This window comes from Quercus lobata, chromosome 4, assembly GCF_001633185.2.
Source record: "Quercus lobata isolate SW786 chromosome 4, ValleyOak3.0 Primary Assembly, whole genome shotgun sequence".
In the NCBI taxonomy this organism is placed as follows: Eukaryota; Viridiplantae; Streptophyta; class Magnoliopsida; order Fagales; family Fagaceae; genus Quercus; species Quercus lobata.
In genome coordinates, this window is record NC_044907.1 from 32,386,744 (window position 1) to 32,453,726 (window position 66,983).

Genomic DNA, 66,983 nt, shown 5'->3' on the forward strand with positions numbered 1-66,983 from the left:
TACAATCGAATATCTTCAAGTGAGGATCGCTCTAGTTGTTACTAATTCTTATTTTATTTTATTTTTTTGCAAAGATGAAAATAGCTAATATGAAATAGTGTTAGAAGATAAGCATATCATCCCATGAGGTTGCAAATGGTTCCTCTTGGAATAACATAGATAATTACACTTTATCACTTTAAACTATACTCCAAATTACATATTGCACTGTAAACTTTTAGAATGCACAATTAATACCTTAAACTATAACATGTTACATTTTGCACACCATCGTTAATTCCATTGTTATCTTGAATAAAAACCAAATTTTAGGGTATAAAATATAATCAAGAATATAGTTTAGGGTGGAAAAGTATAATTTCTCATTTGTTTTTAGGGGATTGAAAAGCAGAGGGATAATTGAGTCTTTTCACGTGATGCCATTCAAGATAATGACATAATTGATGTCGGGTGTAAAATGTAACATGAGTTATAATCTAAGGTATAAAGTATAATTTTGAGGTACATTTTATAATGATTAAGTGTAATTTCTCTGGATTAACATGAGTTATTAATGATGTCATTATATAGTGACCCAGAGCCACGTAATTTAGTGGCATTGACAGATTTCTTTTATAAGGAGAAGTAAGAGAGTAATCTTTCCTCCCTCATTTGTTATAGCAATAATTGAGCTTTCTGAAAGAAGAAAAAAAAAAAAAAAATTCCATTTAAGTTCTAGTGTTTAATGTTTTCGTTTCATTAGGAAAAATGAACTTGGAGATTGATGAAGTTTCCAAGATGGTGCTTACTAGTGCTGCTGTTGACATTCCCATAGTCACTCAAGATAATCTTATATGCGAAGAGCTGATCATTGACGTTCCACTAGTCATGGAGCCAGTCCAGTGGCGTGAGTGTTGCATCTACAAGGTCCCCAAGAAACTTCGCCAGGTAAAAAAAGAGGCCTATACTCCAAAGCTAATCTCAATAGGCCCTTTTCACCATGGTGAAAAAGATTTGAGGGGTGAAAAAGAATTAAGGGACGAGGAAAATGAAAACGTACCGAGGGATATGGAAATGCTGAAAGTGAGATACTTCATGGATTTCTGTTATAGGACTAGAAAATGCCAAAAGGAAATAGCTAGGATCATTGAAGAAAATGAAGTAAAGATTCGCCATTGTTATGCAGAGATCTCTAAACTAAACAGCGAAGACTTCGTGAAAATGGTTCTAGTGGATTCAACCTTTATCATTGAGCTCTTCTTGAGGAGTCAAGAAAATGAGAAGAGGAATGAGAAGAGGAGTCAAGAAAATGAGAAGAGGATTCAAGAAAATGAGCCCCTCTTGAAGAATGATGCGAAGAAAGAAGAAAATGAGAAGAGGAGTCAAGAAAATGAGAAGAGGATTCAAGAAAATGAGCCCCTCTTGAAGAATGATGCGAAGAAAGAAGATGAAAAGGATGAAGAGGATTATATATTAAGTAAACCATGGCTAGCGGAGGGCATCAAGCAAGATTTGATGTTACTTGAGAACCAACTTCCATTTTTTATTCTTAAGGAGTTATATGATCAAATTTCCTATTCTGAGAAAAACAATGAAATTTCCTTTCTTGATCTTGCTTGTGGGTATTTTTCTTCTTCTAAGTCAAAAATACCAGCTGGGAAGGAAGTAAACCATTTTACTGATTTGGTCAGATATTCCTACTGTCCATCTACTCAATACAAGAAGGGAAGCACTATTACTCATCTATATAGTGCAACAAAGCTGTACGGGGCAGGAGTAATGTTCAGAAATGATGAAGTTGACATTCAATTTAAGAAGTTGCAGCTCTTGGAAATATTTCCTTGCTTCAATATCTCATGGTTCTTAAATTGCTTACCGTGCTTAAAATGCTTTCCATGCTTGGAACGTATGCAAACTTTGTTGAAGGTCCCAACGTTGATTGTAGATGATGCAACTGAGATCTGTTTCCGAAACCTCATGGCACTGGAGCAATGCCATTATCCATCTGAATCTTATATATGCAACTATATTGTGCTATTGGATTATCTCATCAACACTAGAGATGATGTGGAGTTGTTCGTTGAAAATAAGATTATAATTAATGGGTTAGGCAGCAATGAAGCAGTTGCTACTATGGTAAACAACCTAGGCCTTGAAATTGTGGAAAATCGTTCCCATTACGGAGAAATGGCTAAAAAGCTTAATGTGCACTATGAGAATTGTTACAACCATAATATGGGAACTTTGACAAGTACCTATTTCCCCAATCTTTGGAGAGGCACTCTAACTGTTGTTGGTCTTGTAGTCTTTGGATTTTCTATCTGGAGTACGATTAAACCTTTTGTAACTCATCAAATAGATTAAGTCCACTGCGTCTGATCAGCTTGTGATTCCCTCTTGTTCCTAATAGGGTCGTCTATTTTATATTTGGGCATTGGTTGATTGTTTCAGCTTTCATGAAGAGTTTGTTCTGTCTTCTGTTATTTCGCTTTACCACTGAATGCTAATAATAATATCACTGTTTCTTGTGTGGGTAATGCCTTTTATACATTCTTCTTTTAAGAATAACTATCCAATGTCAATATCCTGTGTTGCACATGTACGACATAGGTTCATTTTAATAATTTTAATAAGAAAAACTATTTCTATGGCTCATATTAAATTACAAATTACATGTTCTAACTTTGTTTAAAATTCAGTTAAATCATGCAACTCTTGATTTATTCATTCTAGCCTTATATATATATATATATATATATATATTTTTGGGTCTATCGTAGTCCTTTTGTGTCATTTCATGACAATGTGCTGTGAAGTGTCTTAAAAATTGACATATGCTAGATTTTAGATTGGCTTAAAATATTGTTTCCATCTCTAAAATTTGTACGAAATTTGTTTTTTGTCCGAAAAGTTTTGTAGTTGTTTCAGTTTTTGTCCTTCCGTCAACCTCTGTTAACTTTTATCCTATGTGTCAAAAAGAGTGCTGTAATCGTATAATTTTAGCATCAAATAATCTGACATGGATCAATTCATATTTTTTTGGGGGAAAAAAGACATATATCACTAATAAATGGGTTCTTGCCGACCGCATTTTCTCATTGTTTCTCACCTATAGCCAAACACAAACAAAAAACCATGCTTTATGTGATGAGTCTAATTGCCATTTTCCATTAAAGACGACACCATTACAAGTCCTTCCATTTGTAAATATATATTTCGATACCATCTCTTCAAGGATGGGGACAAAATATGGACAATGCCAAAACTTGGAGTTACGAAATAGAAGTATAAAAAAAAAAATCCTTATAAAACTCTAAATAAGCATTCATTTAGTATCAACAAACCGTCAACAAAGAGAAAGATACAAAATCATTGTTTCTTAATACTAAAAGAGAAACTTGGAATTTTTATAGATCTTTAAAATCATCCATGATTGAATCTATACTCTTCTTCCTCTTTTTTTTTTTTTTTTTTTTTTTTTTTTGGTGAATGTCAATTTTGATGACATTCATAGCTAAAAATACTCCCTTCGTAGTTTCTCACTTTCTCTTTTCTCGAGTAGGCTGCTTAGTAATTTTTTGTGTCTTTCATGTGTGCATTTGTTACTGGGTAAGGGCAAAATTATTTTGTTTAAATTTTTTTTAAAGGGTTAGGTTGTTTGTTTTGGGTAAAATTGAATGACTGGGTTTAATTTGTTTTGTTTTGTTTTTTTTTTAAGCTTTGCTATTGATATTTTTTGTTGTTGTCCTAATTTTTTTGGGTTTATTAATTTTCTTTATTTATTTTAGATTTATAACTTTTTTAATGGCCTCTAAAATGATTAATGATATTGTTAAAGAGGGGCCAAACATAATTTTATTGAACTAAATTACTAAAATTAGTACTTTTTTTTAATTATAAAATTTGGGGGGCACTGCACCCAATGCCAATGAATATCTCTATCCAGTTATGAATAGCTCTGTTCCTGGGCCGGGACAAGATACAAAGAACGGTCATGGTCCACTTTTAAGACAATTTACAGACAACACAATTACAAGTCTAATTGCCATGTTTGCCATCGCAAAAATAGAAAAAGAAAAAATTTTGGCCCAAGGCTTGGAGAATTTTCTTGAGAGACGTGTTTGGTACTTATTAGTTAGGAAGATTTGGGCCCAACTATAGTTCTCTCACGGACTGGACTTCGTAAATCAGCTTTGCCATCGGAGAGTAATATGGCTAGACCTACCAAACTTGAGGTCTAGATATATCCCATTAGATTTAGGTTTTCGTGTATCTATTCCACCTTATTATTCTTCTTCAATTGCCATGTGAATAAATTTGGTATTTATCCCTACTTTGATCATGTAGCATCGATTCCAGCTACTTCTTATTCTTATATATTTATATACTCTATATATACAACAATACAATTATACAAATCAAAGGCTTAGTTCTAAAATTTTGAGTTCAGTTTGAATCTTTGACAAATTAGTTAGGATTGACTATATATATTATTTTCTTCTATTTTACTTTATTTATTTTTATTTTTATTTTGATACAAGATAGAATTCTACTCTAACCTAATCTAAGTGTATATGTGTGTGAAACTTCCTCCTAGAGACTTGAACCCCGGCCTTTGCCCCCACACTCTACAAGCATTTATACTTGTGGAGTGACCATCGCACCAAGGATGTGCGGTGGTTCTATTTTACTTTATTTAAAGTTATACTATTTGTTACTCTAATTAATTAACATGTCACTTTTTATTACTTTTTAAATATGTTTTCCTTTATTTTTTTTCCTCATCTTGAATAAGGTCACTCTTTTTAACGGCTGCATTAGTAATTAATTTTTCTCTGAACATGTCCATACTCTCTTAAGTGACCCTTCCTCTTGTTTGTTGGGGTGCACGGCACTTAATAGAGTCCAGCCCACGTGGAATTCTATTTTAAGATGAAATAGGCGAAGTAGTATGCAAGTATAAGAATACTATTCTTAATGTAATTAGGAATAGTGTAGGTGGCAGAAGCTTTTATAAAAAAATCTTGGTGCATGTGGTTTCATGATAGAGAGAGATTCAAAGAGACTGAAGAGTGAAACACAATTTTGAAGCTGTCTGAAAGAAAAAGAATAGTACTTTGTGTGGCACAAAGGAAAAATAGAAAATGTGATTTTTTTTTTGCCCAGGACATATAAGGAAGATAAATTGGGGTTTTTTTTAGGACGATTATTTGGGTGCTAGAACCACAGAGAGTTGAAGTATTCCGAATGGAAGATCTTTCTATCAGGTTTTGTGGTAAGGTTGTGTTTATTCTTCCTAGAGATATTTTGTATTTTTTCAATTTATTGTGAACTCAGGTTTTCAGTATAACTTAAGTGTTATAATATCTATTTTATTATAGTGGTCAGATTTGCCTTGTGGTTTTTCCCTCTACACTAGAGGGTTTTCTACGTAATTTCTTGGTTTCTTGTTGACAGATTTTTATTATCACTTCCCTAGATTTCTATTTTCTTTATTGCTTGGATTATATTTAATTTAATTTACATGTAGATAGGGTTTTATCCCAACAATATTTTTATCAATAAGATTTATCTTTATCTTTAAGCGAATTTTCTTATTTTAAATCCTATATTTTTGTGTAATTTCACTTATTCTTTTTAATATTTTCATTTTAACTACAAATATAACGGAATAATAGAGAAGAGATAGGTTTTAACATAAATTCATGCTATCAAACTTGATTTCAATTACTTGAGACAATTCTTTATGCAATGAAGCTAAATAAAACCAAAGCCAATCATAAACTCGATTAGCTAGAAAGGGACGTCATCTTGAAATAAGTTGTTAATGTGTGTTATGCATAATATACATTCATGCACGTTCGCTCTTTGTAGATTGAAAGTTTGTACTTGTAAATGTGATAAGCATATATGCCCTAGCTATATATGGTGATAAATTTTTATAGTTGACTTATGCTTTTTAAAGCAAGAAGCTGTCGCAATGAGCCTGAAAACTAAGCTAAGAATGTTCTGCAATTATTTGATGCTGATTGGTTGCTCTGCAACATATACAGTTCATGCACACTATTTGTTCATTTTGAACTCACGGTCTAGATTGAAAGTCCATGAAAATGGGAGTATAATTGATTCTGCTTTTTGAAACAAGAAGCTACCGAGCAGTGGGACTGCGTAAACAAGCTAAGAATGTTCATGATTGTTGCCTTTTGGAACAAAATACTGTTACTATATTTGTGAAAATATACCTCAATCGTAAATTTAAAGCAGAAAAAAAAAGTGAATTTTTAAGTTTGTGAGATGTTTGTAAACTGGTGACAATTACGTATCTTTTGTGCTCGTACGTGTGAGAGAGAGAGAGAGAGGATCACACATACTATGAGTCTATAAATAGGATTGCAAGAAGAGAGTGTGGTATCAGCAACAAGAGACTCAATTCTATAAGCTAGTGTGTCTAAGAGGTGCTCTCTCAAGGGTAGAAGCATTTGTTTCTGGACCTAGCTATTTGCTTGGTAAGAGTTTCTATTATTTAGAATTTGAAATTTCCATGAAATCAATTTAAACTTCTGTCTATTTGAATTCTTGATAATTAGATCTTATTGTTCATTAGACCCTTAGAAATTAATCTAGAAATCCTGAGAGTTTAATGAAAAGAAAACAACCCACGTCTTTACTAGAGTAGAGACTAGAAAAGAAAAGTTTAATAGTTTTAGGCATGATTTTTCTATTTTTTTTTATTCTTTTATTTTATCATTCTAATTTAGTGCAAGTCATTTCAGATTTATTTTCTTATCTTAGGTGATATTATCAATAAGATCTCTTTTGAGATTCATTCAATTATTATTTTTGTATGTTTTTAAAGTTATATATAAATTTATATTTTCTCTGGTAGACATTAAAATTATAAATTATATTACACATAAAAGAAACACCATTAAAAAAAAAAAAAAAAAAAAAAAACACCGTAAAAAACATAAAGTTATAATATAACTAAAATAAAATAGATTTTAAATCGAAGAACATTAGGGCCTAATTTGTTAAAACATTTTGCAGCTTCACTTAAAAGTATAATCATTCAATAGGCTCAAACTAATGCTAAATTCTTTAACATAAATTATATATAAATTAAGCATAATATAAAAGAAAAAAAATTAATTTATTTACTTTACTTGTGACTTATGGAGAATAAGCTTAGTGGTGATAGAGATAAATATTGGGTTATCGTGACTAGTTTTCAAAAAATGCTTCTAGAAATATGGGTTTCTTTATTTTTAACTAGAAAATGACCACTTTTCCGAGAAAAGAAATCAATAGACATGACAAATATTTTATTTTAAGTGACTATAGAAATATAATATTTTGACCAAAATTATGGGAACTATTAGAAGAACATAAAATTGCAAATTTTGTAGTTAGGACTTAGGAGTTATATATTTTTATTGTATTGTCAATTGTCATCAATTAATGAAAACTTGTATATGTTTAGGCATGTTACATTGGTGTTTATTATATAGATTATATAAAATTGATTATATTTTATATATTTCATAAATTTTTAAAATATTAATTATTATACTCTGATTGTGTGATCTCTAAATTATTTAATAAACAAATATGATCTAAGATGTTTTCAAAAAATAAATTGTGCACAGTATGGTTTAAAAAATAGTTCATAGTTTGAAAACTAACTAGATAAAGAAGAACCCCCTAAAAAAAAAAAAAACTAGATAAAGAAGAAATTATTTTGAGTTAAGTAAGGACTAACTTAACGTAAATATTTTTATTTTGCATGAGAAAATACTATATATTAAATCCTATTGCATACTTTACATATAAATAATATATATAAGTTATATATATATATATATATATATATATATGACTTGGCCCCTAAACAATTTTCTATTTCTAGTGATTAGGAGAAAATAGAACTTGGCTATTAAAAGATGGTCCCTACTACTGTTGCTAATGATCGCATTTGCGAAGAGCTAAGCATTAACATTCCAATATTAATGGAAAATGATTTTATGGAGCCAATCCGGCGGCCCTAGTGTTGCATCTACAGAGTGCCCCAGAGACTTCGCCAGGTAAACGAAGAAGCCTACACTCCAAAGCTAATCTCAATAGGTCCTTTTCACCACGATGGAAAACGACCAAGGGATGAGGAAAATGAAGAAAATGATTTGAGGGACATGGAAAAGCTGAAATTGGGATACTTAAAGGAATTCTGTAATCGGACTATGACATGCCCAAAGGAAATAGCAAGGATCATTGAAGAAAATGAACACAAGATTCGGAGTTGTTATTCAGAGAGCTTTGATATCAGCAGAGAAGATTTTGTGAAAATGGTTCTAAAGGATTCCACCTTTATCATTGAGCTTTTCTTGAGGGCTGATAAAAAAGAAAAATATAAAAACGATTACTTATTAAGTAATCCATTGTTGAACCGTCATATACTTGAAGACTTGATATTACTTGAGAATCAGCTTCCATTCTTTATTCTTGAGGAGTTGCATGAAAAGTTTTCCAAAAGGCACAGTGAAAATTCCCTTTTTATTGACTTGTCCCGCAACTATTTTTATTCGTGTATCAAGAGCATACCAAAGGTGATGGAGAAGGAGAAAGGGAAGAAGAAGGAAGTAAAACATTTCACTGATTTGATAAGATATTTCCATTGTCCGACTAAACACAAAGATTTTGGAGATAGTATTCGTGATCTATCTACTGCAACACAATTATACGAAACAGGAGTGATATTCAAATTGGATGAAGTGGGTGGCTTACTTGACATACAATTCAATAAGTGGTATCCCACGGAAATATGTCCCTGTTTCACTTGCTCATGGCTTTTAAATTGCTTACCGTGCTTGAAATGCTTTCAGTGCTTGGAACGTACGCAACCTTTGTTGAAGATCCCACAATTCGAGATAGATGATATAACTGAAGGCCTTTTCCGAAACATAATGGCATGGGAGCAATGCTATTATCCATCTGAAGCTTACTTATGCAATTATATGGGGCTATTGGACTATCTTTTGGACACTGGAGAAGATGTGGAGTTGCTTGTTGAAAAAGATATTATAGTTAACTCGTTAGGCAGCAATGAAGCAATTTCCAAAATGGTAAATAGACTCTGCCTTGAAATTGTGGAAGAAAATTCTTGTTACTCTGAACTCGCTCAAAAGCTTAACAAGCACTTTGACCAATGTTGCAACCGTAACATGGGGCTCTTGAAAAGTACCTATTTCTCCAATCTTTGGAGAGGCATTGCAACTATTTTTGGTCTTATAATCTTTGGATTCAGTCTCTGGAGTATCATTAGGCCTTACGTTGTATAGATTAAATCCATTGCATCTGAACTTGTCATTTTGATGCACTCTGTCTCGTTCCTAACAGGGTAGTCTATATTCTATATTTGGGCGCTGGTTGTTTGAAATGTTGTTTCAGCATCATCCATGAATAATATGTAATAATAATGTTCTATCTTTTGTTATTTCCCTTTACCACTGAATGCTATTTATAATATCTTTGTTTCTTGTGCGGTTGATGCCTACTATATAGATTCTTTTTTCTTTACACTGACATTTTTCATATACAATATTATGCTGTTTCTAATAAAATTTAATATATTATTTTTTTGGAATTGTCAAATTTAGAGGAGACCCAGAGAAGAAGGGATCGAAATAATTAGCCTGATCGACGATAGCAAAAGTGTAGTCCAAAAAACACCAACGGTACGAAATAGGAACCCAGCTGCCACCGATTCGCAAAGCTTTTGTGGATCACTGGATTGCTTGTCCCACAAGAAGTTTTTTCCATCACTGTTGACAAATGATGAGTTTTAATTTATCAATTTTATTTTTCAAAATAAGTTTTTAATTTTCTTTTTAATCTAATTTTTTTATTTTATAAATTTACGACACATGGTGAAGGAAAGTTGAAATTTAGAGAGACTTGTATTAAAAAAAAAAAAAAAAAAAAAAGCCTCAAACTCTTAAGAAAAATTGATCATTAATAATAATTTAGTATGCTCATATAATGTATTTTTGAAAAATACTAGAGTTATAAACTATTTTAAAGTAGCTTTTATAAACAACTGATTTGGTAAGTGGCTATTATTTATTAGTAAGTAAAAAAGTGATTCTAGTGGTGGCTCCAGATGAAAACTTATAAAAATTAGTCATATCAACAATTTGTGTGATACTATAAAAAATGAGGGCTATAGTTGCATTTCTAAAACGTGGTTATAGATCCTAAAAACGCAGCTATAGACCCGTTTGGTTTATAGCCGTGTTTTCTTTAGCTGCGCTTACACATGCGGCCTAAACCCCATGACTATGAGGTCTTGTGGCTATATGCTAAGACCTATAGCCGCGTTTTTAGAAAATGCGGCTATAGGCTGCCTTATAGCTGAGTTTTCCAAATAGGGCCAAAGCCTCCCTTATGGGTTTTGTCTATAGCCACGTTTATAAAAACGCAGCTGTAGACAATTTTTTCTCCCTCTTTTCTCCTTGCTATATCACAAATTCCTGCCAAGAAATACAAAACAAGTTCCCAACAGATACAAAACAGATACTTAAATTTCTGAAGTTTATTGCCAAAATTTTGCAAGTTCCCAACAAAAAAATATATCAGTTTGTAAGTTCTACTGACAAAGGATCCTTTACATCACAAAAAATATTTACAAGGAGTTTTTTACATTCTAATTGCGTGAAGAAATACAGCCATAGCCAGCAAGTAGTAACAACACTTCCCAACTGACCTCAAAGTTCCAGTCTTGCCATGCCTGCCATCACTTCCCTACAGTAAGCTTTCTCCCTGTAGAAATTTAAGGTGCAAGTCCATAAAGAACAAAATTTGAGACAAAAAGACACAAGCCAATATATCAAAAACCAAAGAACTTACTGTGCAATTTCCTCAATGGGTATGTTTTCCTACACTCACAAAGAAAGGTATATACCCGGGGCCTTTTATGTAATCTAAGCAAAGAGATTTTGAGGTGGTTATAGAAAGAACCAGTTATTATTGATTGTAATTATGCCAAATGGAATATTATGCACTAAGTATACATTATCAGTAGAAAAATCTACACACACGGACACAATAAAAGCAACCCCAACTCCTTGTACAAAATTAATTTATCCTTATGAACTCAAAATCAACCCAAAGAAAGGATAGTAATAAAATACCATTACCTCATGGCCACAGTATACTCGAGTTGGTTTTCGGCAATGAACCCAATGTTACACAGCGATTGATACATCTGCTTTGGTGTTCCCTCAAAAAATTTCCCACAACAAACAATAAACTACACACACAAACAATAAAAAAAAATAATAATAAATTAAAAAAAAAAGTGACCGCTATTAGTTACCTAATACCATAAAATTAAAAATGAAAGCTACAAATTTAGTCAAAAAAGAAGACAAATTGTCACTGGCCAAGAGCTTGCCAAGAAAAGGACATAAATTAGGGAATAACTTCTTAAAACAATCTTATGTTGTTTCATATTCACAGATACAATTTTCACTTCATAATGCAAGACAATAAACATGGAGTCTTCACAAATAGATTTCCTGACCCCACTAATTCAGGGCATTCCCCTTTAAGATTTAACTCTTTTGTTCCTCCCTTCTCAGCAAATGAAGGTGATGAAATTGCCCACCATTCTAATTATAGAAGGAGGGAAAAAGGATTTGTTGTGAGTGCATTCGTATTGCCAAGCTAAATTGGTAATGTTGTTTCCCTCATTTTTTTTTCTTCTATCGTCCACCTTCCCCCAACAAAAGAAATATAACAGACCAAGGAAAAAGGCTTCTGCCATCTAATCATGTGGCACTTTTTAAAGAAAGCTGATCACACCCATGCGCGCACACATATAAAAGAGTCCCCCATCAACTTACCAATGTGCCTCCAGTGAAAACAACTGGTCTTCTTCCTCTTTGCTAGTCACATAATAACTAATGTGATCATTGGTGTGGCTGATTAGAGCAAGTCAAAGACACAGATAAAGTTAAAAAAAATAAAGATGTAATCATTTAAGGCATAAATGTGCAAAAGCTAAAACCAATATGCTTCAGATAAATAAATTGCCAATAAGCTTTTGCTCAAATGGTACTTGCTTCTTTTTTCATAATAATGGGATGGAAGGTGATGTCAAGAGCCGTTGGTGGGTATGAAAGAATCTGGTGAGAGCATCATATTCATAGACATAGTATGGTGGAGTAGGTTCTTTCTATTCTCAGGTTTTGATTCTCCAGCATGATCATAGAAATTAAATAGAGAGACAAGGTGGTGTTTTGTGAACAAAGTACAGAAAAATATACCACCCCCAGGCCCCACCCCCACCCCAAAAAACAAGGGGTTAAGTCTTGAGTTGACATAAAAATAGAAGGAACACCGGAATGGTGCGCTTCCGTGTGCTGGTTGTGGTTGCCACCGGAATTTCCATAGAAGTGGAAACGGAAGTGGAAACTGAGGTAGTTTATGAGTATTCACCACCTACTTTCAATGATTAGATAACTTTATATAGAGATATAATAGCCCTTTTTTGTATGTGTGAATAGCTAGAAGGTGTTTTGTGTGATTTTATCATTTTACCGATTGTTATCATAATAGAACAAATTGTTGATGCAAATCCTCATCAACAGATCATATGACTCTTTTGTCAGAGAAAATCAAACTTTTTAAGTATTGTATTATATATGTTAGTACATTTTAAATTAAATATGTTGAAACTCAAAATAACTAAAAATGAATAAAGAGATGAGTTATAATTTTTTTTTAAAAAAAAAGAGTTACTTGTATGTAAGTTAGATTAAATAAATTAAGAGAAGTTTTCTAAATTAATAAATAACATTTAGGTTATGTGAAGGGTTGGAAGACTATATATATGGCTATGCTATGGACTAATTTCATATCAAGAGTGAATGAAAAGAAATAATTAAAAGCAAAGATTATTTTGTGAGAAAGTGAATTCAATAATATTCCTAAATACTTGAGAGATTTTGGGCCAAAGAAAAGTGTTCTTTTGGTGGAGATTTGAGCTTGAACACTTTGTGTAGAAGCTGTTCTAGTTATATAACATTTGTTGGGCTGTTGTATTTTGGGGGAGACAAGTCAGAGAAGGTCTGCACCAGTTATAAAGATTAGCTAACCAAGAGTTTGAATCTCCTTAAAGAGAGTAAGTGCTGTGCCTTAATCCAAATAGTATTGTGTTCATCTTTTCAAATTAATAATATTCAGTGTATTATTCAGTTTCTCTTTGTGTTGTTTCTATTATTTTTGTGTTTGCACCAACAATATATAATTTAATGGGTAAGATATCAATTGAGAAATCAAACTACAAGTACTTCATTGTTAAGGGGAATGTAGTTTCCTCTTCATTTTTATCTCTCTTATCATCTTAGCCCAAGTCCTACTCCAAGAAAAGGAAAAAGAAGGGTAAGAATGTAGCCAAATTTTGTTTGTTATATTAGAAGGAAGATGAAAACTTTGAGATTGTTTGTATTGGTACAAAAGTATACATGTGAAGAATAAAAGGAAAGAGATGGAGATATCCATTTTTGGCTATATTAAATTTGTTAAAGTTAGCTATTCCACCCAAAATATAGTCTCTAGAATTATAGATGTACAATTTCCAAATTAAATATGGTTCTTTATTCTTTAGCGTCTGATGCACGAATTGTCTATTTTTTTTTTTCCCTCTTTATTATTATTATTTTTATGTTTTTTTTTTTAAGACAATTATTTTTATGTTTTTTAAGTTGCCTAATAATGATTACCATTGGTTTTTTATATGCAAATAAGGAAGATTAAACACGAATAGACAGGAAAGGAGGAACTTCAACCGATATAAACTAACTTATGTCACCCAATAATTCATTTAACCAAAATAAAATCCTTTGTAGCAAATGGAATTTTCTTCACCTTATCAAAGCAAATAATTCTGAGTAACTAGCTTACATATCAGGCATGGGACCCTAAGTTAATAAGACAGTTCAATATCCTTCTTTACTCCAATTAATTTTCCTTCATAATATTATCTCAATTTAAGTTCTAAGAGATATGCAGTGATGAAAACTGGGATACTCAGTTATGTCTAGCAAACTTGAATGAGACACTCGGTGAGTTTTTAATATTGTTTCTAGAAGCCAAAAATTGTGGAATTCCTCTTTCTTCATTGAAGATGGTTTCTCTTTGCAACAATCATTTGGTATTTGGAATATAATACCCAGGAAGGCCCACATGCCCAATCACGCTATGGCACATTTTTTTTTTTATTTTTTGATACAGGCACATTTTTATTTAATATGTAGTATTACTCAAAGAAACATCAGAGGATTGACTGCTGTGTTTTCTTGGTGTTCTTTTAAACATCTGAAAAGGGAAGGCAACAGAGTTGCCCATGAGCTTGCAAAGGTGGCTGGGTTTTCTGGTGCATCACAGGTTTGGAAAAGGTCTTTTCCAAGTTTTCTTGAGCATCTTCTCGTTGAGGATCTTTGTTTGTAATGCTCAAGTTTCTGCTCTTCTTTGTAATACATTTTTTGTTGAAAGAAATTCTCTTATTTCCCATAAAAAAAAAAAAAAAAAAAAAAAAACTATATATGCTCACGCAGCAAATTTTTTAATGTTGTAGAAGTGACCCCGTTTTTTTATTTTATTTTAATGGTGAGTGGAACTTATCAGAAAGATAAAGAATAAGATAGAAGATTTCATATAGAATATTGTACCACTATTAAATTAGTTCAAAGTGAAGTTGTGCCTAATATATTCTCCTTGAGATGTTGCAGTTCAAATTTATAAAATTGTTCTGTCAAAACACATATAGGATATTTTCATTTTGAGATCCATATATCCACATAGATAAACTTTCACTAATAAAGCAAAAGAAAGTGGTAAGATAGTCATTGAAAAGACTGGTTTTCTCCTATATGGAATTTATAATCTTACAGTACTACCCAACTAGAGAAGAAAGTGGTTTGGACAAGGAACCGTAATCTATTGCATCAAAGAATTAACTCGCTCATCAATGTCGAGGATAGAATCATTACATGCCCATGGGTTAGCCTGCCCTTAGGTTAGTTTTTTTTTTTTTTTTTTTGAAAGATTTGGGCTGAGAATTGTCTTGAAAGTGGCGTTTGGTACTTAGTTTAGTTAGGAAGAATTGATCCCAACTGTAGTTCTCCAATGGATTGGACTTTGTAAATCAGGTTTGGTGATGGCGAGGTTACCCCATTAATTTTGAGAAAATTTGTGGACACAATTTTTGTTACAATTTTAATGTGATTAATTGTGAATGATAGAAAAATAGTGATGAATTTATATAAAAATAATAAACAGTTGTAAAAGTCGTGGTCGAGAAGCGTTTTAGGTTTTCGTGTATCTATCCCAATTGATTATTCTTTGTCTAAGTGCAATGTGTTACACGTGGGAATAACCAATTTTGGTATACATCCCTGCCTTGATCATGTAGCATCAATTTTGAAAGACAGCTTTACGCAATGAAACTAAAAAAAACCCAACGCCAATCATGAAAATTGATTAGCTAGGGATTTCATCTTGAAAATAATTTGTTAGTTTTTTTTTTTTTTTTTTTTTTTTTGAGCAGAAACGATAGTATTTATTAATTAAGAAGCAAAACATACAATGGGGAAGAGAACGAGGGACATATGACCCCCAATTTCTCTTTGCACCACTAGCAAACACTAGTGAAGCACGATTACATCGTTAACAAAAAAAAAAAAAAAAAACAACGAGACAAAAATTCAAAATCTAACTACTAAAAGAAAAGCGAATCTTCACTTGGATGTCCAAAAACCTGAAAACTGCCAAACGACACCTTTCTGATATACATGGACATCAAAATGATGATTTTTTTTTTTTTTTGTGTTTTTATTTTTAAATTTTTTTTTTTTTTTAAGGATTGCCTTCATGCCCGACATGATTGCCCTGCAACCTCCATCAAACCCATTGTTGACCCAACTCCTTGCTCATTTTCCACAATTTTTTGTTTCTTTTCTCCCTTAACCTCCATACTCTCCCTAATCAATTTTTCTGTTTGCTTCCTTTTGTGCCCATGTTCCACATCTACTACGGAAGACTTAATAGGGTTTCCATTTGTTGACTCCTTAACAAACTCCACTTTTTTTGGGCTATGCAAAGATTGACTCCCACGTTTATCTTGATTACCACTTTTTTTTGGGTTGGACCTTACTATTATTCCTGTTTCCATGCACGTTACCATATCCAACTTTAAAACCTATTTCCAATCCCTCAAAACTCGATTTTTGCTCAACTTCTTTTCCCATTAAGCCACGATTTAAGGTGACAGTATCCTTATACATGACCACCACCTCAATCAAGTCCGAGGAAATTGCGCTAGAATCTGGTACGCTGACAAATGGACTCGCTTTTGAGAATGAAAAATCTGAATCGGTTTGGATGGCACAATCAATCTCTGAAATCAACTCCTCAAAAACAGGAATGTGATTCTTCACAATCACGATTGAATCCTTCTCAACTGTTCTAGCACCCTCCGACGGAGCACCGTCGACAATACCATCCTTAGGTAGACCATCTGATTGCACTGTAGACTATCCGTTTGTTAGTTTGTTTCGTCGTAATTAATATAGACATTCATGCATGTATGCCTTTTGTTTTTAAACTCACGGTCATGGTGTAGATTGAAAGTCTTTGTAAATGTGTTAAGTATCACTCTAACTAAATTATTACAAATTTTACTACATAAAGCATACAAATTAATATGATAATAAAAATATGAATATTGGTGAGTTTTAACTATCTTATAAATGAATATTTTAACTGTCTTTTTGTAATTGGTGATACATTAGTTTGCAAGCTTAATGTAGTAAATATAAAAATATTTTACTAATTCTGGATAATTGAGAGAGAGAGAGAGAGAGAGAGAAGGCTCTATAAAGAGGATTGTAAGAAGACGCAATTCTATAAGTGTGTATTTAAGATGTGTTCTCAAGGGTAAAAGCATTTGTTTCTGGGCCTATTTTCTTGGTAAGACTTAGAATTATTTAGAATTTAAAATTTTTGTCGATTTGAATTCTTGATAAATTAGATCTTATTGTTCAGTAGGCCCCAAGAAATTACTCCAGAAATCCTGAGTTTAGTATTGTAAGTTTAACAAGAAGAAAACAACCCATGTGGCCAATTCGATCGAGTAGATTTGAAAAGAAAAGTTCACTAGTTTTAGGTAAGATTTATTACGATTCAAATTTATTATGTTTAATAATTAAATTCTTATCTTTTAAGTGAAATTAGTTTGTAACCACATGCATATGTTTAGGTACATTTAAAATATGCAATTAAATACATTATATAATTCATACATAAGCTAACTATATGGAATCATTACTTTTATATTTTATTAGCTCTTAAAAAAGTCTTGAAAGAATATTCTTTACTAAAAAAAATGTAAATTGTTCATACTTATGTGTTTTATTATGGGGAAAAAATATTTTAATTCTAGTTCTTATTGAAAATGGTGTCACATTTAATATAAAACAAACAAGACACTTGATTGTTGCAATGAGTGATAAATACTTGCACCAAAATTAAGAAATTGATTTGATACTTGACAAAATTACACTTCAATTTTGAAATTTAATTAGATTTTTTCTCGTTTTTGGTTTTAATATTATTTATGATTTTACAATGACATAATTTGAAAATTGAGGTGTCACAATTTATCAAATCCTACACTGTTAATTTACCATATCATATTATCTTGTTTAATTGCAAAATAGTTTCACGAAATTGTAGATTTTTTTTTTAATTTTTTTAATTTTTTTTGTGTGAGTGGGTAAAACAACTTCTTTTTATTTTATTATTTTATTTTTGACTAAATGGATAAAACAACTTAATTTTTGATATCAAATTTTCCTTCAATGTTTTATCTATTTTTAGAATAGACAAGAAATCTTAATTATATTATCAACTATACCTTTTCACTCTTTTTTTTCCCCTTTTCTATTAAGGTTAAACTATATATTGAGGTTTATTAGTTTTTCTTCTTCTTCTTCTCTTCCCCTTTTTACTAACTATTAATTTTTATTAACAATTTATTAACACACCGTTATATACACTTTTGGTTCCTATCAAGATTTTTTTAACAGATTTTCTTTTTAATTCTTATAACAATGTATGTATGCTTTTATCTCTCTTTGTACTCATCATATTGACACCTAATTCACGTTCAATATGATGAGTAATGCTTTTTCCTTTTTAAATAATCACCTATTCATCTTATTAACCTTTTCTTTTCACCATTAATCAATAATTATCATTCTCTTATAATTTCTAAATTGATCAAAAATCTAAATTTATTGAAATTTTAAATTTTATATCTAATGAAACTTTTTATATATTCTCGATTTTTCTTAGTGTAGTCAATAATTATCATTCTCTTATAATTTCTAAATTGATTAGAAGTCTAAATTCATTGAAATTTTAAATTTTATATCTAATGAAACTTTTATATATTCTCGACTTTTCTTGTTGTAGTCAAATTCATCCTCCCTCCCCAAGGTCGCTTCTTATACGTACTCTACCTATCAACGTAATTTAGGTATGTAATTCTCTTCTTTTTATTTTTAAAATTTATTATTTGTTTATTGAACAGAAAGACAATATGACGATTGTGAAATCCATGGTACAATTATCTAATAGTGAAAAGGAATATATATATTGTAGGGTCACAATTTGGAGCTCAAGCCTAAAAATGTATGGAGTCTTGGTCCAAGGAGCTCAATACAATGGATTTGTAGAAAATGGGTTGGAAACCTGGACTTATGTGAATTAGATGATCGACCAATAGGTTTTGATGATAAAGAAAGAAAGATAACAAAAATTTGCAAGGGAAAGACGTCCTCGGATTTTACCCGAGGAGGTTGATTCTTAAGTATTGTTCTTAAGACTTTGTTACAAGTCTGGTACCCAGATTGTTGCCGGGGCCTTCTTTTTTCCCTCCTCCTCTATTTTATACTATCTTCTTCTCATTTCCACCCTCCATGTGTAGATTTAGATTGATAATGCTAATACTTGACCTGTCAACCTCTCCTTAAAGTCTTTGGGAGTGGTTGTAAAGGCTGAAAAGCATGGTTCAATTAGTTGTAGAGCATTTAGTGCAATAGTAGCATCTTTCTTTTAGATATTTCCATGCCTTCATTTGTCCTGTTCTTTCTCAATACTTATCCTCCTCCATGGAATGGTCCGGAATGTTGCTCTTTGATGATTCCTTGGATATCAGTGGGTTGACAAGACTCGAACGTTGATCTTTGGGCTATCTCCTGTAATACAAAGAATACAGAATCAGAGGGGACCGGTGGGGACCGGCCAAAAATCCTCCGATGATTAAGTTAGTTACTTTGAACTCTCTGTAACGAAGAAGTATTTTCTCAAAAGTGAAATTGTCTGAATCCCCTTACCCTTCATCGAAGAAGCCTTATATAGTGTGTGTGTGTGGAATGGTTATCTGTTTAGTAACCGTTCCCAATGTCGAGGAGTCCGGAGAATTGGGGTAACTTCCATAACCGCTATGGAAGTTACCTAGGTCGGACGGGCCGATAAACTCGTCCATCCTTAGTAAGGATGGACGAGACCTCCACAGTGAGCTCGTCCACTTTTAGTGGAAGATGGACGAGATCATCTTGGAAGGCTTGTCCTTCATAAATGATGAGTAGATTTCATGAGGTATTGCTCGTCCATATATGGACGAGGTTCGCCAGTACGCTTGCAATTTTCTCCGCCTATTGTAGCTTCTTTCATTGGACGAGATATATGGACGAGTTATGAACTTGGATTATTTGTGACACCATCAGTTGCCCCCTCGTCCATGTGAGTCGTCCAAAGGGTTGAACGTCCTTGGACATATATAATTGGTTAATAATTACTGCACCACGTGTCATTTTTTTATTGGCGACTGATTCCGTCGATTTATATTTCCGAGGTAGATGCCACGTGTCGCTTTCGTATTGGTTGGGTCGTTTCGATTACCCAGGTCAGCATCCTATAAATAGTGGAATGCCTCCCTTAACCCTTCTCATTCCAGAGATTTTCTTCCTTGACATCCGTCGTCTAGAGCCTCGTCTAGGAGTTCCTCTGCGTCTAGAGTCTTCTTCCGTCTAGAGCTAGGTACTCTTCTTCTCCTCGTCTTTAGGTTTTAAGTTTCTTGTTAGAGATGTCTGTTGCTTCCTCGTCTACTGATAGCCTTAATAAGGCTATAGACGAGTACTGTGAGGATACTAGTGATAGCTCTAGCTCTAGCAGCGCTAGTGATGAGAGTGGAGGAAGCACGGACGAGAACTACTCTTCTGGGGCCCCTGGGCTCCCTATTGAGGTCGTCCAAGAACAGCTTAGGAGAGCTTTTGGCTCTCAAGCTGGTTCTCCGTCCAATCCTACGGACGAGGTAGAAACCGTCTTCAGTTGCGCTGTAGGCATCCATTCTAAGACGGACGAACAAAGGTTAAGTAGCCTTAAATCCTGGTATCAAATCCCAGACGAGTTTAACCCTAGGCTGCCCGTCTGTGGAGAGTGGTGTTGTGAGCCCCATTTTGGAATAGGTGTCTATGAATCTTACTTCTTAGGTGGCCTTAGGTTTCCTTTAAATGCCTTCGCTAGAGAGTTATTAGTCAAGTTAGGTTTAGGTGTTTGTCAATTCAATCCTAATGCATGGAGATTAATTATCTCCATGCAAATTTTGTGGAGGGAAGTTTTTGGTGGGGACCGTCCTCTTACAGTGGACGAGTTCCTTTATTGTTATAAATCTTCTGCCATAAGTCAATCTGAAGGTTTTTATCAGTTTACTGCTAGGGGGAATGATTGTAGGTTGATCAAGTCCCTAGCTTCGTCTGATAGGAAATGGAAGACGGAGTTCATTTTTGTTTCAGGCTTCTGGGCAGGGAACCCTGTGGATGTTGGCAGGGATCCCTTTCCCCCTTACACTGGGGACCTAGGGAACCTTCGTCCAGAAGGTACGTCCCTTCCCCTTGTTTATTTTTATTCTTACTTCTATTTGGTATATTTACAATTTCTAACCTTTGTTTGTTCATTGTGTTGTAGCTGCCAAACGTCCGTCCTTGAGCAAATTTCACCGTGACCGCGTCCACAGGGCTCGTCTACATACAGACAGGAGCTTTCATTCTCTTGTCACGCTTAGACGTCTAGCCAAGTGGGGTTTAGGTCCTGAGCCTTCAGACGAAGCTATCGCCCATGAAGTTACTGTGCGAAAAAGTAAGTTTTTAGCTAAAACTCCTTTTTTTTTTCTTTTTTATGTATACATTCCTAATTTGTTCATCTCATCTTAGGAATGTCAACAATGAAAGAGAACAAAGGGAAAGAAATTGCAGGAGAGGGGAAATGTCCTGAGGGTCAAGCCCAGGATCGTCCTGAGGGTCAGACACGTCCAACGGTTGGGGACAAAAGGAAGTTCTTGCCAAAGAACATTGACTTGGAAGGGCTCCCTAGTCGTAGAGACAAAAGGGTTAAACCAGGCTCGTCCAAGGTGGTCAAGTCCAAACCTCCCCAGGCCCAGCCTGCCGTCCAGATAGTCGACGTGGACTCGTCCACTCCAGTTGAGTCCACTCCATCCAAGACTCCGCCCAGAACTCCTTTGGCCAAGTCTACTACGCCTGGCTCGTCCCAACTTTCTACGAACATCATTGAGAACGAAGACCTGGCTTGAGAACGTTTCCAGATAGCCGTCAAGGACGAGGATGTAAACATGTGCTATAACATGGGCTTGAAGGAATTTGAGCATTCAGGCGTCCATGACCTCTTCAAGGTATGTCAGTATCTCTCGTCCTTGTTCAGTTAGCCACTTTTCCTTATTTAATCACTCTATGTTGCTTTGTCTATTCATAGGTCATGTCAATGTTTATAGCAGCGTCTAGATAGGCAACAGAGTTGGACAAGACGAGAGTCTTGTTGGAGACGAGGATTCAACAGGTGAATGCTGACTGTAAAAAATGGGCTGGGGCTGCTGAAAAAGCTAAGGACGAGGTCAAGGAACGTAATAAGCTGATTGAGGAGCTAAGGACGGATGCAGTGGAGAAGGATACACGCATTGATCATTTGCAGAAGATGAACGATGAATTGAATGCTCGTCTCTCCAAGGCAAAAGAGGACGCTGTGGCTGAGTTCAAGTCGTCCAAAGCATATACAGACACTTTGGATCGCAATTATGCAGCTGGTTTTGAAGATTTCAGAATGGACGCTATTGAGAACTTCCCTGAAGTTGATTTTAATGCAATCAAGCTTAACCTTGCTGCTGCCACAAGCTCTCTTCTCCAGACTGGCTCTGATGACGTCAACGTGGAAGATGACGCTAGTACCCAGCCTCAGGACGCACCAGTTGTGAATGCTCCCCCTTCTTAGGACGAGACTTTTAACCTTAGTGGCTTTCTTTCTCTTTTTTTTTATTTGGTCTTTTGTTCTTTGTTTTTGGACCTTCTTTATGTAACAAGAATACATTATACTCGTCCATGGTTTTAGGACGGGTTTTTTAAGTATACTATTTCTGCTTTTCAAACTAATCAAGGGTTTTTGGACGCAGGATGTCCACCCTTTGAATGAAGTTTTATTTTCTTTGTATGGACAAGTGATTTCATTTTCTTTGCATGGACGAATGCTGCTAAGCTATTTTAACTCTAGCTTTAGCTCGTCCATGTCGAGAGTACATATTTTTCATGTAGTCTAACTCGTCTTAGCAGGTAGTATTTTTAATTAGCTTGATTCGTCTCAGGACTTGCAAACTAATTTTACTCACCGTCTTACTTATTTTGCCAACTTTTTCTCTCGTCCAGAGTTTGGATTGTTTCAGTTGGCTCCGCCTCGTCCATGAGTTGGATGAGTGTGGACGTGGTTTTTCCTTGCTTTATTTAAGAAAATTTAGACGTTACATCTCTGCGTCCAGAGATTTTGTTCGTCTTGGATCTTTCAACCCTTTTGAGGATTGACTTGGACGGCAATATCATGGAAAATTCACACAAACATTTTGTACATAACATAAATATTGTTTACAGATAAGGCATATGCACACTGATGCCTTTTTATTTAATAAATACATACTTCATGACTTCGTCCATAACACAACTATAATAAGTAATAAAATCGTAGTTTCAAACTCCATACACAAGCAACACCAAACATAGTAGTATCAAACACAAACAACATCATACACAATAGTACGTTAATAGACAGATAAGACCCAGTCTCGTCCATGGGTTCACTCTTACTGGTAGTACCTCCTCAAGTGCTCCACATTCCAAGGATGTTCCAACTTTCTCCCGTCCAGGGCCTCCAGGTAGTAGGATCCTTACCTTTTACAGTTGATAACTCTATAGGGTCCTTCCCAGTTCGGGCCCAACTTCCCATGTGCTGGGTTCTTGGTTGACAAAGAGACCTTTCTCAAGACGAGATCTCCTATGTTGAAACGCCTAGGCTTCACCATCGCATCATACTGCCTAGCCATGAGGTTCTTATACTTTGCTGCCCTGTGTTCTGCGTTTGTCCTTACCTCGTCTATTAGATCGAGGTTCAGACGAAACTGATCCTCATTATCCTTGTCTTGATACATTATCACCCTGTGATTAGCCATATGTACTTCTGCAGGTATGACTGCATCACTTCCATAGGCTAGCTTGAAAGGAGTCTCCCCTGTAGAGGTCCTCACTATGGTCCTGTATGCCCATAAAACTCCTGGTAATTCATCTGGCCATACTCCCTTTGCCCCCTCAAGCCGAGTCTTGATGATTTTCAACAAGGATCGGTTTGCAACTTCAGCCTGGTCGTTGGCTTGGGGGTGTGTAGGCGAGGAGTAATGGTTCTGAATTCCAAAATGTAAGCAAAAGTCCTTGAAGAGTGCATTGTCAAATTGTCGTCCGTTGTCAGACACCAATACCTTCGGCACTCCAAATCTGCATACAATGTTCTTCCACACGAAGTTTTTCACATTCTGTTGTGTGATATTTGCCAATGGTTCTGCCTCCACCCATTTGGTGAAGTAATCGATGCCCACCACTAGAAACTTCATCTGCCTTATTCCCAAAGGGAAGGGACCCAAAATGTCCAGTCCCCATTGTGCGAAGGGCCACGGTGCCACCATTGGGGTGAGGTATTTCGATGGTTGCCTGGGGACGTTGATAAATCGCTGGCACTGGTTACAGACCTTAACGTATGCTTTAGCATCAGCTTGCATGTTCGGCCAGTAATACCCTGCATGGACGACCTTGTGGACAAGTGATCTGGCTCCTGAATGATTGCCACATACCCCTTCATGAACTTCTCTCAGCACGTAGTTTGCTTCGTCCGGAGCTAAGCATCTAAGGTAAGGTTGAGAGAAACCCCTCTTGTATAGCACTTCATTCATAAGGACATATCTAGCTGATCTCACCCTCACCTTTTTGGCCTCGTCCTTCTCTTCTGGTAGTCGTCCGTCTTTCAAGTATGATATAATTGGAGTCATCCAATCTTCTCTGTTATCCACCTGCTGTACTTCCTGGACATCTATACTTGGCATATATTGAACTTCATCTGACTTCTCTAATGATTCATCTGCTGAGGCCTCTTTTGCTATAGTATCAGCTTCCACGTTCTCCTCCCTTGGGATTTGAACGAAGTCAGCTTTTTCAAACCTTTTCACAAGGCGCATCACCCTACCAAGGTATTTCTTCATTCGTTCTTCCTTCGCTTCATACATCCCATTCACTTGCCCCATGATCAGTTGGGAATCCCTCATGACACATATGGACTTGGCTTCCACGGACTTTGCCAATTCTAGCCCTTTAAGGAGGGCTTCATATTCAACTTCATTGTTTGTCGCTTGGTACTGTAGACGGACTTTATGTTTCAGTTTATCTCCTTCTGGGGACTGCAGGACCACACCAATTCCTCCTGCATGCTGTGTAGACGAACCATCCACGTGGACGATCCATCTCTTACTGTCTTATGTCTCGTTATGACTTGGGGTAAATTTCGCAATAAAATCTGCTAGGGCTTGAGCTTTTATGGCATGCCTTGGTTGATACCTGATATCGAACTCACTTAGCTCCACAGCCCACTGGATTAATCGTCCTGCAGCTTCTAGTCTATTCATTGCCTTTTTGAGCGGATGATCTGTCATAACATTAATGACATGTGCTTGGAAATAATGCCTCAGCTTCCTTGAAGCTGTGATTAGTGCGAAGGCCAATTTCTCCATTTGTGGATATCATCCTTCCGCTCCTTTCAATGCCTTGCTTGTATAGTACACAGGTTTTTGCACTTTATCTTCCTCTCTTATCAATGCTGAGCTCACGGCAAGCGGGGTTACCGCTAGGTACAAATATAATTCATCTCCTTCCACTGATGGACTCAGCAACGGTGCCATGGTAAGGTATACCTTCAAATCTTCGAAAGCTCTCTGACACTCGTCGGTCCATTCGAATGCTTTTTTAAGAACCTTAAAAAATGGCAAACATTTATCAGTAGCTTTAGAGACAAACCTGTTAAGCGCAGCGACTCGTCCAGTGAGGGATTGGATTTCCTTGGTATTTTGCAGTGGCTTCATGTCCAATATTGCTCGAATTTTATCTGGATTCGCTTCAATTCCCCTGTGGGATACCATAAAGCCAAAGAATTTCCCTGATGATACTCCAAAGGCACATTTGCTAGGATTCAGCTTCATGTGATACTGCCTCAATGTCTCAAATGTCTCCTGCAGGTCGTCTAGATGTCTTCCTTCGTCCTGACTTTTCACCAGCATGTCATCTACATAGACTTCCACATTCCGCCTAATCTGCGGACGAAACATGTGGTTGACCAACCTCTGATATGTCGCCCCTGCATTCTTTAAACCAAACGGCATCACCTTATAGCAGAATAAGCCTTGACTGGTGACAAAAGATGTCTTCTCTTGGTTAGCCTCGTCCATTCTTATCTGATTGTATCCTGAAAAGGCATCCATGAAGCTAAGCAACTTGTGGCTTGCAGTTGAGTCTACTAACTGGTCAATGCGCGGTAGCGGATAGCTATCCTTGGGGCAAGCCTTGTTCAGATCAGTGAAGTCCACGCACATTCTCCACTTGCCATTCGTTTTTTTGACCATTACTACATTGGCCAACCAATCCGGGTAGTACACTTCCCGAATGAACTTTGCTACCATCAGCTTTTGGACCTCGTCCTTGATTGCATTATCTCTCTTAGGGGCAAACACCCTCTTCTTTTGCCGCACAGGCTTGGAGGAAGGACATACATTCAAACGGTGGGTAATGACACTTGGGTCTATACCTGGCATATCCTCATGACTCCATGCAAACACATCGATGTTTTTCTTCAAAAATTGGACGAGGTCCTTTTTAATATTCTCTTCTAAATTTGCTCCAACCCTGGTACACCTCTCAGGGTTATCTTCATCCAAGGAAAATATCTTCCAATGCTTCAGTAGGCTCTACTACCACCTTCTTTTCTTCAATGTTCATTGCTTGAACTTGTTCATCCATGGCCAGCATGGCCAAGTAACATTCTCTTGCTGCCAGTTGGTCACCTTGTACCTGTCCTACCCCGTGTTTTATTGGAAACTTGACTGATAAGTGGTAAGTAGAGGTAACAGCTTTCCAACTATTCAAAGTTGGTCTCCCAATAATGGCATTGTAGGAGGATGGACAATCTACCACAAGGAAGTTCACGTCCTTGGTAATTTGTCGTGGATATGCCCTCACTACCACGGATAAGGAAATGGTACCCACTGGTTGCACCTTTATCCCACCAAAACCTACTAGGGGGGAGTTCACTGGACGGAGCTGGTCTCGTCCTAATCTCATCTGCTGAAAAGCTGGATAATATAAAATGTCTGCTGAGCTTCCATTGTCCACAAGCACTCTTCTGGTTGTGTAGTTTGCAATTAGTAAGGAGATGACGAGAGCATCATCATGAGGGTGATGAATTCTGTCAGCATCCTCGTCCGTGAAAGTTTTGTCCACTCGTCCGTAGACCTTGCTCTTGGTGATCGTCCAGAAAGCTGGACGCTCTGTACTACCTTCAAGTATGCTTTCTTGGACTTGGACGACTGGCCAGTTGAACTTCCCCCAATGATGACTCTTATCTCTCCGAGTGGTGGTCGCGATGATTCTTCCATCTTTCCCTTCTGTTTCTCGTCCCTCTGGTCTCGTCCAAGGAAACCCCTCAACTTCCCTTACCTTATGAGATTTTCAATTTGTTGCTTTAAGTCAAAACAATCGTCCGTGTCATGACCATGATCCCTATGGAAGCGACAATACTTGTTTCTGTTGCGCTTGTTGGGATCACCCTTCATTTTCTCCGGCCATTTCAGGGAAGGATCATCCTTTATTTGCATAAGGACTTGCTCAAGCGGGGCGTTTAAAGGGGTATACTGCTGGTTCCATACTGAAGGGCCAGGCTTCTTACTCTCTCGGTCTCTCCTTTCCTCCGTCCATCCCTTCTTTGGACGAGTACCTTGCTCGTGATGACGACTGGGATTTGCGTCCATTCTCTCGGACCTCTTCCTCTTCTTAGCAATGATCGCATCTTCTGCATTCATAAAATTCTGAGCCGAATGGACGAGTTCGGCCATGGACTGGGGCTCCTTTTCATAGAGCTTGTGTATGAACAGATCCGAATTCACCCCATTGTGGAAGGCTGCCAGTAGAAGCTTATCATCTGCTTCATCCACACTGAGAGCCTCTCTGTTAAAACGGGTGATAAATGACCGAAGGCTCTCGTTCTCTCCCTGCTCTATTGTCAACAAATTGGACGAGGAACGCTTGTACCTTTGTCCTCCAATGAAATTGTTAACAAACAATTTACTCAACTCTTCAAAAGAACTAACCGAATTTGGAGGTATTTTGCTAAACCAAACTCGCGCTGAACCTTTAAGGGTGGTAGGGAAGGCTCTGCACATTATCTCATCAGGCACCCCTTGAAGATGCATGGTGGTCTTGAAAGTGGCTATGTGATCAAACGGGTCACGTGTTCCATCATATGAATCTAGAGAAGGCAACTTGAACTTTGATGGTAGGGGGTGACCGTTGATGGAAGTCGTAAAGGGAGAATCAGTTCTGTGAACCAAATCTTCTATCGGATTCGCCATTTTCATATTTTCCTTCATTTCCTCCATAACTTTCTTCATTTGGTCCATTTCTTCCTTCAAGTGTGGTACCGTTCGTGAAGTGGTGCCTCTAAACTGACTTCCAACTTCGGTATTCTCTCTTCCGCCATGACTCTGTGTTTGTCCACCTTCACGTTCTTCATGTGTTTTCCTCCTCATATTAATCTCCATTCATAATTCTTGGTTTTGGCGAGTCAACTCCGCCATAGCGTCTGCCATAGATTGTGCATGTTGGGCAGATGACTGCATGACCGGTGCAAACTGGCGATCACGATGCGGGTTGCTGCTTCCCTGATGGCCTGGGCTAGTAGCCCTTGATCTAGTCCGAACCATCAACCTTTTGTCACGGAGAAGTAAACTGTGAAACAATTTCTTCCCACAGACGGCGCCAACTGATGATTCCTTGGATATCAGTGGGTTGACAAGACTCGAACGTTGATCTTTGGGCTATCTCCTGTAATACAAAGAACACAGAATCAGAGGGGACCGGCCAAAAATCCTCCGATGATTAAGTTAGTTACTTTGAACTCTCTGTAACGAAGAAGTATTTTCTCAAAAGTGAAATTGTCTGAATCCCCTTACCCTTCATCGAAGAAGCCTTATATAGTGTGTGTGTGGAACGGTTATCTGTTTAGTAACCGTTCCCAATGTCGAGGAGTCCGGAGAATTGGGATAACTTCCATAACCGCTGTGGAAGTTACCTAGGTCGGACGGGCTGATAAACTCGTCCATCCTTAGTAAGGATGGACGAGACCTCCACGGTGAGCTCGTCCACTTTTAGTGGAAGATGGACGAGATCATCTTGGAAGGCTTGTCCTTCATAAATGATGAGTAGATTTCATGAGGTATTGCTCGTCCATATATGGACGAGGTTCGCCTGTACGCTTGCAATTTTCTCCGCCTATTGTAACTTCTTTCGTTGGACGAGACATATGGACGAGTTATGGACTTGGATTATTTGTGACACCATCACTCTTAATGGCAGACCATTCCCTTTGTCCTCGGCCTTGCCTAACCGAAGAGGAGTTCTTCCTTGGATTGGGCCCTTGGCCCAACATATACATAGATATGGGCTCCCTGGCCTTTCACTCCCACACACACACATATATATATATATATATATATTAATGGTTTTTGTTTGTTCGTTTAGACCCCTTAAAGCAGATATTTTAACCTAATTATTTAACCAATTGATTATTAGGTTTATTATTCATATCTAGGTTAAACAAGCATATATTATATTATGCACAAAAGCGGAAAAGTCAATAACACCACGATATAATGACCTAGGAAAATTGATGAAATTAACCATTTTAAGGTAAAAACCTGGAGAGGATTTAACCTAGTAATCTTCAAGGTAAAGTAAATCCACTATAAGAGAATTAAAGTTTAAATCCACTACAAGATAATTGAAGTTTTTACAATCAGATTTAACCTTAAATCTATTGCTACCTCATGTAGTAACTTATTGACACGACAATGTGCAAGCTTCGAATCCAAGCTTTTTCTCTTCTTGGATTTACACCAACACAATCACCCTTGCTTGTGACTTTGAAATCCCACTCAAAGGTTTCAAATTACCATCAGTAATGATCTTAATGTAGCAACTATGTTCTATCAACGTTTGATTATAGATCTTACTCCGGTAGATTATTGTGTAGTTAGAAGATACAAAACCTCTCTGATCTCACAAAGAGTAACACACAAGTCTTCCAAAAGTCTGAAAAAATGTAGCTAGGGTTTTCCATTTATACGTAAAGAAGTTGGAATGAAACCCTAAATGTTTTCACTAGCTTGGGTTTGATTTAAAAATTCTGTAGAATTCTGTTCTTGCGATTTTCGATCGGTCGAGCCTAATTTTTGATTGGTTGAATAGAGTAGAAACTGTCTTCCTTTTTCTACAGTTAGCTGGACTTGAAACTTGAAACTAACTCTTTTAAGCATTGTTTAACACATAGACTAGACATGTTTTGTTCACAGTTTACCAACACATTTAAAATGTGATTCTAAACATCTAAACCTAAATATTTAGAACCTAATAGTTTTTGATACTCTACTAGTGGTTGTTGCTGATGACCCAACAAGAACAACTAAAAAATTATTTGGATTAAACCCTTTGCTAATTTCTCTTTTACTTATACATTTTCATAATGTATATGAAAAATACTTATTTATTGCTAATATGCATGTTTTTAAATTAAAGTTTTATTTTCTAATAATTTGTAAATTTGGTGCTCTCTATATAAATATATACTATGGTTATTGGTCTCATATTTTATATATATATATATATATATATATATATATATATATATTGGTAGAAAAGGATCTCTCATAATTTATATTCATACTAATTCAATGCTTAGTATATTAATCTACATATACATCTTATTTTGTTAAATGCTGATATTAATTTGATGCTTTGTTTCATTTATATATTGACACATGTACGAATTTTAATAATATTTTAACTTTTAACATATCAATTTTAATATTAACTTAGTTTTCAATGGCAATTCAATTTTCACGTGGGTCTCTCATTGCTTAACTCTGCAACCATATTTTTAAAAATGTTTAGAAATTTGGGATTATTTATTTATTTATTTTGAATTGAAGGAAAGTTTCTACTTAATTTGTGTGTATGTGTAGGAGGTGATTTTTGTTTTCAATTATTATTATTATTATTTTTATATTTATAAATATTGGAGCCACAAATTTCATTCTCAAAAATTTTAAATTGTGTAATTATCATTCATTTATTTATTATCTATCAATAAAAGTATATTCTATTGTGGGGTCAAAGAATTTAACAATCCCGGCCCACTTTATACTAAGCCCAAGGCCCATGCCGAGGAGGAAGAAATGACCGAGGACGAATTAAGAAAGCCCAAATGGCCTAAAAACATCGCCGAGGAAAATCCTGTTCTCGGCCAACCCAGATCCTAGAAGGAAAGAATGGCACACCATCGACGACAACCTCCTAGAGCATCCTAAGAAAAAGGACAAGTATCGTAGGATAGCCACGAGAGTATGGTATAAGAACAGTTCAAGGAGAAACTGTCACCTCCACATTAAATGGCCACAACTAATGTCCTGACCGCATTAATGAGGAAATAACCCCTGAGCAGTGCGGTCTTAGTTGCTGCAACTCACAAAAGGTTTGGGAAGGTGGTTGATGGGACAAGCACTCGAGTAGTGACCTGTATGATCAATAGATGGAGGGCCAAGATCAATTGTAAGGGGATATATAATGTGAGAAATCCTCCAAGAATGGGGGAGGGGGAATGAGAAGGAGAAGAAGAAAACAGGAGCAATTTGCATGACCTTGGAAACCTTTGTAACCAAGCACTGAAAGAATAAAAAGAACAACAAGTCCCTCGGAAGAAATGCCTGAGGACAGAATTTTATACTTTAGCCTACGTCCTTGTTATTCAACCCATTCATAACCATGCATGTCTAGTTGTTATAACCCTCACTAAGGCCTAATTTTTAAACTCATTATCTATAAATTTATTGTATTGGGCTAATTGGGCTTGAGTCCACTCATCTAACAGTAGAAGTGCTCAAACCCAGTCCTTACATCTATAATTTCATCACAAAAATTATGTAACACACACCTTTAACTAGTATCCATATATAATTTTGGTAATTTCCAAAAATTTTAAATTTAGAACTTTTTTGCCCCATTATATTACTATATTTTTGTACTTTGAGATAACGTTGTCCAAAACATTGATCCTTTAAATAAATTTTTTGTAAATATCTTTTTCTTGAGAATGTGATTCATTCATATTTTTTTCTTTATTAATCTTATACCATAGGTAACTCATTAAGCCAAAGCATATTTAAAATATGTATTCTTAGAAATAAGTAAATCTCTTTAATTGAAGTCTTCTTTATTTCCAAAAAAATTTATCTTTATTTATTTATTATTTTTATTTTGCGCTTAAAAATTAGAGATATAGACTTTACATTTTTTTATTATTATTTTACTTTATATTTAGATGAAAATAAAATCCCCCTTTTTTTTTTGGTTAGTAGTTATAAATTTTTATTGTATCGCCGTCAATGGAAAATAAACTTTTTTTGTTGTTGTTTTTTTATTGCTTGTATGTGTTTAGTCATGTTACATTGATGTTTATAATCTAAATTATATCAAATTGATTACATTTTATATATTTCATAAAACTTTTAAAACTATTAATTTGTGTACTCTGATTGTGTGATCTCTATATTATTTTAACCAAAAAAAAATGATTTTAGATGTTTGAAAAATATTAGTTGTGCATACTATGATTTAAAAGATATTTTATAATTTATAAACTTTTTTGGAGAAGAATATAATTTATAAACAGACTGGATGAAGAAAGAAATTATTTCGAGCTATATAAAGACTAAATGTAAATTTTTTTGTTTTATTTTTTTAGAAGAATATTTTTGTTTTACATGACAAATAATATAGGTTAAATCAAAATTTCCATTTCCACCACTGCTTGTGGGGGTATGGTTTTTGGTTGTGCATAGCACGTACAGCTATCAATTTTGTACCCTTTGTCTATATATTGCCTCAAAATTTGGGATAAACTTGTCTGGTTCAGTTGTTTAGGATATGTTTGTATTAATATTTTGGTCTGATTATGTTTTGTTAAGATATTTATAAATTTGATATTATATATTTCTATCTATATAATAATATATAAAATGAAAATTGTTGAAATTTGGTTGACCTCATCTAATAATATTGAAACATAAGTTTTTTAAAATCTAAAATTTTCCAATCATTTAATATATTTTTTCAATTTGGTGTTTAGAGTTTCAAATAGGGCTAAACTATTTATCCATGTTATTAATCCACATTAATGACATGATTAAATCATGTTTTTCTCACCGTTAGGAGAAATTATACAGTCCTCTGATGAACCATATCACTTGTCCACCATTTCACTAAAAGACTTTCACTTATTTAAAATTGCTGAGTCAGTAATCAGTTTATGTTTAAAAAAATATTTTAGCTCAACAATTTTAAACAGGTGTGAGTCTTTTAGTGAAATGGTGGACCATGTCACTTGTCCATTATATGGACCTTATAATTTCTTCACATGTAGATCTAATGACAGTTAACAGTTCATAAAATGTGCAACTTTTCTCAAGTTGCATTAAGTATAACTTGGACTTATCTTATATGTGTTTTAATTATTTAAAGTCCATCATAATTTTTTGATAGATCAATATAATACAAAAAAAATTTGGAATAAATTAGATTTTATCTTCTAAAAAAATTCCAATCTAATTAGATAAGTTATGAATGTATCTTTTACAAATTCTTCAATTTGATTTATTTATTAATAGTTATTAATTAAATGTGCGCGCGCACACACACACACATATATATAAAAGTCCAAGGAAAGATATAATTATTAATAGTCCAAGCTTTCAAGAAAGTACAAATATTCCATATTATGTCAGGAATTTTTTTAAATATTGCTTCAAATATTTGATACTATATTATCATTTTAGTCTTAAATTAAAATTTTAAGAGGTGAATGATTCTATTGCTCTAATTTGATATAGTAAATTATTGAAGATTTTTGTAATGAGCTTGACTCTTTTAAATTCCTTGGCTCAAGATAATGTACATATTATCATAATATAATTATTATGTGCCAAATTTCACATAGAAAAACTCTATTGACAATTGGAATGCCAAAAATAAAAACTAAAATCATTCCTTAATTTATGAGTCCTATCAAAAGGTTGAATATTTTATTTTTCTTTCACCAAAGTTTGTTACTATTATCAAAGGGTTAATTTGGGTCCCTTGAGTGTGACACGTTTCTTAAAATGGTAATATAATGGTAATATGTCAATCACTTATTTTGTACTATATTGTGCAGAGGGCAGTTGCCTCACCCATTGTCCAAAACCTGTACAATTAAATATCTTATTTTGAGTGAGGCTTGCTCTAGTGGCTTTTAAAAATTCCCCCCCCCCCCCCCCCCCATCCCAAAAAAAAAAAAAAAAAAAAAGAGTAAAAGATGGTATGATAATTGAAGTTATTGTGAAAGACTTCAATTATTGTGGTGTGGTATTATTTGATTGTCTTATAAGTAGAATTATGGTTCAAATTTCTCATTCTTAATTATAAATGTTGAGTTATAAAAAAAGAAAAAGAAAATATTACCCTATTATAGTGCTTGTGATTATTTTTTTTGTCATTAGCAAAAAGGAACTTGATGATTAATGAAGATGATGACTTCTATTGGCTCCTGTTCGCTCAAAAACTATGGTATGTGCAAAGATCATATCATTGACATTCCAATCACGAAACAAGATCTTATGTGCGACGAGCTGAACATTGACGTTCCACTAGTCATGGAGCCAGCCAAGTGGCCTGAGTGTTGCATCTACAGGGCTCCTAAGAGACTTCGCAAGATAAATAAAAAAGGCTATACTCCAAAGCTAATCTCAATCGGTCCTTTTCATCTCGGTGATCCTGAACTGAGGGAAATGGAAATGTTGAAAGTGAGATACTTTAAGGAATTTTGTTATCGGATTAGGAAAAGCCAAAAGGAAATCGCAAGCATCATTGAAGAAAACGAAGTAAAGATTCGCCATTGTTACTCAGAAATCTTTGATATCAGCAGCGAAGATTTCGTGAAAATGGTTCTATTGGATTCCACCTTTATTATTGAGCTTTTCTTGAGGACTTATGAAAACGACTATATAGCAAGTAATCCAATGTTGCACGTCCATATACAAGAAGATTTGATATTACTTGAAAATCAGCTTCCATTCTTTATTCTCGAGGGGCTATATGAAATTTTTATCAAAGGACAGTGTGAAAATTCCTCTTTTTTTGACTTGGCTTGCAACTATTTTTCTTCCCATATCAAGAAAATAGAGAAGAAGGAAGTAAAACATTTCACTGATTTGATCAGATATTCCTACTGTCCGATCAAACACAATACTTTTGGAGGTGGTATAAGTGATCTATGTACTGCAAAAAAATTGTCTGAGGCAGAAGTGATATTCAAAATGGATAAAGAGGGGGACGCACTTGACATAGAATTTTTGAAATCACCTGCCACAGAAATATGTCCATGCTTCACTTGCTCATGGCTCTTAAATTGCTTACCGTGCTTGAAACGCTTTGGCTGCTTGGAACGTATGCAACCGTTGTGGAAGATCCCAAGGTTCAAGATAAATGACGGAACTGAAAGCCTTCTCCGAAACATCATGGCATTGGAGCAATGCCATTATCCAATGGAAGCTTACGTATGCAATTATATGGTGCTATTGGATTATCTTATCGACAGTACTAGAGAAGATGTGCATTTGCTCGTTGAAAAAAATATTATAGTTAATGAGATAGGCAGCAATAAAGCAGTTGCTATCATGGTAAACAAACTTGGCCTTGAAATTGTGGAAGAAAATTCATGCTACACTGATCTCGCTGAAGAACTTAAGGATCATTATGCTCAATGTTGCAACCATAATATGGGATACTTGAGAAGTACCTATTTCTCAAATCTTTGGAGAGGCACTGTAACTGTTGTTGGTCTTATAGTCTTGGGATTCACTTTCTGGAGTACCATTAGACCTTATGTACCTCATCAAATAGAGTCAGTCAATTGTGTCTGAGCTTGTGATACTCTCTCGTTGCTAATAGGGTCTTCTCTTCTTTATTTTGGCACTGGTTGTTTGAAACGTTGTTTCAGCATTCTAGAAAAGTTTGTAAGCCAATAATAATGATGTTCTATTTTCTGTTATTTCAGTTTACCACCGAATGCTATTAATAATATCATTGTTTCTTGTGCGGGTAATACACATTTTTAGAGTAATTCCTGCTAAGCACAACAGCCTTACACTAATATTTTTCATATATAATATTATGCAGTATCTAACAAAATTTACAATATGGTTGTTGCTTCCTATTCTTGCAAATACAATCTGATTGAACAAGGAAGAAATTAAAATAGCCAATGTATTGTTTGATTTCTGATTGGCTTGCATCCCAATCCTTTTTAATCCAATAGCTTAAAGAGAGAGTTTGTAGATGTTGTCCAGAGAGCATTGTTTTGATAGCTTTGTTATTCTACAAAAGTCCATTTTTTTTAAAAAAAATTATAAATTATAGTAACAATGTAACAGGGAAAATGGACATGACAACTTTAAGCTTTTATTTCCAAAACACCACAAGAGCAACGGGGAGCTCGTGAGTGAATTACGGACATGAAATTACATCAAGTACTAGTGGCCAGTTATCTTTTTAAATTCCTCATGTTCTCACAAAAATTATAAGGGAAAAATGCAAAAACTATCAAATCAGTGGTTGTGATAGATGATCACACCAAAATATAGTATACCATCACACAGACAATAACCCACATGGTAAATGGTGTTACTTCATAGATGCAAGATTGATTCAGTAGAGAATAACCTAGTATTTGATAAGGTTGTAACTCTTGGGTAGATACACATGTTCATGCAGCTGTGTCCATTTCCAAGGGGTGCAACCTTGCTTATAAATAGAGTCTATGGCTGGTATCAAAGACTATGGCTGGTTTTGCATAGAGAGACTTTCCACCCATACCCCTTTTGCCCCTACATCCATCCAATTCGCCAAAATTATGAGCCACATTTAATTACCAAACAATATCTTGTCAGTAGATTGGGTATAACCCTTTGGAAACAAAACTTTCCATTCACTCTATAACCCAGCAAAACTAATCGGACTTAATTCGAACCACCTAGTTCTGATGGAGTTATAGGATGACCCTAATTATGTAAAAAATTATCTTATATACATGTTCATGAATATGTGGGCCTCATAGGCATAGGACACACATGCTTGTTTATCCTAAATGTAACTTATTGTTAGGATTTTAGACCACATTTGAGTCAGATTCAATCAAATCTCTAGCCAATTAATTAAGGTGATTAATTATGCAATTAGATCTGATTTAAACAAACATTGCACAAGCACAAATTTCATGAACACCAAGAATGATGACCTTAGAAAACTTTTGAAACTAAGGTTTCAAAGTAAAAAACCTAAGATTTTAACCTAAAAAATCCTCAGGACAACGTTTCACTAATATGATGAAAATCTATATAATAGACTTAACCCTAAATCTACTACTATTTCATGTAATACTTACTTACGTGACCACATACACTTCCAAATCCATAGCCTCTTTTACTGTAAAACTGTTGCACACAAACACTCTAGTTTGTGACTTTCAAAATTTCACTCAAATGTTTAGATCATCAATTGTGGTTGATTTGACGCAACAACTTTACTCTATAGCTAGATTTGTTTTTTGCATAAGGTCTCTAGTTGTAGCTTCAAAAGGGTTTGGAAAAACTACAAAACATTGCCTTCTTGAATGTGTAAAACGTGCTTTAGGGTTTGTATTTACCTATACTTAAGATCTATCAAAACCCTAGATCCAATGGCTAAGAAAGAAAGTGAGAGTTCAGATTTGCATGTGCTAGGAACCTGGTGGTTCTTAATGGAGATGGGTAAGAATTGTAGGGCAATTGACTTAATTTGCATTAGCCACCCTCCATAGAAAAAGAAAAGATTAAGAGAGAGATGCACTAATGTACTAAGCAATTGGTTTATTTTTCAATACTGGAAATGTGATTACGAGTAGGTATTTATAGAATCATAAAATTATTCTATTGGCCCATATGGTCTTATCCTAATGATCCTATTATTCTCCATGTGCATTAATAATTCTAACGTGTTAAATATGATTAAGATGCTTGGAATTTTAACTAACTAACTAACTAAATCCCAATAGAACAATTATTATCTATATGCTTATAGCATTCCTAACATTTTCCACATCTTCAAAACACCTTCATGAGAGGGAACCGGCCACTAAACCAATATGCCAAAGCAACTTGACTGTAGAACACATCAAATATTTCCAAGCATTTAACCAACGCCCAAAATAGAGTAGCATAATTCGATAAGCCAGCAGACTTAATACCAGCACTCATTGAAAATCCACGTCTTGTTTCAGTGTTGTCCTCTGCATCAAACAATGAGTTGTAGCAATAGCCAATGTGAACAATAGTGTTAACTTCTTTGCATTCCATTGCAAAGCACATGTAGATTCACGGTAATAATATTGTCGCGTTGACCCTATAAAATTTTCATTGCATTGCCACTTTTGCTTTCCTTGTGCTGATAATATTGTGAATAATGTTGTTTCTAAAGACAAATCTTGATGCCCTTCCCTGTGTTCCAACCTAAGGAAACCAAGTCTTCCTTCATTAGCAAGATACATTCCATTATATGGAAAAGCAATGCTAGCATTGGAACCTTGGCACTTTCCACTATTGCCACCAAGAACACATTCTTGTGTATTTATAGAATCATAAAATTATTTTATTGGTCCATATGGCCTTATCCTAATGGTCCTATTAGCATGAATCTTGATAAGTCGAGATAAGTAAGACTCTTCTATACTTATCATTTCTTGCTTTCTTAAGTCTTCAATTGTGTAGAACTTCATTTGTCTTGTTTCTAAATATTTTTAAACTAAACACTAGACAAAAACTAAGTTCTAAAGGTTACAATTTATTCATAATTGCCAACCTAAAAATATAGACTTTACACTTACAACAAGAGAGAGCCAATACTGTGATCGAACTTATAACCGATGATCCATGGACATCATTTAAAGAAGGCTAGCAGTCCCTTCGATGGATCCAATTACAACACTTAGGTTTTGCTCCTTATTTGTTTGGAGAAAAGTATTGAAAGAGGTGTGTGGTACTTTTGTTAGGAGGATTTAGGCCCAACTATAGTTCCTTCCACAATGGAGATCATAAATTAGGTTTGCTAATGGAAAATGCTAGGACCATAACTTGCTCACGTGAGAAGTCATGAGTGGTGGAGTTCTCCCCTAATACTTACAACTTGCCACATGAGCAAGTTGTGGTCCTAGCATTACTCTTTGCTAATAGAGAAATACACCTAGGCCTAGCAAACTTCCTAGATCCCATTTGATTTCGGTTTTGTGCATCTCTACCAGCTAACTAGATGCAACTTCCTTTGTTCAGTAGTTGAACCCCACAGGGATCCTTGATTATTCTTGTCCAAGTGTGATGTATTATTCTAGGGAAAATAACCAATTCGGTAAATGTTTATACCTTATGTAGCATTGGTTTCATTTAATTGTGATAGCTTTAAGCAATGAAGGCAAATGAACACATAAACCATTAAAAATACAATAAAAATAAAAGGCGAAATTAGCTTCCTTTTGATAGGTCAAGAATGCATTAGCCCCTTGTGATAAATTAACCAATTAATTAGCCAAGTTAATTAATTAATTCAATTAACATGCAATACACGTGATAGCACAAACAAATCACCAACTAAGTTAATATACAATGGAAAATAAAGTTGACATGATGATTTGTTAACGAATGGGAAAAATCTCCAAGGCAAAATCCCATCGGTTGATTTTAAGGTCACCACTCCCGAGGATCCACTATTATTACAACAAGTGGTTACAAGTAAAGAATCCCAGTATCTTATACCAACCTATAGTTGAACCTTTACCCCAATATCCAATTGGACTTGTTCTGTAGTGAAAATCTCTCATTTTCAATACACAGCTTTCAATCCGTGACTAACCAATCGATGCACGAATCTAAGTACATGACTAACCACCAACTTGAGAAGGATGCTGGCTGCAAAGTTTTTCAATTCATCAATACGATGAAGATCACGAAACTCCTTGGTTACAAAATCCTACGGCGTACAAACACAGTAGCTTCTCTAAGAGAAAAATGAACTAGGGCATATGTCTCCGATCACAATATGCTTGTGAAATACTTTTGCATTAAGTTGCATCCACTTTCATCAGCTGTGACAGCCCTTAAAATAATCTTTATATATGTTTAGGGTTGTGAGAAAAGAAAGCCTAAAACAAATATACACGGATTGGTGCGAAATCAAATCTGAAAACTGATTTTTGTAGATCTCGATAGATAGGTTATCTATTGAGCAGCTATCAAGCATCGGGCTAAACAATCCTTTTAAATCTCAATAGATGCTATCTGTCAAGCTAGCTGTCGAGATTTAAAATCTCGGACTTCTTCACTTGTTTATTGGATAGATTTGCATGGGTTTAACACTTGGACTTGAATTCTTGTTCTTTGAAGTATTAAACATATCCTCGATCTACCCAATTATAAGTAAATTGCGTTTTTTCCAAGGATTAGCCAATTCTAGATGACATATGTTCTTAACATGATTCACATGTCCTAACAATCTCCCCCTTTGGCAAAACCACAGCAAACAAATGAATATATGAGAGAAGTCATAAATCACTCAACTTATACTCACTTGTAGAATACAATAAAATCTATCATAACAAAAACTCTTGAAAAACTTTGTAAGAAGAGAGTTTATAGCAAGAAAGACTTTGACAACCTATATTTTTGAAACACTTTAAACAAAACTCATCACGACATCTTAGTGTGAAATAGAAATATAGAAGATTTCATACAATTAATAAGAAGTATGTGCATAAAGAGAGAAAAGAAACAACACATGAAGAGATAGGTGAAGAAAAAATTGTAATAACAACCTTAATATATATATATATATATATATCAATAATGAGTACAAGGTTTGCTATCACGATGTAAGAAAAATATATCTGAAAGAAGAAAAGAAAATACATAAGTCCTCACTACATCCCTCATAAACAAAAACACTCCCCTAACAAAAAAATCTCCTATACTGACTCCCCCCCTAAGAATATGACTACTCTCATACCCAAAATTACTTCCCCCTTTTTGTAATGAATGACAAAGGGCAAGTAACTCAATCAATCATCTCGTTGTCATCGAAAGAGCTAGCATTCTCATTCTCATCATCATCATCATCAATGTCGGAGTCACCATTATCGTCCTCATCCTCAGATGCCTCTAGAGAAGGAAAGGGAGACTCCACGAAGCCACCAAGGCAAGCTTGTCATTGTGCAATATGACTGACACAAGTGTTCACCTAACACAACTCACCACTAAGTGTGTCAAGGCGAGCATCCATGCGTTGAAGTTGTGCCATGACCGCCTCGAGGGTCACACCACCCACAGAAGAAGAAGGAACGGATGTGGATGGAACGGAAGAAGTTGGAGGAGTCACCGTCTTGGTCTGGTTGAAACAAGGCCTTACTCCATCAAATGGTCGTTGCATCTATGGTACATATGACGGAGAAGTGTGTAGACTCAGGATAGGAAACAGACGCATGGCAGAAAATCCGCGTGATAGCTGAAGGAAAAATGAGCTTATCATGGGTCACCATATCCTTATAGACATCTATAAGGGAGAGTATGAAGTGAGAGGGAAAGTCAATCGAGCATGAGGCTTAGTGAACAAGGGATGAAGAACAAATGTCATCACCATGTTAAGGAACCTTGGACCTTTTGCAAAGCCTGAGCAAGGGGTGTTTTGACAGTCACCCCAAGATGAAGGTGTCTCACAGAAGAGAGACGAGAGTTCGTCTTTGGACACAGTCTTAAGACGATCACAACCGAGGTAGTTAGGATGCGCTACCCTCGGTACGTGTAGCACCTCGGATATAAGATTCGAAGTGACTACAATATACGTACCCCGAATGCGAGTGAAGAAATGAGGTACAGAATAATCAAATCCGTGCATGTTGGAGTAAAATTCCTATATGATCCTGGATGGACAAGTGACCAAGATGCCACAAAGTGACTCCCAACCCCTACTGTAGATGACAGTGGGAAGGTCAGTATCGGAAAAGTTCAATAGAATGACTTGGCATTCCAAATGAATGCTTCTCATGAAAAGTTCTCTAAGAAGTCTGTACTGGCCTTCTCATCACGAAACCGAACGTGAGAAAGGGCAAAATCAGCAGAGGAAGAGGCTGCCCCAGAACGAAGAGGGTTCCAGGACGGAGTAGACTTACGTTTAGGTGCCATAGAGCAACTAACTGAAAGAAAGAAAGAGAGAAAGAGAGGGACAAACAAAAAAGTACTAACACAGATCAATATTAATAAGATAAAGATGAAAAAAAAAAAAAAGTACATATGCATGAAAAATGCATAAACATGTGACATACAAAAGTAAAAACATTATGGGCTCAGCCCAATCCAATCCTACTAGCACACATGATTTCAACATATAGAGCACACATCTATAATGCATAAAACATTGTTAAAATGCAAATGTGATGCAATGCATGAATATTTAAGATCATTTAAACAAAACCTAAAATGCAAATGTGATGCAATGCATGAATATTTAAGATCATTTAAATAAAACCTAACTCAAAAATTTTGCAAAAACCTCATCAATTTTGAAAAATCCCAAAATTTATCAAAAACCCCAAAAGTTAGGTCAAAAGGATGACATGAATGATTAAATGTGAGCAAGAAGAACATACCAGAGGAAGAAATCACCCTTAAGGCCAAAGATTGAGTGGGGAAGAGGTTTTGAGTGAGAGAGGGGTATTTGGGGAGGTGAGGAGTCAGAAAGTATCGAGAGAGATCGGAGAAAAATGACAGAAAATTTGTGCTGACGCTATATATAGGAAATCATGATTCTCGATGGATCGAGAGGTGTCAAGATTTAAATCTTGCTAGATAGAGCTATCGAGGAGCTATCGAGAGGTGTCCACAACAAAGTGATTTCGATGGATCAAGAAGCTATCGAGCATTTATTGAGCACACAGAAACTTCCTCGATGGATCGAGAAGCTATTGAGACAAATTTTCAAAAACTTTTATGGATAAAAATTGTGATAACAGCTATTGAGAAAGGAAGGTCAAGAGGCTCGATAGATAGCCTAGTTGTCAAGAGGTATCAATAAGCTATCGAGATTGCTCAAAAATAGTTTTTCAAAGAAGAGAAAAACACAGATATGAATGCAATCAAGCATGCTACTCAACCAAAGATCCAAACAACATTTTAAGCTCTTAAAAACATTTCTCAACAAGAAAATATCAAGCATTTAGATCCAAAACACACACACACAGTCTAACCAATTTTATATTTTAGATACAAGTCAAGACAGTTTAATGAGCATATATTAACGCATGTATTCCTTGTGATGGCCAATCACATTATACCTGCACATGTATCAAGAATAGCAAATAATATTGCATGTTTTATGTGAAAAAGATCGCAAGATTGCATTAGTGTTTACATGTTATGACAATTTGAGATATGAGAAAATCACTTTAACTCACACACAATTATAACTGCTTTATGGAGACTATCACCTTCGAGGTATATCTTATAACTCCCACATCTCTTAGAAGACAGACTTGCAATCATATATAAAGTATTTTGATTTTTTTTGCTTTTATTTTTCTTTGCATATTTTCTTTTGTTAAGCATATCATGCATGGGCATATAAAAGAGAGAAAAGAAACACCCAATTATGTTAAGCTTCTGACATTGCACTTTTGCTATATTGAAGCATACAATTGTCATTTCATGATTGGTGAGCAACAGTGGTGAGATGGTTATTTATGCCTTTCTCTTTGGATTTTCTAGTTCTTTCCATCAAAAAAAAGTGATACGAGTATTAAGTACAAGAGATTACTTAATCTTACTCATCACAAACACGAGGCATAAAGCTCACTTGCTTAGTTGTGCATAGAGGTGCACATCTAAGTTATAAAAGATACAAAATTTAGAAAACTTTGTTTTAATGGCCATCAAAGGTACACAAGTACCAATGAACTCAAAATACACACTATTTTTGTATTTTTCTGATTTTTCAAATTTTTATTAAAAAAAAAAAAAAAGCAAAACTGAAAACAAATAAACAAAACATGTTAAACAAAGCAAAGCATAAAACTAGATTGACTTAAAACTAGAAAGCAAGACACATAAGTAATGCAAGCAAAAAAAAGAAAAAAAAAAGAGGGAGAGAGAGAAAAGTGACAAAATCACTTCGAGCCTTTTTCCTTCCACACCTTAGAAGAACTTTTCCGTTTAGCAAACCCTTGATCCATTGGTGAGGGGGAATAATTGAAACTGTTCAAGTTCGAAAGGAACATGAGGGCTTTCAGTAGATCTCCAAGAGGTGCAAAACAGGATGCAAACTAATTTTGGTTTCTTGATGAGATCATACTGTTGCTCTGTTGAGTGGCTTACCACTTATAGCAATTTGATCGAGTATGTCCAGTTGCTCCACAGTGATGATAGAGATATTGCTTCTTCTATTTAGACTTTTGAGTATTGCACTTCTTAGCCCTAGGGTTTTTAGTCTCTTTCTTATCAAGCTTAGGGGGTGCTCCTAAGATAAATTTACCCTTGTCTATGTTTTTATTAGCTAGAGTAGTTTTAACATCATTGTTCTCAGATTCAACATTATTAGAAAGTGAAACAAAAACAATAGTACTAGTAAAAGCAATACTAGGAGAAGAGAAATTATACCCTAAACTGGTTCGATCAGAAACAGATTTCTGAAGGCTAAGCATCTTGTTAAGCTTGAAGCCCTCTCTAACTGAGCTTTGACTTGGAATAGCTCTGCTCAAGCTTTTTGGTCTTCTCAGTCAAGAAATTGTTCTCAAACCGTAGTACTCCAATAGTTTGATTGGTTTCATCAAATTTCATGGTGACTTCTTCTCGTTCAAGCTCCACATCACTAAGCTTCTTGGTGGCCAACCTATACAACTTCTCATGCTTTTCTTAGACTTTGTATAATTTTGCACAGGCTATGTGGATGTCATCTTGCTCATCCATCTTTTCAAACTTAGACTCCACCAAGTCCTCTTCTTCATCCATTTCTTCAACGATCCCCTCAGTATGATTTACAATGGCAGTGAAGGCATTCAGGATTCCATCATCCTGATTGTTTGAATCATTCTTAGGTTCAGTGTTACTCAAAGTAGCAACAAGGGCCTTGCTTTTCCTAATGGTTTTAAGATAAGTTAGGCACTCTTGTTTCATATGTCTGAAGTCTTGACACCCAAAGTACTTTGGTCTTGAGGGAATAGTGTATTAACTGCCATCCCTAGCATCCTTCTTCCCTTTATCTTGGCTCTTGAACTGAGAAGAACTGGATTGTTTGTGATCTTTGTCTAATCCTTTAGCATTGACATTCTTTATAAACTTTTTGATTTGCCTTGTAATGTAGAATTTCATTTTAGAATCTTTATCTTTTGAAGACTCATCTGTGTCATTGCTCTTGGCCTTCAGTGCCATGCTGTTTCCTTTACTCGATTTCCCAATTCTTGTCAAACCCAACTCATAGGTCTGTAGATTGCCGACTAGTTCTGTCAAAAGAATTTTGTTAATATCCTTTAATTCTTTAATTGTGGTGATTTTGGCATGAAATCTCTCGGGTAGAGATCTAAGCACCATTCTAATAATCTTGGGTTCAAGAATGGTTTTCCCAAGATTAAAGACTGAGTTCACTATGTCCTTGAGCTCGACGTAAAACTCATCAAATGACTCATCCTCCTCCATCTTGATCTCTTCAAAGCTTGTAGTAAGCCTCTGAAATTTCGAATCCTTAACAGCCTTGGTTCCTTCATAAATTGTCTAGAAGATGGTCCATGCTTCCTTCGCAGTTTTGGTAGAGTATATCTTCTTGAACTTGACATTTGTGACCGCACTAAATAAAGCATTCAATGCCCTGCTGTTGACATTAGTTGCTTTGATCTTAGAATCATCCCAATCGGCCGACGCTTCCTTTGGCTTGGTCCGGCCTATCTCCACAGCTTGCCACACTTTTTCATCTTATGGCTACAAAAAAGCTCTCATGCGTATTTTTTAGTATGCGTAGTTAGTGCCATCAAATAAAGAAGGTATAATCAATGATTGTCCTCTATCCATGACAACAGGGGTCAATAAATCACACAGTAAAGATTAACCCTAATCAGAGTGTGCTTGCTCTGATACCACTTGATAGGCTAAGAATTTATTGACTCCTCGTGATAAATTAACCAATTAATTAGTCAAGTTAATTAATTAATTCAATTAACATGCAATATGTGTGGTAGCACAAATAAATCACCAACTAAGTTAATATGCAATGAAAAATAAAGTTGACACGGTGATTTGTTTACAAATAGGGAAAAACTCTAAGGCAAAACCCAACCAGATGATTTTAAGGTCACCACTCTCGAGAATCCATTATTATCACAACAAGCGGTTACAAGTAAAGGAATCTCAGTACCCTATACCAACCTAAAGTTGAACCCTTACCCCAATACTCAATTGGACTTGTTTTATAGTGGCAATCTCTCATTTTCAATGAACGGCTCCCAGTACGTGACTAACCAATCGATGCACGGATCCAAGTATATGACTAACCACCAACTTAAGAAGGATGTTGGCTGCAAAGTTCATTAGTTCATCAACACGATGAAGATCACGAAACTCCTTGGTTACAAAACCCTACAGCATACAAACGCAGTAGCTTTTCCAACAGAAAGATGAACTAGGGCATATGTCTCCGGTCACAATATGCTTGTGTAAAACTTTTGCATTAAGTTGCATCCACTTTTATTAGCTGTGATGGCCTTTAAAATAATTCTTATATATGTTCAAGGTTGTGAGAAAAGAAAGCCTAAACGAATATACATGGATTGGTGTGAAATCAGATCTAAAAAACTAATTTTCATAGATCTCGATAGATAGGTTATCTATCGAGCAGCTGTCAAGCATCGGGCTAAACAAGCCTTTTAAACCTCGATAGATGCTATTTGTTGAGCTAGCTGTTGAGATTTAAAATCCAACTCTTCTTTACTTGTTTCTTGGACAGATTTGCATGGCTTTAACACTTGGACTTGAACTCTTGTTCCTTGAAGTATTAAACACATCCTAGATCTACCCAATTACAAGTAAACTGCATTTTGTCAAAGATTAGCCAATTCTAGATAACATATGTTCCTAACATAATTCACATATGTCTTAAAAACCTTTTTTTTTTTTTGCTAATGAGGTGGTGTCTATAACTCTTTGAGTGATACCAACCTGTATTTGGAATTGTGGGTCCATTAGACTTATTGTAGGAGTGTTAGTTTTCATGTAGCAACATTTTGATCAAGTTGAAGACATTTTTGTTGAACCAAAAGGCATACATCGACGGATGCACGATTACAAAATCTGTGCAATCCTAAGAAATGCTGTAGTGTGTGAGAAGCAACCTGGAAAGAATAAGCTTTTATGCAACAATAATTTTCATATTAATCCCTTGAGGATAGGGAAATAATATTAACGATTATTTATTAGATGCTTCATGTTTGTAGGGACTTCAATTACAATTACCATGTTTATAAGTATTAGTTAAGATAGAGATTAGTGTGGGTAGGAGGTTGTTAGTATTTGAGTTGGATTTGGATTGAATTGTTAGTGTTAGTGGGTGTCCTAGACTCCTAGTTCCTAGTTTTAGGTAGACATGGCAAAACGGGCGGATCGGGTCGGGTTTGGTTCAGGTTGGGTCAATCGGATTGCGGATAAAAAAGGGGTTATTTTAAGCTAGTTAAAAATGGGTTCGGGTCAATTAAGTTGAGGGTCGGTATTAGAAATATGAAATAATTGTTGTAATCCCTTTAGTTAGGTAGTTAGGTAGTTGAGATTAGAATGAGTTAGTTAGGATTTGAGTACATGTAGCTCATTTAACACATGGCTTAATTCATAGAGCACATGTTGAATTAACTAGCCGATTATCTCAAGCCATATGGGCCAATGATATTAGAGCTAGTTTCCTATAAATACATGATTGTAATTCAACATTAGATATGAATTGAAGAATAAATGAATTTGTTAGTGCATTAGTGCATCTCTTTCTCTCCCTCTCTCTCTCGTAATCTCTTTCTTTTCCATGGAGGGTGACTACCTCGAATCAAGTCCATTTTCCTACCATTTTCATACACTCCCCTACAATTCTTATCCATCCACATTAGGAACCACTAGGTTTGTAACAAGTGGTATCAGAGCCGCTGATCTTGAGACGAGCAATTGTGATCGAAGAAAACTTTTGAAAGAAATACAGCAAAAGTTGAACAAAGCCTTAGAAGAAGTCAAGGATATTTCAAAGATGATGAAGGCATTGGTAGAATCTAACATGGCCATGAAGGAAGAACTTTCAAGAGTGCAGGATATTAAGAATATGTCCAAAGAAGAGTTACAGCTTCTTGAAGGAACAGTGACAAGTTTTAGGTTGTTGAATCAACAAAAATTTTCCTTGACAATGAAGATGTGTCACTTGGTTCACGATTTATTGGTCTTGAAGTTGAGCACATGGATGAACTTGTCTTAATGCAGATGGGTTCCATCGAAGAAGTAGTTTTGAAAGATCATCCAAGTCACATTCACGTTCTTGGTGGCAATAGTGGGAAGTACCAAGGTTCCAATGCTAGCATTGCTTTTCCATATAATGAGATATATCTTACTAATGATGGAAGTCTTGGTTTCCTTAGGCTAGAGCACGTGGAAGGGCATCAAGAATTGTCTTTAGCAACAACATTATTCACAATATTATCAACACAAGGAAAGTAAAGGTGAAAACGCAATGTAACTTTTATAGTGTCAATGTGGCAATATTATTACTGTGAATCTACTAGTGCTTTGCAATTGGAATGCAAAGAAGTTAACACTACTGTTCACATTGGTCGTTGCTACACCTCATTGTTTGACGCGGAGGAAAACACTAAAGAACGATGTGGATTTTCAATGAGTGCTGGTATTAAGTCTACTGGTTTTTCAGATTATGCTACTCTATTTTGGGCTGTGGTCAAATGCTTGGAAATATTTGATGTTTTCGACGGTCAAGATGCTTTGGCGTATTGGATTAGTGGCCAGTTTCCCCTAATGAAGGTGTCACTCAATAACACCACCTTGTGGGCAAGGTGTTTTCAAGGGGAGGAAAATGTTGTAATCCCTTTAGTTAGGTAGTTGAGATTAGGATGAGTTAGTTAGGATTTGAGTACATGTAGCTCATTTAACTCATGGCTTAATTCATAAAGCACATGTTGAATTAACTAGCCAATTATCTTGAGCCATGTGAGCCAATGATATTAGAGCTAGTTTCCTATAAATACATGATTGTAATTCAACATTAGATATGAATTGAAGAATAAACCAATTTGTTAGTACATTAGTGCATCTCTCTCTCTCTCTTGTAATCTCTCTCTTCTCCATGGAGGGTGACTACCTTAAATCAAGTCCATTTTCCTACCATTTTCATACACTCCCCTACAATTCCTATCTATCCCTATTAGTAACCACTAGGTTCCTCACAGTCGGGTCGGGTTGACCTGTATTTTTCACATGAATTATATATATATATATATATATATATATATATATATATATATATATATAAAGAAAACAACATGTATTTGCCATTTGAAAAGTTATGCAACAAATTACTTGATGTAAAATGCATTACTTTGAATTCACCACTTATATCAAGAATGAACTTAGTTAAACTTATTAATACTTATTTAATAATTTTAAAATTATACAAATCCTAATATTGCTATCTAAAACAAAATAACACAAAGATAAGTAAAACAAATACACAAGTTTTAGTTTTACACAATATCAACATCCCAAAATATAAAACAAAATTACAAATGACTTATTAGATAACTCATTTGACAAAAAATAAAAACATATAAGAAATTTACAATCTTGAAAATTAATTTTATAATCTACTATCAATTGTGGTTGGCACTCTATTTTAATTTGAGATATACATTAAAATTTGATTGTTAACTTATTTATACATGGTCTCTTTTATGAATATTATATCATTGTTAAGTAATACACACTCTAAGAAATATCGTAATTTATTTTGAAAAGCGGTTTATTTTGGACATAAATTGTTAAAAAATAGGTCTAAGTATTCATAATTTATGCTAATTTGATACTTTGACTTCACTATTTTCATACTTGTGAATGTTTCTCACACATTTCTGCAATTTTAAATCTATGTTTATCACTCTATTGTAACCAGATTATCTTGGCATGTACTTTGCTATTTGATATCTAAAAATCTTTACTTATTACAAAATGCTTAATCATTCATCTTTCAATTAATTTGCATGTAGTTACGTAAATATCTTAATTGTTTTCTTAAAGCTCACGACAAACAATTAAATCAATATTGTCTTAATTTTATTATTTTTTTTACAAAAAAAAAAAAAAAAATTAAAAATGGTTCAGGTTTGGATCAGGTTAGGTTGACCCGAGAAAAAAACACAGACTAGGTCATGGGTCAACCCATTTTGTTTCGGGTCAAAAAATGGGGTTTGGGTCGGGTCAGAATTTTCTGACCCTTTTTGCTATGTCTAGTTTTAGGAGCACAACTATTGTCACCATAAGTTTATGAGATGTGCTCAATTGTTTTAGGTTTTAATGTTATTTTGTTGTATTTAAATAAATGAAGTTATTTTCAATAAAATATATCATATAAGTTTAATCAAATTGGATCATAATTGGTTCCCAGTGATCAAGATTTCCTTCGTCAAATTCAAAAGGTTTCCAAAAGTCATGATTTTCTCAATCAAATCTAAAATTTATCCCTTTATTAATTTTTTGTTCTCATTACGTATCAAGTGCTTTATTAGGAGTAACCAAAAATTCTATTTCTTCATCTCTAAATATTTCTATTTTTCCCTCCCTAAAACTGTGTACATACATATCATTGAGCAGCTTTAGGATGCTAAAAATTTTGAACTCAGCACTTCATAAATCGTGCGAGACCTTAAAAACCACTAGGCCAACCTTTTAGGATTTCTTTTTTGCCCTCTAGAGTCTAGATCTAGATATGTCTATTATAATTATACCATTCTTTTCTTTCAGATAAGGTCTCTCTTTGGCATTTACCTTTCAAACACTTTTTAGCTAATGCACGCCTTTTTGGTACCCTTTGTTCTGAGCCGATCATATACTCCATTTATTATGTCTTCGTCTTGATATATGTTGTTGACGTTTTACGCGTGGGACTGAATTGAGGGGCCACATATTACAAAAAATTATGATTATTATATGCTATTATGCTATCTACTATGATAATTTTTTATATTTGATTGTCGCTTTTTGAAACAAGAAGCTGCGACAATATAGGCTAAGTAAACAAGTTAAGAATGTTCGCTATAGTTATTGGTTTTTGCTTTATGGAACAAAATACAGCTACTATGTTTGTGAGAAGAGATAAAAATATCAAATCTTAAATTTAAAGCAGAAAAAGAAGTGAAATTAAAGTTTGTGAGATGTTTGTAAACTTGTAAGAGGGAGATCACATACTATAAATAGAACTGCAAGAAGAGAGTATGGCATTATTATCACAATCGAGAGACTAAATTCTAATAGTGTGTATTTAAGAGGTGCTCTCAAGGGTAAAGGGCAAAGGCATTTGTTTTCCGGCCTATTTGATTGGTAAGATTTTCTATTATTGAAAATTTTCATTTTCGTGTGTTTAATTTAAACTTATGTATGTTTCAATTCTTGATAAAACTAAATCTGTGTTGGGTAGGCCCTAAGAAATCAGTTTTAGAAATCTAAGGAGCTTAATAGAAGTTTAACGAGAAGAAAACAAATCACATGGCCATTAGAGTATGTGAGACTTGAAATAAAATAAAAAGTTAGTTAATTAATTTCAGGGTTTATTTTTTTACCATTTATATTTAGTCCAAGACATGAGATAAAATTCCTCTCTTTTAGATGAAACTTTAGAATCGTATAAATTATTAAATTGTGGAAAGTAAGGTCATGTGATATCAAACTCCACACTATTATTTAACCAAACACCTATAAACTTGGTAATCTTATTCAGTATCCTGTTGTATTTTCGTAAAACTTAAGAGGGATGATATTTATACAACAAGTTTGAATACAAAAACCTTATAAATTAATGTGTTACCAATTATAAGAAGGCAATTCACAAATTTATTTATTAGATGCTGTAGAGGTAGCAATTACAATAATTTTTATGCCAATTTGTAAACCTTTTATAGTAAAATTTTTAATATTTAAGGAATATATATCCTCTATATTATTATTATTATTATTATTTTTATTCTATTTTATATTCCACTAATCACAGTATGTCATGTGTTTGATTTTTTGCCCATTAATATTAGTTATTTTATAATGAAACATGAAAATTTTTAATTAACTGTGTAGGTACTCAAGAATTCTTTGCCTTTGGTTTTAGCTTTTTTAGCTTGATTGCCTTGCCTTGCCTTACTTTTGGCTTGAATTCTTTTGTTCCACATTGGAAAGATCTCTTTCCTCTTTTTACCTTATAAGGGATGAACCAATGGAGTTAGAGTACCATTAGTTTGGTTAATTCTTTGTCTTTGGCTTTCTTTCCTCTTTCTACCTTATAAGGGATGAACCAATGGAATTAGAGTACCACTAGATCCGGTTAATTACAAAGACTTTGGGTTTTTTTTTTTATTTTTTTTTTGGGGAAGATTTGGGCCTAAAAAAGTTTGGTGAATTGTCTTGAGAGAGGCGTTCCATACTTTAGTGACTAGACTTCGTAAATCAGGCTTGCTAATGGAGAAAATTTGAGGACTGGACCCATTGAGTTCGAGAAAATTTATGAACACAACTTTTTTACCACAAATTTTGTCATAACTTTGATTTGATCGACTGTGAGTGATTAAGAAAAATAAGTAAGTCTATATAAAAGTGGCAAGCAGCTACTCATAGTTGTCACATTAAAATTGTGAAGAATAGGTTTCATGTACTTGTCCCAGCCAATTATTCTTTGTCCAAGACCAATGCGTTATGCAAGAGAAAATAACCAATTTGGTATATATCCCTACCTTAATCATGCAGGATTGATTTCGGTTCCTTGAGACCACTTCACTCAAAGAATCTAAATAAAACAAAGCCAATCATAAACTCGATTAGCTAGGGACATCACCTTGAAATAAGTTGTTAGTGTGTTACGTACGTGTAATATACATTCATGCACGTACGCTCTTTCTTTTAAAGTCACAGACACGGTGTAGGTTGAAAGACTGTGTAACTGTGATAAATTTTCTAACTATGCTTTTTAAATCAAGAAGCTGTTGCAATAAGATTGTAGAAGCTAAGCTAAGAATGTTTCTACAACTATTTGATAGTGATTTGGTTTTTCTGCAATACATACATGACACTCTTTGTTTTGAACTCACAGTGTAGATTGAAGTTCCATGAAAATGTGAGTATAATTAATTTCGATTTCTTAAACAATAAGCTATACCGAAGTATGACTCTCTAAACAAGCTAAGAATGTCGTCCAACTATTCGATGGTGTACCATAACATGTTTAGTGTTTATTCGTCTGAGAGAGAGAGAGAGAGAGAGAGGATCACAAAATCTATAAGTGTATAAATAGAATTGCAAGAAGAGAGATCACTAGCGAAAGACTCTATTATATAAGTGCTTATTTACTATTTACAAGGTGCTCTCAACTCTCAAGGGTAAAAGCTTTTCGTTATTTCCGGGCCTCTTTGCTTGGTAAGACTTGGATCTGTTATTGAGATTTAAAATTTCTATGAGTTTAATTTAAACTTCTGCCTACTTAAATTTTTGATAAATTAGATCTTATCATTGAAATAGCCCTAATATATAAATACATATATATTATAAAAATCTTGAGAGTTTAAAGTAAGTTTAGTGTGAGAAAAAAAATTGTGTATATTACCTATACTCCATTACACACATATTTAATACATGTACATGAAAAGGCAACTAAAACTATGACTTGAAGACATAATTTTTTAGTTGAAAATTACAACTTCAAATTATAGTTTCAATTGCTTTTTTATGTGTGTAATTGTTTTTATCAACCAAAAAAAAAAAAAAAAAAAAAAAAAAAAAACCACGTCTAGACTCTAAAGTAGAGTCTTGAAAAGAAAAGTCCATTAGTGATTTGTTATAACCATCAACTTTCAAGAAAAGGTATGATAGAAGTCCAAGCTTTCAAGAAAATACAAATGTTACAGTGTAAGGAATTTTTCAAAATATTATTTCCATATATATTTGATAATATATTATTGATTTACTCTCATATTAAAAATTTTAAGAGGTGAAAGATTCTCTTGCTCTAATTCGATATTGTATTTGTAGCTTCCTAATATCAAATCAATTATTTATTGTATACTTTTGTAATCATGAGCTTCACTCTTTTACATTCCTTGGCTTAGGATAATATACACATCATCATGTCGTAATTATTATGTGTCAAATTTCACATAAAAGTTCTCTATATTGACAATTGTGATGCCAACATCATACGCTGTAATCATTCTATAAAATATTAATAAAAAAACCGTTATTAGCTTTACTATTGTCTTTTTAATGGTATTATACAAAATATTGCAATTGAAAATTTTTTCTATAAGCAGAATTGCACAATATTTTTAAGGCATTAAATGTTTATTAGTTAATTTTCCTTTTCTTCAGATGATAATGATATTAACTACAAAATTGTTATCATCATGCACTCTTAACATAGTGATCACTTCAAAAGTCTAAATTTTCGTTGGAAGAGGGGGGTAAGGGATATGGTTCATGTCTCCAGGAGATTCTATGTCGAATAAAAAAAAAAAAACTACAAAATTAAAGAATCTCTGAAACCTAACAAAAAGGTTCAAAATATTATTTCCCTTTCACCAAGGTTTGCTATCGTCCTCAGGGTTTAGCTTCCTTTTTGCATTGAAACTAACACTATTCTAAAATAATCACATGTTCATTTTGTATCCCATCTTGTGTTATGCATAAGAAGGTAGTTGCTCACCATTATAAAAAAATATTGTGTTATCTATTGCATAATTGAATATCTTATTTTCAATGGGGCTCACTCTAATGAATTTTTTAAAAGTTCCCAAAAAGGAGCAAAAGATGGTATCATTATTAAAGCCATTGGTTCCATTATAAAGGCAATCCACCTACTGACACATCTAGACTCACACTTAATTTACAACATTCTTAGCTATCAACTTTGGATTGGATTTCAAGACTTACACATGAAACTACCATGAATACTTGTTGGAGAAAAAAGAAAAAAAAAAAAAAAAAAAACAATAAGTGCTCCAATTACAAGATAACACTTAAGTATATTATGGATTTGGGTTTATAGTTGGATGTGTCCCTAGAATTATTCTTATAGTGGTTAAGAATTGTGTAATTTAATAGCATTACCTGGTTTTCTTTATTAGGAGAATAGGGTTGGAATCTCCCCTACTCATTCGTTATAAAAATTGAGTTTTTAAAAAAAAAAAAAAAAAAAAATGGAAGAAGAAGAGGAAGAGAGAGAGAGAAGATTTTATCATTAGGAAAATCTGATTATTCTGCTTGTCATTAGGAAAAAAATGGAACTTGGCGATACGTTGCCTACTACCGTTGCTGGTTCACTTAAAAATAATCGTATGCGCAAAGAGCTGAGCATTGACATTCCAGTAGTCATGGAAAATGATCTTATGTGCCACGAGTCGATCATTGATGTTTCACTAGCCACGGAGCCAGCTTGGTGGCCCGAGTGTTGCATCTACAGGGCCCCCAAGAATCTTCGCGAGGTAAATAAAGAGGCCTACAGTCCAAAGCAAATCTCAATAGGCCCTTTTCACTATGGTGGAAACGAAGCAAGAGACAAGGATGGTGAAAGAGAACAAAGGGAAATGGAAAAGCTGAAAATGGGTTACTTAAAGAAATTTTGTAATCGAACTAGCAAATCCCAGAAGGAAATAGCAAGGATCATTGAAGAAAACGAAGAAAAGATTCGCCGTTGTTACTCAGAGAGATTTGATATTTGCCATGAAGATTTCGTGAAAATGGTTCTATTGGATTCAACATTTATCATTGAGCTCTTCTTGAGGAGTAAAATGGAAAAAGAAGATGAAAATGATTATATATTAAGTAAACCATGGCTAAAGCTAGGAATAAGTCATGACTTGATATTACTTGAGAATCAGCTTCCATTTTTTATCCTAGAGGAGTTACACAATCAATTTTCCACGTCTGAAGAAAACAATAATATTTCCTTTCGTGAGCTTGCATTGAACTTTTTTCAGCTCACTGGCAAGAAATTGCCTGAGAAGGAAATAAAACATTTCACTGATTTGAACAGATATTTCTATTGTAATCCATCTACCCTCAAAAGTGGAAATGGCAGCATTTCTCATCTACATAGTGCAACAGAGTTGTACGAGGCAGGAGTGATATTCAGAACAGCTGAAAAGGAAATGTTACTTGACATTCAATTCCGAAACACGCCCCTGAAAAGATGTCCATGTTTCAATTGCTCATGGCTCTTAAATTGCTTACCATGCTTGAAGCGCTTTCCTTGCTTGGAAGCTACTCAAACTTTCCTGCATGTTCCTCAGTTTTTGGTAGACGACAAAACTGAGAGCCTTTTTCGAAACCTCATGGCCCTGGAGCAATGTCATTATCCATCTGAAGCTTATATATGCAATTATATATGTCTCTTGGATTATCTTATCAACACTAGAGAAGATGTGGAGTTGCTCGTTGACAAAAAGATTATAATTAACATGTTAGGCAGCAATGAAGCAATTGCCACAATGGTAAACAAACTTGGACTTGAAATTGTGGAAACGGGTTCCTGTTATTTTGATCTCGCTAAAGAGCTTAACAAGCACTATGACCAATGTTGCAATCATAATATGGGAAACTTGAGAAGTACCTATTTCCCCAATCTTTGGAGAGGCACTGCAACTATTATTGGTCTTATAGTCCTGGGGTTCACTCTTTGGAATTTCATAAGGCCTTACGTACGTCATTAAAAAGATTCATAACATGAGTTGTGATCAGTATTTCTTGGAGTGTATTGGGCTTGGTTTACATGTTATGAATTGCATCTAAGATTGTCATTTTTTTTTTATCCTATGGTAACCTTTGTTCCTAATTACCATATAACTGAGTATGTATTTTAGCCAATAATGTTTTATCTACTGTTATACCACTTTACTACTGAATGCTAATAATAATATCATTGTTTCTTGTAAGGTTAATGCCTACTATTGATTATTCTTTTAAGAATAACTAGCCAATGTTGGGTGTGTTGCACGTGAATGTTATCAGTTCATTTTGAAATTTTTAATAAGAAATTATTTCTATGACTTATTTTAAAAAGAACTCATTTTGAAAATTATAAATTACACATTCTAACTTTGCCAAAATTCAATTTAGTCATGCAACTTCTGATTTTCATTCTTATAACTTCTTCCATTTTTAACAGTCTTTTTGTCTTTTTCCATTACAATATGCCGTTACTCCTTATATTCTCTGTAGAATTTATAGCCCAACAATTAAAGAATAGAGCTTCATCTTAAAACGTAATGACAAATGTTGTTGAGTTAATTGAACAAGCGAGTACAAAAGGAATTTAACTACAAATTATGGGGTGTATCAACGGAGAAAAGATTCTGTGTGTAGAATGGATCAAAGGGGATAGGGTTCCTCTACAAATCATTTGTGTTACAACCCAAACCCAAAAGGGTCCAAAGCATGAGAAATATATCCCAAGGTACTTGTAGATTTTTCATTTTTGACAATTCAAACTATAGGAGATCTTTCTTTTCCTTTCTTTTCCACAGGTTAAGAATATATAACCATACTAAAATCTCCACGTTACAAGTCAGAGCTTTATAACACATTTACGAACAATAACCAAAAAATCATGTGCCTCCACATAATACATAAATATATTATAAAACTCCAATTGGATTACACAAAGTCATAATCTTATCAAGAATAAGTACCTTAACATTGAGTCTAAGCCTACCATGCCAAAGCCTAACAAACCTCAAGCGACCAACCTTCAATACAATTAATTAAGGTCTCGTTGCACATAGCAAGACCAAGTCACCAATCATTTACAACAAAAGTCTCCAAATTTAATATAGCACTCCAATCATCACCAATGAAGTAAGCTCCATACCCAAGGTATAGCTAATTAATTTGAAAAACTGTTAGAGGGTAGGATAAGCTAAAGCCCAATAAGTAACATAATTAATAAGGGTGGGGGACATGCAAGTTTCATTTTCAATAATAATAATATGACAAGAATGATTGAATAATGAAACACAAAATTTCTCAAAGCAAATACCTTGAAACTATATACTTTAATCTGTGAGCACTAACTATATAATTCCCAATCCATAAAATCTAACATATGGTAATTTATCACAAATATACCACACTATCATATAGACCGATCAAGAAATCCAGCCTTTCACAACTGACATGATATTGTCCTCTCTGGTATGCAGTCTCTTGGCTCCATGGGCAGCAGCCTTACCCATATCCTCAAGGTTTCTTTCTCCCCCCATGGGCAGCAGCCTCACTCACACACAATCAAGGAATCTCTCTCCTCCTATGGGCAGTAGGGAAGAACATGTCATCCAAAGTAAAAGAACACTGACCTTGATCTGATTCTGTTGTCACAAAGACTACAGAAATCAAATCGGGTGAAGAACACTGAAGATGTTGACTCTATTTCACCTTTTTATATATATATATATATATATATATATATTATTATTATTATTATTATTATTATTATTATTATTATTATTATTATTATTATTATTATTATATGAAAGATTTGGGTCAAGGTTAAGAGAATTGTCTTTAGCCAGCTGTAGTTCTTTTTACAGCGGAAAGATTTGGGCCCAAGTGTAATGTGTCACACGTGGAAAAATAACCAATTTGGTATACATCCCTACCTTGATTATGTAGCATTGATATTCAATTTATGGCAACAACTTTACACAAGGAAGCCATTAGCCATATTAAACCGATAAAAAGGAAAGAAAGGTGAAAATAGGTCTGCATGGGTAATTCTACAATACCCTTTTTTTGGGGGCATGGTACTCAAAAATAGGTAACATGCTATACCAAGTTACTAAAACATTTCATTTAATGGTTCCATCATTACATTGGCAGTATTAATATCATATATATCTCTACTTTTATCACATTTATTAGTTCCCTTATTTTTCTTTTCATCTTTAATAGTTTCATTGTTATATTAAATAATATCAACATCACATTTGACCGTATTTTTATTATATTCAGTGGTGCATTAAACCCTAAGCTTAAGATACACTTATGACATAAATTAAAAATGGCAATGGATCTAGTTTTGGGACAAAAGATAAAATTTTAAACTCAAACCATGCATTTAAGATCTAATATTTTGTGTGCCTTTATATTAAAATCCATTTCCCTCTCCTTTGTATATGTTTGTGCTTGTTTGTATATATATATATATATATATATATATATATATATATATATATATAAATCTAATATTTTACATATAACTCTTATTAAATTTGGGGAATTCCTTCCCCAAACACATCCCATTTATATTTGAATTTGAGATAATGGGAGAGACCAGGAACTTTGACAAGCTTGAAGTCCACGTTCTTTTTTCTCCTAATTGTGATACAACCAAAGCAGGGAGAGACCAGGTACCATGACTGGACTATTTATGGATGATCCACTGAAATCGTTTATATGGGCCAACCAACCCTTAAATCAATCTAGTTATAAGACTTAGGTTGGATTTTTTTCTTTTTTCCTCAAAGATTTGGGCCCTATTTTGGAGAATTGCCTTGAGAGAGGCATTTGGTACTTTACCTAGGAAGATTTGAACCCAATTGTAGATCTCTCATGGACTGGACTTCCTAAACTAGGTTTGCTAATTAACGTGGACCAATATTTAATACACTCGCATCAATGGTTGTATAATAGAAAAAAGACAATATTTTATCTAATGAAAATTAAAATTCACATATATCAAGTTAGGTAAAGTTATGTAAAAATACATGGTTATAACAATAATTGTATAAATTTACATAGATATTATTCATTTTGTAATTAGTTCTTTATTCTTTTTTTATGTATCCTGATGATAAAGGAAGAAAGTGGATGATGGGTGTTATGTGTGAAAAAAGAGAAACAATTAAAAATATAAAAAATATGTATATATTTTAGTGAAAAGCGGTGTAAAATAGATAATTTGATATGAGCTGTTTTAAAAAGTGAGTATGTAAAATAGAAAACGTAGCTTCTTATACTAAAATAGAGATGAATTTTTGCACGAACTGATACGAAAGTATGACTAGACTTATAAAACTTGAGGCCCCATTAGCTCTGAGAAGCTTTGAGAAACTTTTTGTATACGACTTTGTACAAGAAGGGTCTTGTTAGGTTCTAAGGAATTAGGAACTAATGTATTAAAACTTCAATGTGTAATGTTGGCAAACCATGATCAAAACATTTAGTCTATATTTAGGTTGCTCAAAGTATGTTTTTGTGTAAAGTTGGAATCGAGTGTACTATAGGATTTATTATGTAAATTTGCAAAACTCAGTCAATCGAAAATTAGACTCGATCGATCGAAGCTCATACAGATTGTTTTTCTGCAGAATTTTCCAACTTAGCCTAAGCCCATATAATGTGTACGGTTTTATGTTTTGCCTTAAGTATAAAAGGAAAAAACCTAGCCACGTTTTACAATTGTTGTTTATGCTCTGTGTGTGAATATCTTGTGAGATCTAGATGTGTTTGTCTTTATACATACTTAAGGTTATCAAGATCAAGATTAATGTCGAGAGCTTGGTGATCGCTTCAGTTTTTGCATAAAGAGCTTAAAGAAAACACAAGTGCGAGTATTTATGGTTGCTATGAATCTAAGAAAGAAATAGTCCATAGACTCGAAACTGTCACGTGGTCATGGTAATAAGTTTTCTACTCGAGGTAGCAATAAGATATTAGTGGTCTAAGTCACTATTATAAAATTTCAATTCTTTCATAGTGTATCTATTTTACCTTAAGGATAACTAGGTTAAATCCTCCCCAGGTTTTTTACTGGTTTGGTTTTCCTGGTTTATCATATCGTTGTGTTCTTTATTTTCCGTATTTTTTACTTGATATGATTTACTTGTATTAACCTAGATTTGAATAATTTACCTAAGTTAATCACTTGGCTAAATACCTAGGTTAATCTATTTGTATTTAAGGGGTCTAAAAATGTAAAAGTGGTATCAGAACGGGTTAACTCTAGCATTTAAATCCTTTGATCTAAGAGTTGATCCTTGACCCCTATTGTCATGAAACATGATCACTCTTTTGTGATCCTATCTCACTTTGATGGAAACAACTATGCCTACTGGAAAGTAAGGATGAAAGCATTCCTGAAATCTATTGATGAGAAAGTTTAGAATTCCATTGAATATGGATGGGAGAAGCCCACTATTCTTGTTAGAGAGTGGCAAACTTCTCAAAAAGAAGCAACCGCTTTTAATAGCAAAGCCATGAATGCTATTTTTAATGCTGTTTCTATGGAGGAATTCAAGATAATCTCAAATGTTGAGGTTGCTCACACTGCTTGGAATATTCTCTAAATTGTGCATGAAGGCACAAAAGCAGTTAAGATTAACAAACTGTAGCAATTAACAACTAGATTTGAAAGTATTAGAATGTCTGATAATGAAAGTTTTAATGAATTCTATGCTAAGCTTAATGATATTGTTAATTCTACTTATAATTTGGGTGAAATCTATGATCAACCTAAGATTGTTAGGAAGATACTTAGATCTTTGACTGAGAATTTTAAACTCAAAGTGATTGCCATTACTGAAAGTAAGGATGTGGACTCCAACCTTGTTGATGAACTTGTAAGATCTCTCTAGTCCTATGAGTTAGACCTACCCAAGACAAATAAATCCAAATCAATGGCTCTTAAGTTAGTTGATAATGTTGATGGGAATGGATTTGATGATGAACTCTTTGCTACAAAGATTGCTTACCTTGCCAGACTTTAAAAATTTTCTTAGGAACAATAACAGAAGGGCAAGAGGTAAAAACAATGCTGAACCTAGAAATTTTAAGAGGAATGATCCCACTAAAGTGAACAATATTGAAAAACCTAAAGAGAAAGAAGGTCAAATATCTAATAATTCTATGGGTCAACAATTTTTTGGATGTCAAGGGTATGGTTATGTGAAATCAGAATGTCCTACATTCTTAAGATCAAATGGTAAAGCTATAGTTCTAACCCTTAGTGATGATGAAGTTTCTGATTATGAGTCCGATAGTGATGAGGATGGAAACTTCATTGCTTTCACAACTATCGTTGTAGTTGATGAAAGTGTTGTGGTTAATGAGAACCCTTCTAATGGGGAACTTTTTGAGAATACCGATTTACAAGAAGCCTATAATAAGCTTTGCAAGGTTACTGTAAACGATGTTGTGAATGTTGATTTAGATTTACAAAAAATTGTTTTTCTTGAACTTGATAAGAAAAATTTGCTCTTGAAATTGTTTGATGCTAATGAATTTCATGATAAGGTGAAGACTGAGAACATGTTGTTGCTTGATAAAGTTAAGAATTTGGAACTTGAATTATTTATCAAACAAATAGGTTTGCTAGTTCTAAACTTAAACACATGTTGAGTATTCAGAAGTCTCCCTTAGAAAAAATTGGTCTAGATTTTAAAGATAGCATCTCTATGTCTAAGAATCATTTCACAAACTTTGTTTCTTTTTCTGAGCCTCCCGTGTTTGAGATTGTCAAACCAGTAGAAGTTATACCTCCTAGGAAGATTAGGGTTGATCTCAAAGAGTCTAAACCTAAAACTCCTAACCCTCCTAAGGATAAGTCGCATGATAGACCTATGTGGGTTTGTCATTTTTGTGGAAAGTCTGGGCACATTCGTCCAAACTGTTTCAAGTTGCAAGCTACTAAGTGAGCAAATAAGCCAAAAGTACATGTGCTTCAAGTATAAGATCCCATGGTACTTACTGGTGAATTGGTAAAGGCTTTAAGCCTTTATTTCAATCCTAGAGTTGATCAGCATTCTAATATGAATAATAACTCCAATGCAAGAGTTGCATCTAAAAAGTTTTAGATGCAAAATGCTCGATCTAATTGAGTCTTTTTGACATGGTCCTTGTGCTTCATCTCTATTCTTTGTGACCATTCTTCTTTGCTGTTTTTATTTTTTATTTTTTTATTTTTAGGATTTGCATTACATAACATTTTGTTATTATTTTCAAATTTTTTTTTTTAAAAAAAAAAGGAGGAAAAGGGAAAGAAAAATCTGTTTTGCATTATTTTTCTTGAATTTGAAATCAAGGTTGGCCATTTTATCTTTACATAACATGTTTATATACTTTATTTAGCTTAGATGAGCTTATTTTATTGTACGTTACTAGTTTGAGTTTTATAGTGCATGTTGTATGAGAATTGTTTATAGTTTTTGATCACATGATTTTGATCTTGAAGTCACATGCTTTTGATTGTAAGGACTAAAAAATTCTAAGAGAAATGCATAAATAACCATCTCACCACTGTTTACTAGCCAATCATGAACACCTTAGTGCATATCATATGATTTTATGCTTGAGAAAGTGTAGCACATGCACAAAAAGAACATAAGGTGTAGCCTCGGCTTATAATAAAATTGGTGTGTACATTATTGGGCTATAATAAATTCAAAATTGAAATAAAATTAGTGTGTACATTACGAGGCAAATCAAGAAACTTACATGATTGTAAGATTATTTTTTAGGAGATGTGGGAGTTATATGATGTACCTCTTTAGGTGATAGTCACTTTCAAACTTATGTGATGAATTTTGTAAAAATTGTGATTGATTACTATTTACTTATCACCTCACATGTATCTCAAGTTATTCTAGTTGCACACACTACACAAGTTATTTTTTGGTAAACTTAGTACATTATACTTTGTGTGAACTTGTTGTGGCCATCCAAGATTAAAATTTCCTTGATTTTGATGCAAAATATGTTTTAATGCTTGAGCTTTGAGGACAATTTGATTGAAAAACTTGTTTTTGGAAGATTTGGGTTCAATTCAAGGGTTTTTGAAAAACTTTTCATCTCATACTCATGCATTTTATTCATAAAACAATGTGTTTTGAGGAGTTTTTGTATTAAAATTCTCTGTTTTTTAAAAAAACTATTTTTTTTTCTAGATTTTCGATCGATCGTAAATGCGATAAAAATTTAGGTTACAATCTACATGGCTCGATCAGTGCTCGATTGGTGTTGGATCGATCGAAATTGATTCTCGATCGATCAAACCTAATTTTCGACCAATCGAAATTCAGTCTGAAGGTTTTTAAAAAAAGCTTTTTCTCTCACGTGTTCTTCACTTTATTCAACTTTCCAAAAAGCTTTTTGCTTTCTCTCTTTGATGGATCCACCTCAAACCTTTTTTTTGTCATTTTCTTCCTAAGTTTTCTCAAAGGATTTTGTCTTCAAGTGCCGGTATGTCCTTTTTACCCCTTCTTTTTCTTTTTATTCACATATTTCATGCATTGTAGGTGTAATTTTCGGACCTATTGGATTTTGGGGTTTTTGATTTTTGAGTTGTTTTCTTTCAAATTAAATCACTGGGTTTTTGTTCTTAGATGATATAAACATGAATCCCATGCCTTAATTTGATTAAATTTGTGTTTTGGGAAAATTTTGAAATTCTAGGGCTTGAAACTACATCAAATTGGGGATTTTGTTCAATTGGGCTTAGTTTGGTAAAATTGACTTGTGTAATTGGTTAATTATGTCATTATATACTGTTATCTAACTAGTATAATGATTAATTGGTCAATTTGGTGTTTCTACAATGTAATTGAACTCTTCTCAATGTATTAAATCATGCATCACATGTTTATACTGTTCATGCATAAATTTGGTTTGTTCTTTTCTTTTCTTTTTTTTTTTTTTTTTTTTTTTTTTTTTTTTTTTTTGCTCTAACCTTGTCTGATGCAGTTTGCCCTTGGGTTTTCTTTGTGTTCTTTCTTTGATTTCTTTTGTCTATCATTTCCAAATCCTTAGCATCATGGTTAGGAAGACTAGAGCCCATAGGACAACTATCTCCACCTCTACTCCAGCTTTTGATAATGAGAGGTTTCGTAGGGAGAAACACCAAGGGAATTTTGAGAAACTCTATATCTTTAGATCGATGTGGGCTGAGCGTAAGGTGATCCTTGATGAGTTAGATCCTAAGATATGTAGGAACTTTAAGAGTCGGGGTTGGTTATCTCTTTTGGACATTTCTTATCCCCCTCTGGCTGTTTTGATTAGAGAGTTCTACTTGAACCTCTCCATCCACTCCACTTCATCCAACATTCAATTTGTGAAGAGTTGGATAAAAGGGAGAAGAGTATATCATTACTTCTCAGGTAGTGGCCTCTACTCTTGGTGTACCTTTGGTACAATAGCCCATTTATCCTTATGATGAGGACCCTTCACTTGATGAGATCATGTCTCACATTACCAATACTTCCATTAGATGGGGTTCCAATCGTAGTATCACTACTTATGAGCTTACTAAGCTCAACTATCTATTTTTCCAGACTACTTGTCATTCTTTTTGGCCCATTTCTCATTTGTACACCATTCCTATTAAGAGATGTGCATTTTTGTATGCTCTTGTGATTATGCTCCGATGAGTTTTCCTACCCTTTTCATTCATTCTTTGGTTGAGGTTCATAGGAGTAGTTCTAAATCACATGGTCTTTTCTTCCCTGTTTTTATTCATTAGATTTTGTTGCATCTAGGGTTAGATGAGTTTCCTGCTTCTGTGCCCATACACATCATAGCTTCCATAGGTGCCACCTTCCTTCAGTAGAGAGCTACTCAGATGAGAGCTAGCTCTAAATGCCCTAGAGTAGAGTCTTCCTCTGGTGCACCTCCTCCTCCTCCTCCTCCTCCTCCTTCTTTAGGTGACCCTACAGCTGAGGAGTATGTCGATCCCATAGCTGATGTTGATCCTTCACTGACTTCTTCTTCGAGCAATGCTTCTTTATGGAGTATGCTAGAGACTGTCATGACCATTCAGGCGGCTCAGGGGACAAATTTTGGTGGATGTGCTCACTGAACTTCAGGCTTTGCGTGTTTATTTGGCGAATTCTAGACGATCTCCACCGCCTCCTTTTGATGATGAGTCTTGATTGCCCTTTAGTACATATGGATGGGGATAGGGGGGGATCTTGTTTTTTTGGAGCTTTGGAGCTTTAGATTGTATCTAGGTGCTTCATGATGTACTTATGTTTTTGGCTCATGTTGTATTCATTTATTTTTATGAGATGTAAATGCTAGGGGGAGACATTATGTTTTTATTTCTGTTTCTTGTTTCACATTGTGCAACATTGATTATTGATCTATATTATGAGGTTATTCATAATATATGTCTTTTACTTTTTGGTTTGTGAAATCAAGAATTTATTTTTTTTTTACTTGTATTTTCCACACATGCCTTTATGTGTTTGTTAGGTATTATAGGAATATACAAGTTGATTTAGTCGTGTTGCTATCTACACTTGCAACTGATAGATAGTAGTTAGATTGAATTGTTTTTGGTTGGGCTGTTTTGTAACTTTGAGCATTTTTGTTTTGGTATGTGTTTTGTTACGGATTGCCAAAGGGGGAGTTTGTTAGGTTCTAAGGAATTAGGAACTAATGTATTAGAACTTCAATGTGTAATGTTAGAAAATCATGATCAAAACATTTAGTCTATATTTAGGTTGCTTAAAGTGTGTTTTGGTGTAAAGTTGGAATCGAGTGTACTGCAAGATTTATTGTGTAAATCTACAAAGTTCGATCGATCGAAAATTAGACTTGATCGATTGAAGCTTGTGCAGATTTTTTTTCTGCAGAATTTTTCAACTCAGCCCAAACTCGTATGACATGTAGGGTTTTATGTTTTACCTTAATTATAAAAGGAAAAACCCTAACCACGTTTTACAGTTGTTTTTTATGCTGTGTGTGTGAATCTCTTATGGGATCTAGAGGTGTTTGCCTTCATATACACTTAAGGTTATCAAGATTAAGATTGATGTCGAGAACTTGGTGA

General features: G+C 34.4%; 6 protein-coding genes across 8 annotated transcripts in view; 4 read left to right on the top strand and 2 right to left on the bottom strand.

The window, feature by feature from the left end:
- Positions 1–2,509, top strand: part of LOC115987716 (UPF0481 protein At3g47200-like) — a 6,846-nt gene extending 4,337 nt beyond the window's left edge. Inside the window, exons 2-3 of one of the 2 annotated variants that reach the window (XM_031111314.1) lie at positions 743–1,255; positions 1,349–2,509. In XM_031111314.1, coding sequence (XP_030967174.1) covers positions 748–1,255; positions 1,349–2,343 — 1,503 coding nt within the window. In that variant the 5' untranslated portion in view covers positions 743–747 and the 3' untranslated portion in view covers positions 2,344–2,509. Of the gene's footprint in view, positions 1–742 lie in introns of both variants that reach the window. The other variant, XM_031111313.1, reaches the window with a different exon arrangement.
- Positions 2,510–6,352: 3,843 nt separating this feature from the next.
- On the top strand, positions 6,353–9,414 carry LOC115987627 (UPF0481 protein At3g47200-like). 2 transcript variants are annotated; one of them, XM_031111215.1, is made up of 2 exons: positions 6,353–6,485; positions 7,886–9,414. In XM_031111215.1, the coding sequence occupies exon 2, from the start codon at positions 8,166–8,168 to the stop codon at positions 9,309–9,311; it is 1,146 nt and encodes a 381-aa protein (XP_030967075.1). In that variant the 5' UTR covers positions 6,353–6,485; positions 7,886–8,165; the 3' UTR covers positions 9,312–9,414. The 2 variants fall into 2 exon arrangements, with proteins under 2 accessions (XP_030967075.1, XP_030967076.1); XM_031111216.1 differs by having other exon boundaries at positions 7,893–9,414.
- Positions 9,415–22,775: 13,361 nt separating this feature from the next.
- On the bottom strand, positions 22,776–25,795 carry LOC115985046. The gene is made up of 6 exons (XM_031108020.1): positions 25,488–25,795; positions 24,275–24,944; positions 23,930–24,160; positions 23,766–23,830; positions 23,408–23,684; positions 22,776–22,877 (listed from the first exon to the last, which is right to left on the bottom strand). The coding sequence occupies exons 1-6, from the start codon at positions 25,793–25,795 to the stop codon at positions 22,776–22,778; spliced, it is 1,653 nt and encodes a 550-aa protein (XP_030963880.1).
- A 598-nt stretch (positions 25,796–26,393) lies between these two features.
- LOC115985047 lies at positions 26,394–28,218 on the bottom strand. Its single transcript, XM_031108021.1, has 4 exons — positions 28,160–28,218; positions 27,626–28,058; positions 27,261–27,508; positions 26,394–27,174 (listed from the first exon to the last, which is right to left on the bottom strand). Exons 1-4 carry the CDS (start codon positions 28,216–28,218, stop codon positions 26,394–26,396), a joined length of 1,521 nt encoding a protein of 506 aa, XP_030963881.1.
- Positions 28,219–34,357: 6,139 nt separating this feature from the next.
- LOC115985048 (UPF0481 protein At3g47200-like) lies at positions 34,358–35,749 on the top strand. Its single transcript, XM_031108022.1, has one exon. The coding sequence runs from the start codon at positions 34,358–34,360 to the stop codon at positions 35,747–35,749; it is 1,392 nt and encodes a 463-aa protein (XP_030963882.1).
- A 19,694-nt stretch (positions 35,750–55,443) lies between these two features.
- On the top strand, positions 55,444–56,874 carry LOC115985049 (UPF0481 protein At3g47200-like). The gene has a single exon (XM_031108023.1). The coding sequence runs from the start codon at positions 55,444–55,446 to the stop codon at positions 56,872–56,874; it is 1,431 nt and encodes a 476-aa protein (XP_030963883.1).
- Positions 56,875–66,983: the final 10,109 nt, after the last annotated feature.

Excerpts from the sequence above, each read along its gene's own strand:
- LOC115985049 (XM_031108023.1), top strand. The coding sequence starts at position 55,444 with ATGGAACTTGGCGATACGTTGCCTACTACCGTTGCTGGTTCACTTAAA.
- LOC115987627 (XM_031111215.1), top strand. The coding sequence starts at position 8,166 with ATGGAAAAGCTGAAATTGGGATACTTAAAGGAATTCTGTAATCGGACT.
- LOC115985046 (XM_031108020.1), bottom strand. The coding sequence starts at position 25,795 with ATGTTTCGTCCGCAGATTAGGCGGAATGTGGAAGTCTATGTAGATGAC. Across the intron at positions 23,831-23,929 it reads ACTTCGTGTGGAAGAACATT|AACCATTACTCCTCGCCTAC; the intron begins GTATGCAGATTT and ends TTTGGAATTCAG. Across the intron at positions 23,685-23,765 it reads GAAGTTGCAAACCGATCCTT|GACCATAGTGAGGACCTCTA; the intron begins GTTGAAAATCAT and ends ATGGGCATACAG.
- LOC115985047 (XM_031108021.1), bottom strand. The coding sequence starts at position 28,218 with ATGGCGGAAGAGAGAATACCGAAGTTGGAAGTCAGTTTAGAGGCACCA. Across the intron at positions 28,059-28,159 it reads GAGGCACCACTTCACGAACG|AACTGATTCTCCCTTTACGA; the intron begins GTACCACACTTG and ends TTTGGTTCACAG. Across the intron at positions 27,509-27,625 it reads TGGCAGCCTTCCACAATGGG|AGGAAGAGGTCCGAGAGAAT; the intron begins GTGAATTCGGAT and ends ATTGCTAAGAAG.
- LOC115985048 (XM_031108022.1), top strand. The coding sequence starts at position 34,358 with ATGACTTCTATTGGCTCCTGTTCGCTCAAAAACTATGGTATGTGCAAA.